The 72089-nt window shown below is 40.8% G+C and overlaps 1 protein-coding gene and 1 long non-coding RNA gene across 2 annotated transcripts; one reads left to right on the forward strand and one right to left on the reverse strand.

Moving 5' to 3' along the window:
* Nucleotides 1-13177: 13177 nt before the first annotated feature.
* Nucleotides 13178-35868, reverse strand: LOC133488618 (uncharacterized). The gene is made up of 2 exons (XR_009791704.1): nucleotides 35715-35868; nucleotides 13178-20397 (listed from the first exon to the last, which is right to left on the reverse strand). It is a non-coding gene; the product is annotated as an uncharacterized LOC133488618 (long non-coding RNA).
* Nucleotides 35869-36053: 185 nt separating this feature from the next.
* LOC133488616 (Krueppel-like factor 6) lies at nucleotides 36054-51431 on the forward strand. Its single transcript, XM_061796710.1, has 4 exons — nucleotides 36054-36294; nucleotides 40124-40700; nucleotides 45382-45505; nucleotides 46976-51431. Exons 1-4 carry the CDS (start codon nucleotides 36193-36195, stop codon nucleotides 47025-47027), a joined length of 855 nt encoding a protein of 284 aa, XP_061652694.1. The 5' UTR covers nucleotides 36054-36192; the 3' UTR covers nucleotides 47028-51431.
* Nucleotides 51432-72089: the final 20658 nt, after the last annotated feature.

A 72089-nucleotide genomic window follows, 5' to 3' on the forward strand; every position in this document is an offset into this window, starting at 1 on the left:
TTTACTGCTTATCCTCACTCGGGCCGCAGCCGTGCTGGAGCCTATCCCAGCTATCTTCGGGCGGGAGCCGGGGTACACCCTGAACTGGTCGCCAGCCAATCACAGGGCACCGAGGAACACATAACCATTCTCACTCACATTCACACCTATGGACAATTTAGAGTCTTCAATTAACCTACCATGCATGTTTTGGGGATGTGGGAGGAAACCGGAGTGCCCAGAGAAAACCCACTCAGGCACGGGGAGAACATGGAAACTCCACACAGGCGGGGCCAGGAATTGAACCCCGGACCTCAGAACCGTGAGGCAGACGCTCTAACCAGTCGGCCAGCGTGCCGCCACTGTTCAACTTTTGACAGAAAATAAATATTTAGGTCAAAAGGTTAATTCACTGCCATGGATATTTCTAATTGTAACAAAAGGTAACATAATAGGGAAAAATAATGATTTGTTTCCTATTCTGATATATATCGATATTGACCGATATGAAAATAATGTTGTGATAGGAATTTTGGTGAGGTTAGTACACAGTCATAGCCATAAATGCAATTTTACTAAAAATTGGCATAATTTCTTTTTGTGTTTCGGTTTTCAGTTTTTGGCCTTGGCTTCATCATTTTAAATTTTTTTATTTTGGTTTCGCCCACACGTGGGATCCCATTAGCTAGTGTACCTAATGAAGTGTCCAGCGAGGTGCATGCTGAAACATGCACTCCAATACAGTAGCTGTGCTGAGAGAAAGTCAATACGCTGAACAAAACGAAACAGAACATTATCACCTCGTAAAGCACAGCTTGGAAAACCAGCACACACACACGCTCGCCTGTGCATGCATGCGCATGTGTGTGCGATGTCGAGACGTGATGAGCGCGCCATCAGAATGGCCTGCAGCATTATGAGCGTGAATTAACGCAGATACGCTTGTTCGGTCCACACGCCCGAGGAGACAACTTGATCTTTTTTTTCCCCCTTTCAAACACCATCCAAATGACCAGTTTTATTTTTATACACACTCTCTCTCACACACACACACACACACACACACACACACACTTGTAGGTCATAAAGCTACAAGCGTGGACATGCTTTGGCTCGTTAGAGAAAGCTTTACGTCAACCATGACGACGACTTAATGAGCCCACTTGGGTTATTATGTTCACATCAGAAAAATATCTCCATCCACACTAGAAATTATGTCTTCACATTAAAACACATTTAGAGCAACAGGTGGCACTAAACGTTTTGGAGCCAATCAGAAGCTTGAAGAAAGTCACAATTGGTAAAGACATACTGGTGAAAGTGGGACTCAAATGTGGGTTTTGGGTAAAAATTTAAATGATTAAAGAATGAAATGGGAAAAAAATATAATCAAGAGCTCAGGTAAGATGATAATGGCGCACAGCTTGACAAATTTTGCAAAAAAAATTATCTACGTTGCGATTTTTTAAAAACAAACATGCAATGGATATCATAGTCATAATAGTGATGCATCACTTGAAATCACTTACAAATTATGAACATAATTGTCTTTCCTATTTTAATTGAAGTGAATCAGATCACATCGTAATTGGAGTAAATACTATCATAACTGGAGTACATCATATTGTAATTGGATTGAATCCAATCTTAAATGGAATTAATCATCTAGAATAATAATAGGAGTGAATTTGGCCTGTGTCTTGTCGTAACTACATCATATTGCATTATAACTGGAGTTCATCGTACCGTAATCGTAGTGAATTGTATCGTAATTGTAGTGAATCATATCGTACTTTGCATGAACTGTATAGTAATTGTAGTGAATTGTATTGGAATTTGCGAAACGGTGTATCGTATTTAGCATGAAGCGCGCTGGAATTGCAGTGAATCGTATTGTAATTGAAGAAAAATGTATTGTAATTGGACTAAATCACATCCTATTGCATTGTAATTAGAGTTAATTTTATTATAACTGGAGTTAATTATATCAAAATGGGACTATCAAAATTGAAGTGAATCGTATTGTAACTGGAGTGAATTGTAGCATAATGTGAGCGAATTGCATTGTAATTTGCATGAATTGTGTCGTAATTTGGGTGAATCGTAATATAATTCCAATGACTCGTATTGTAATTGCAGTGAATTAATTATATTGTGATTGGAGTAAATCGTATCGTAATTTGAGAAAATTTTATTGTAATTGGCCTGAATTGAATTGTACTGTATCGTAATGGGGCGGCACGGTGGACGACTAGTTAGAGCGTCTGCCTCACAGTTCTGAGGACCCGGGTTCAATCCCCGGCCCCGCCTGTGTGGAGTTTGCATGTTCTCCCCGTGCCTGCGTGGGTTTTCTCCGGGCACTCCGGTTTCCTCCCACATCCCAAAAACATGCATTAATTGGAGACTCTAAATTGCCCGTAGGCATGACTGTGAGTGCGAATGGTTGTTTGTTTCGATGTGCCCTGCGATTGGCTGGCAACCAGTTCAGGGTGTACCCCGCCTCCTGCCCGATGACTGGGATAGGCTCCAGCACGCCCGCGACCCTAGTGAGGAGAAGCGGCTCGGAAAATGGATGGATGGATGTATCGTAATGGGGCGGCACGGTGGACGACTAGTTAGAGCGTCTGCCTCACAGTTCTGAGGACCGGGGTTCAATCCCCCGGCCCCGGCTGTGTGGAGTTTGCATGTTCTCCCCGTGCCTGCGTGGGTTTTCTCCGGGCACTGGCATTGTAATTGGAGTTACTTTTATTGTAACAGGAATAAGTCACATCGTAATTGCAGTCAATCATATCGCAATTGAGGTAAATTATATCGTAATTGGAGTATATTGTACTGTAATTACAGTAAATCGTATAGAAATTGCAATTAATTGTATCATAATTGGAATTCATAATTTCATATCATATTTGAGACTCCATTGTTATTGGAGTAAATTGTATCATTATCAGAGTAAATCGTATGATCACTGGAGTGAATCGTACTGTAATTGCAGTAAAGCATATTGTAATTTGCGTGAATCCTGTCGTAATTGGAGTTAAATCCCTCGTAAGTGGAGGAAATCATGTTGTAATTGGAGGGAATCGTAACGAGTGAATCAAATCGTAATTTGAATAATTAGTATCGTAATTGCAGTGAATCATGTCGTAATTTGAGCAAATCTTATTGTAATGGCAGTTAACTGTATTGTAAGTGGAGCAAAAACTGTATCTACTTTTAAAATAGTATCTAATTATAGTAAAATTCTAAATTAATTGAATCGTATCGTAATTGCGATAAAGATAGATATAGATACAGATAAGATACAGTGAAATATAACCAATTTCTTACAAATATCACTTATATTGTGGTACTACAACTGCAAAATATCATAGTATCATACCATGACTTACTCTTTTTTTTTTTATATTTAGCCCAAACTACAACACCTGAAATGTGATCATGTTCAGATCTTATCACTTTCAAATGGCCCAATAGGATATTGACTTCAGAGTGTCGTAGCATCTGATTGGCCAAATAAAATTTCATGTTGACGTAGCTGCAACGTCTTCCCATGCATTTTTTTTCCTTTTGTTTTGAGCTTGAACGAGGGCGTTCCCTGGCCACAAAAGCTGGGCTCATTATACCAGCTGGAAGCCTTCCATGGGAAAAAAATAAATGTGCAACATTTTAATTGTAACGTCGCCGCTGCCGCACCCGCCAGGTTCATAAAGACATGCTCTCTGGATTAGTCCGGGATTTACCTGCAATACTGAAAAAGCATGATGGGATCATGGAAATCTTGTTTTTCCTCTGAGAAACAAGACAGAAGAAATTTTTGTTTTAAGGAAAACAACTATTAGCATTATTTAGCATGAGTGTGTATACAAAAGATCCTAAAAATGACACTTGTCATTCAAGGTCTTAAAAACAGACACTAAACAATGTTTTTTACATTAAACATGTTACTAGTATTAAAAGTAATTTGTGTTTTAGTGTTTGCCATACATCAAAAAAGCAGTGTTGAAAAATTACTGCAAAATTATATTAAACCAATATCACCGTGCCGAGTGGTCATATTTAATGGATGGGAGGTCTTAAAATTTTATTGAAGTAGCTTTAAAAAAAAAAAAAAAAAGGTCTTGAAAATTTTGATTCCTTCATCTGCAGATATCTTATTATGGCACGCTTTAATCATTTCACGGAATATTAGATTGCATTCATACTTTTTTTGCATATGGTTTAATATATTTTTTAGCATTTTATTTTGTTATATTTACTTAAATTCAGTAACTAAAATGATATGAACCCATTATCACCACGCCGACTGGTCATATTTAATGGATGGGAGGTCTTAAAATTTGATTGAAGTGGCTTTAAAAAAGGTCTTAAATTTTTGGATTCCTTCAATCTGTAGATATCTTATCAGGGCACTTTTTAATCATTTCATGCAATAATCATGAAAATGCATTTCTATTATTATTTTTTTTTTTTTGCAAATTGTTTAGTATATATTTTTTTGACATTTTATTCTGTTAGATGTACTTAAATTCAATAATTAAAAGTGAGGAAAACCTGGTTGAACTGCCTGACAAATTGATGTTTGTCCTCGCTTGGTTGTTTACCATCAAGAATCTTTTCTGGATGCTGGTTCATCAAGTAGCTCATACTATATTACTTGTATTCCCTGACTTGTAAACGACTGGTCTGCTAAAAAATGTTTGCATGTCTGTCATGATTTTTCATGTTTTTTGATTATTGCAAAACCAAACTGGGTCCGTACTTCTGATTTAAGCTTCGCAGGACATTCCTCTAGTTTACATTTTGCATCATCTTTTCCTGTACTGCACATGCACATGTGGTTTGCTTCTCAGACTGGCCTACTCAATAGCGCCCAAAAAATACTACACTGTTGGATATGCCCATGATCCCCTGTCACCTCACAAACAGGAAAACGTAATGAGTAAGGCAACGTCTTTATCATTAAAAGTGCTAAAACAAAAACATGCACACGCGCATCCATATAAAGTCTGCTGTGCTTAAATCCAATGCCTGATTTACTAGTATTGATGCAATGGATTCATTTCCGTTTAAAACGATTTTGTCCTGGAGGCCAACTTGCTGAGCACAGATCAATGCATTTAGATCGTAATTATATAAATCGATACATCGATGTGACACAAAACACAGTCAAAAGTAGATATTTTGTTGTTCATTTCTCATTTTATCAAACTATAGCTGTATATATTTGAAAAATATTTTTCCATAATTTGTCATCAATTACATTTAGTTAACTTCTTTGATTTTGTTTTCTTCCTCAATTTCTTTTTATTGCATGGTCCATCTATATGCCCTTTGAGTGTATAAAAAGAAAAAAGAAAAAGAAAGAATAAAGTAAAATGTGCCAATGTTGAGTCTAAATGAGGCGCAAACCAGAAGTTAACTTTATGCTCTCTGGTGTGTCATAAAAAGCAAAACTAAATGTCCTTTTGTCTGTGAAAGCAGAATTCCTGGTGCAAGGTACTAAACCTTATCCACAATGCGCCACATGTACGGTTGCTTCCAGACAGGATATCCCGCTGAAAGACGCAATTTGCTGAGCATCTCCGCAGCCACTGACTGACTGATGTGCCATCGGGCGCCTGACCTGGGAGCTGTCAATCAAAGTGATGAGCTGCCTAGCCAACGGGGGCAACCTTTCATTTGATGGGAATGACGTACGCTGCTTTGTGCTAACGTTTCTACCATGTCATCATTCCCCTGTAACGCTGTCGGGGAAGCTGTGTGACTGCAGAGAACCAGGAAGTACTGTCATGTCGCTAACCAGCTAGCATGCTAATTGAACACGGATTAATGGAATGTCCGGTGCAGGGTCCCCCCGCTATATTATGGTTCATCGGTCGTGGCACGTTTGTGAATTTTTAAGTAATTTTCTTTTTTTTTTAAGTAATCTCTTTTTTGAGTGAGGGTTTACAGTACACAGTGAAGCCCCGTTTATCATGGGAGATACATTCTAGGCCCACAGATGATAAGTGAAAATCTGCGATAGAGAGACCAGATTTAAAAAATGATAAACATACTGTTGAAGTGACACAGAGCACAAAGGAGAATTAAACGTTATATATTTAAACACAGAAATGTTCACCCAAACCATATATTAACAAATGTCTGCTATCTTAATGCTAACATATAATATGAAACGCTACAGATGGGCTAACATAAATTAGCATAGAGCAATAAATCTTCAAAAACACTGATACTTTAACACACATGGAGCAGCATCACATACAACAACAACAAAAAAATATATTAAACATTGTATATTTAGTCACCAAACTGTTCAACCAAACCATATGTTAATGGAGGTTTGCTAGCTAAATGCTAACATATAATGTGAAATGCCATAGACAGCCTAACAGAAATTAGCTTATGTTACAATAGTTAAATATCTTTTAACAATTGCGACTAACACACACGGAGAAGCATCACATAGAATAAAACAAATAATCTATATTTAAACACCAAAATGTTAAACTAAACCATATATTAACGAACGCCTGCTAGCTTTATGCTAACATACAATGAGAAACACCATAGACGAGCTAACAGAAATTAGCATCAGTGTTACAGTAATTATAAAGCAAAGCAAATTTATTTATATAGCGCATGTCATGCACAAGGTAACTCAATGTGCTTTACATGATTGAAAGCATTTCAAAACAAAGAAAACAGCTTATAAACATGTAAAACAAAAGATAAAAAAATGTATAATAAATAATGCAATTAAAACAGCATACAGTGCAAGAAATATCATTTAAAAGTGGGAATGCTCTCAAAAGCATTGGAAAAAAGAAGAGTTTTTAACCTGCACTTAAAAACATCCACACTTGGGGCTGACGTCCCTTCTGTTGGCAACTTCCATTTGTGTACAGCATAATAGCTAAATGCTATTAACCTATGCTATAAACCTTCAAACAACTCCTACTTTAATGCATACAGAGCAGCAACACATACAACAAAAAAGACATTAAACACCAAAATGTTCAGGCAAATCCTATAGTACAACAGGGCATACAGTATATTCTCTCTGTTTAGTAGGGGATCTGCTTTGCTTCTTGTCCTCAATCAAATGGAATCGTTTTGATTGAGGACAATTCACAAATAAAATTTTTGTGAATTAAAAAAAAAATACCATATCGTCCAGCCCTAGCAGAGGCTGACATCTAATCATTTGATTATGTGAAGCTGTGTCTCAATGTGAAGTATTGTTCCACCTTCACTGGGTTTTGTGTGAAAGGCATAGGCTGAAAAATATGCAAAAGTTCAGTTGGTAATAATTGTGAATCATCCCATGATAAACGTGTGTAAGTGTTCCTGTCGTCTTTTCCTGGCACAGGCGTCCAATCATGGCATGTTTCTGCTCCACAGGTGCTCGCTCCCACCGTTATGGCACGGACCTCGCAGATGGACCAACTTCCACGCCAGAAGCCAGACACAGTCGGAAACCCAGGTGTCGCCTCTGAGATGACATTTACAAGGCGTGAGATTTGGTCTTTTTTGGTCACTGGGGAAGGATCTCGGTGATTATTTTTTTTTAATTTCAATTTAATTTTGCTGAGTAACAGCTGAAGCCGAGTCTGACGGCTACTGGTTCCAAGCCTGTGTGGTCGTCTGTATTTTATAAAAAAAAAAAAAATCTACGTCATTTGCATATTTCTGCTGAACTAAGCATGTTGTTGTCCAAATGGAAATCTTTTACGAGCCAGTAATCATAGCTCTGCTCGAATGTGGAGATTTACTGGAGGTCCTTTCTGTTGTGACAGGACAACTGCAATCAATAGCTGTCTTGTTCAAAAAGACAAACACTCTTAACGGTAAAAAGGTTAAACCAATCTTATGAAACACTCTTAAACAGTCTCATTGGCTTGAGTGTGATGCACTTTCTCAAAACATCGAAATACTTATCTGAAAAACTCCACATTTTCATTCCATTTTCACTACCAAGAAGTGTCCCAATACTTTTGTCTCAACCGGGACTGCACAATAATTGGAATCAACCAGTTCCTTGAACTGTTGTATCGAACATAAGCACAGTTAGTTCATTGAATGCCATTTTAGAGCATTATGACCGATCTTTCAAGACCCGCAGAATATTGTGTACTGTAACAATACAGTATAAGCACCGACCCTTCCAAAAGAAAGAAAAGACTCTCTTTTTTTAACCAGAAAAATACATTTACCACTAGCTTTTTCCTTTCATTAGTAATTAGCAGTAGTACACGGGTTGGTTTCTGATAAAAAAACGCAGAAAACGAGCTTTTTGTGAAAAACGTATCAAGTAGGATAGTTACTTTGACACTTATATGGTTTGGCTTTTGTGACCTCAAACTATAAACCTGCAAAAACAAGACAGAGAATTCCAGATATACAACTAAGAAAAGCGGCCTTAGCGTTGCAGACTTAACGCATGGCTCGAGTTGAATGTCACTGGCTTTTTTCATGGCGTTCGACATTCACTCCATTAACTGCGTCATCTTGTCTCAAGATGGCACACTTTCTACTACCTACCACCTATTTATAACATACGTTTACATACTCTGTTGGAGTGTGAGGTGCCTAAAATTGTACAGTTTCCCACATGTTGGCATTTCTCCCCCTCACGATCGACGGGACAGAACGAGATTTACCCCCTAATCTTTGTCTTCAAGTTAAAAGATGTGCTGATCTCAAATCCAAAGCGATGCAAAGTCACCGTCTAAAGGGATCTGATAGTCATTACAGTGGTTTACAAACCTGAATTTCACAGAAACGCTGGGCAAGACCATCGTACATGTCAATCTGTTGAAAGACACACTTGACAAACATATACAGTGCACGTCGGTGGCAGTAAACAGTTGGATTCCAATTGACAATTAGAAACATCCATGGCAGTGAATGAGTTAATAGCTAAAAAAAATAATAATAAAACACAATAAAAAGTCACTGATGAAGCAAACCACACAGAGTTAACCCTTTGAAATGAGCTCTTGCTAGATTTTGTGACTGTCATGTGCAACGGTGGTTCATTCCCGGCATTTTGTGAAAAATGTCTCGAAAAATTGGGTTTGAAGTGTGAAACTGATGCTGAAAAAAACCCAAATCCCCCCTCTTGTTAGGTGCACCAACGTCGTGTCTGACGTCATGCGTGAAAGCTGCTTGATGTTTTGTGTGAATTAGCCTAATGAAACAACAAAACTTGTTTTCTCTCTTTATTGCGCAGCACTGAATTAAAAGCAGCAAATGGTTCTTGTGACTCTTGAGCAGTTATGTAACACAAGTGCAGGACGGAGACTTAGCAGGATGGAACAAGAAAAGCAGCAGCACAATATGCAATGACAAAAAAGAAAAAAAGTACAAAGTCAAGCCAAAGCGAGCGCAAACATGTTGCCAAAGTTGTTACGTAACTTTTTCTCCCACTGCCAAAAAACTCGACTTGGGCTCGCCTGCAGACGTTTTCTGAATCCAAGAACAAGCGCTTGAACATACATGAACCGTTTATTTTATAGAACAACTCTTCACTCTTCTTCCTTCCTCCCATCCCTCTTTCCTTCCTTCCTATCTGCCTTCCCACCCTTCATTCTCCCTTCCTGTCTTCTTTTCTTCCTTCCTTCCTTCCTTCCTTCCTATACCTTCTTCCCCTTCATGCTGAGTTGAAGGTGCTCACCGGAGAGGTGATACCGCGAAAGTTCTTCTGAGGTCTTTGGTGCTGGTATGCAATTGGATGTTGGCCACGCTGGATGCTGGAATGTTCTTTCTCGTTGCTGCTGATTTACAATCTCAGCTTAATGTGTAAGAGTCTCACTGAAACAACATTTCAATCCAAGCGATCCAACACATGCATCCAATAAAGAGTGACTTTTTTTCTCTTCTTTTTACTTTTAGCTCATTTGGCTGCATTGTTTGTTTGTGTGTATGCGGTGTGTGCTTGCATACTTGGCCAAGTGTCAGTCCGTGACTTCATGAGAACCAGTCGAGCACAACAAACCCTCAGACGTGCTTCAGCTGGCCCGACAGAGGAGCTCCTCGTGTCCTGTTTTGACCCGCCTGACGAACGGGCAGGCGGCGCAGCTTAAAACTCCGCTGAGTCGTAGTCATTGTTGTCGTTCTTGATCGTATCCAGACATGTAGGATGTGTGACTGCAGCTTTATGGGAGGACTTAGGCGAACGCCAACATCTTGCACAAAGTCTTCCCAGAATAGTGAAAGGTTGCACACTGAAAAAAGTACTTAATTTGAACATGTACATATGTTGCACATGATTAAAATGTGACAAACTAATGTAAATCTCCCCTCTTCTCTGCGAAAATATAATAAAACAATGTTAGTTTAACATATTTTTATGACGTGCAACCAATGTACTGTCCAATGTCAATGGACTGTTTTTTTTTGTGTGTGTATTTTTAACTTTTCCCTTTGTGTAGGCATCTCAATACTTTTGTCCAAACTCTTCATTTTCCCTACTTGCTGTAGCTGTGTCCAATACATTTCTCCACGTATTTTCACGTCTTGTAGGTGCTCCAATACAACTGAAGAACATATCCAGAGTGAAGGCTTGCATGTGTCAAGCAGACCAGCAGAAGCTCGTCCATGCTTTTATCTCAGGTAGACTTGACTACTGTAGTGTTCTTCTGACTGGACTTCCCCAAAAGAGCATTAAACAACTGCAGCTGACCAAAACAAAGAGGTCATAACATATTACTCCAATTTTAAAGTCTCTACCCTGTCAGATTTAGAATAGATTTTAAAGTTCTGCTCCTGGTCTATAAATCAGTAAATGGTTTATGTCCTGAATACATGAAAGAAATGCTAATAAACCCTAGTGAGGATAAGCGGTACAGAAAATGGATGGATGGAAGGGCTTTGAGATCGACAGACAGGTCAAATAGTGGAGCACAGAGTCCAAAACAAACATGATGAAGCAGCATTTAGTTGTTATGTTGCACACAAATTGAATAAATTGCCCACAGAAGTGAAGTCAGTAAAGTGAAGTATCAATGTTTCTAAATCCAGGACAAAAAAAAAATTTTTTTTCATGCTTATGATTGAGTATTTTAGAGAATTTCCACTCCTTTCTTGCACTACATTTTTATCTGTTTTTATAATTTTTTTTGTTTTTAAATGTTTTTAGATGTCTTTTATTTTTGTCTTTATTTTTAAATGCTTTAAATCATGTGAAGCACATTGAGTTACCTTGTGTAGGAAATGCGCTATATAAATAAATTTGCTTTGCTTTGCTTTGTACATGCCCAATACTTTTGTCCAAATCCTGCATCTTCGTCACTTTTTACTTCATGCAGGTGTCTCAAATTGTCCAAACTCCACATTAATTCCTATACAAGCTATCATTCACTAGTCCACTGTGTTGAAAAAGGGTGTTTTGCCTTTTAACTGTTCCTACATCCATTTAACAGAGAATTGGCCTCTCGTGGATAAGGCTTGTTCATTTGTATGAGTGCGTGAGTGTTTTTGAGTTGGAGTGTGTGTACGTGTGTGTCATCGTCAAGCAGGTGTGAGGACAGCTTGTCTTTCACACATTTTTGATTGGACGCCGGCCTGTTTTGTAATTGTAAGTCATTAGTTTGTGTCTGGGAAACCATTCTGAATAATTTGATGCTTTGTCTTTTGGCGGCCGTTGCGCGACAGACGAACACGGTGGTAGCGAGCAGTCGCTCTTTTGAAGCGTGCCACCTCGGCGAGTGACAGACGGGCGCCCAGTCGGCCTCTGGCACCGTCATCCCACCGCATCGCAAGGAAGCAAAACGGCGGGAGTCGGAAAAGGAATTTTCCGTCATGGGTGCGTGACTGGGATGCTAACTAATGCTCACTGAGGTTGATCTTAGTCTTAACTAAAGCTGGGTAATATGCCTTAAAAAAAAATCTCTTTTTAATATAAATGTGATTTCCAATGTTAATTTATTTTTTTAACCTTTTCGTTTATGAAAGTAACTGTTTTCTTCTGATACCAAACAAGCTTTGAAACAAGATTTTTTTGCAGCATTAACTTTTAAGACATTATGTAAGCTTTCCTTCTCAACACACACAATGTCATCTTTCCCTGTTAAAATGAATGAAAATTCCATTAATCCATTCCAGTCTCTCAAACTTACAGGACTCAAACAGAATGTGAAAAATTCAAAAAGTTTTTGTTGCGCTTTTTGTTTAAGTTCACTGGACATTGTGATGCTCTTTCTGATCTGGACGCCTTGGCCGCCTGGGGGCAGAATAATACAGACATACGGATATACAATACATAGAGACTCCTCATTCCTCAGTGAGAGTTACTTATATTAGTCGTTGTTCGCAGAGGATAAAGAAAATATGCCTGTGAATGTTGTTATAATATCCATCTGTCGCTTCACTGTTTTCAAATATCTATTATAACGACCGCAACATCAGTGCTAGTTTCATTAAGCCACCTATGGCGTTTCGCATTGTTTGATAGCATTAAGCTGAACAGGGCAAAGTTACATTATGTGGTGGTTTTAATTACACAGTGTGTCATTTTCTTTTCTTTTTTACTTAGACAGTAAACATTAACTTGGAGAGGCAATAAATAGCTTGAAGCCTCTCTTCTGAAGAATATTTACTCTATCTGCCAAACTGCTGTTTGTTGTGGAGTGAGCTGAGATGACTTCACTGCTACCATACAGTGCTCGTATCTCAGGTTTTTGCTCGCAAGTCAAAGCAAAAAATCAGCGGAACAGCAGCTCATATCTAAAAAAAACTCAAGGCACCACTGTATTTCTATTATTCCTGTCGAAGTTATGCAAGTTAATGTGGGAAAACTTGTTTTGTATCAGGAGAAATACAGCAAATCCCAGAAGGGAAAAAAGACAAAGGTTATTTTGAATAATGTCATTGCATAGCAGTTGCTTTTTCTATAATGGAAGGGGTAAAAATTATTAAAACTGGTATTTTTGTGTCGTCAAACCTGCATGTTAGCCTCCAAACAGTCACAATGTTCAAATCACCCTATTGATTTTGAAAACTATTCAGGGCCAAATCTTTTTTTACTGAAATAAATTGCTTCACGTGTAGCCGCCAAAGAAAACCAATGACCTCGTGTAGGACAAACAAAGGCGATTGTCTCCTGTACATTTACATCAAACATTGACACAAAGAAACACACACACTCTGACACGAATAGAGAGTGGCTGGATCCAAGAGCAGTCGGAGGCAGATGTGAAAGGATGAATAGTTTATTGATGAAAGGTAATGGCGATGGTCCTAGGTGGGTTGGCAGGCGGCGGTGTGGACAGGTGGCAGGTAGTGGTGAGGACAGGCAGCTGGCTTGGCGGCAGGAATTACGTGGATCAGGAACAGAGGGGGAAAACACACTGGAACAAGGAGTCACAAGAGTCAAAAAGGAAACGAGGAATAGGGTGACTTACGTGAGGTAAATGGGCCGTGGTACCACTGAAAGTAACTGCAATAATTCGGTGAGGATTTCCTGTAACAGGCAGGTTTATATACTGGTGGTGAAAAGGCTGATTGGAGACAGGTGCTGAAAACAGAGAAGGGAGGGGAGAGAGTGAGAGAACGCAAAGCGCCCTCCCGGCTACAATAATGGAACTCCAGGCAGTATATGACACATACACATACAAAATGTACAATCACAGACATTTACAAAATAAGTACTGTAGGAAAGCAACAGTAAACACCCCAGTTGTGACTCATAAAGGACACAAAACAAGATGACTAAAACTTAGTGGTGTGGTGTGGTGTGGCTAATGCTACGTTGACGACGGGCGTGACTCATAAACCCCAAAGCACATATGCATTGCTGCTGCTGTTGTCGGCCTGCGAACGCACGCCACACCAGGTTGTCGCCAGGCGAAGGTCGTCCTGTAATTTGTGATTGGTGATTCATGGCAGTGGCAGGGACGTTGCTCACTCTTGATGCTGTTTCTTGACACAAAGTCAGTCACATATCAGAAAGTTGACATGGCATTGTAGCATTTATCCTGAATGGTGCAAGCAAGTATACATATTGTACAATGTCTTGTTCATCTTTGAAAGACTCCTGGAAATGACTAAAATGAGACTAAAATAGCTGCTTCAAACCAAAATGGCAGGCTTCCTTTGTCTTTATGGGCATAGCTTCTTGAGACTTTTTGTAAGTATCCATAATAGACATGTCTACCAGGTTTCATGTTGCTCAGTGAAACTGGCCTCAGGGGCTGAATTTTCAAAAAGAAAAGCCAGGTGGCAAGGATACTTGGAAATGACCCCAAAAATGTCTACTTCAAACCAAAACTGCAGAAGTACTAGGTCCTTTCCGGCCAAGCTTCTTTAAAAAAACTCATTTACTCATTGTAGACATATCTGCCAAATTTAATGTTGCGAAGTGAAACTGACTTTGGGGGCTGAATGTTTAAAAAGAAAATCCAGGGAACATGGATCCCTGGAAATTACCCCTAAAATGTCCGCTTCAAAGCAAAATGGCAGACTTCCTGTTTCTTTCCAAGCATGGCTTCTGGAGACTTTTTTTGTGGGTCTAATCATGATAGACTTGCCTTCAAAATGTCATGTTGCTAAGTGAAACTGGCTTCAGAAGCTTGAGTTTTCAAAAAGAAAATCCAGGGAGCAAGCATCCTTGGAAATTAATTAATTATAGAGCTTCTTGAGACTTTTTTGTTGGTCTATTAATGATAGACTTGGACACCAAATTTTATGTTGCTAAGTGAAACTGGCTTCAGGGACTGAATTTTCAAAAAGAAAATCCAGTTGGAAAGGATCCCTCAAAATTACTCCTAAAATGTCCACTTTAAAGCAGAATCATAGACTTCCTGTTTCTTTCCCAGCATGGTTTCCTGAGACATTTTGTCATTCTAATCATGATAGACATCCATCCATCCATCCATCCATTTTCTGAGCCGCTTCTCCTCACTCGGGTCGTGGGCATGCTGGAGCCTATCCCAGCTGTCATCGGGCAAGGAGGCGGGGTACACCCTGAACTAGTTGCCAGCCAATCGCAGGGCACATACAAACAAACAACCATTCGCACTCGCAGTCATGCCTACGGGCAATTTAGAGTCTCCAATTTATGCATGTTTTTGGGATGTGGGAGGAAACCGGAGTGCCCGGAGAAAACCCACGCAGGCACGGGGAGAACATGCAAACTCCACACAGTCGGGGCCGGGGATTGAACCCGGGTCCTCAGAACTGTGAGGCTGACGCTCTAAACGGTCATCCACCGTGCCACCCATGATAGACATGTATACCAAATTTTATGTTGCTAAGTGAAACAGGCTTTGGAAGCTGAGTTTTCAAAAATAAAATCCAGGGCCAAGGATCCCTGGAAATTACCCCTAAAATGTAAACAAATTTAAAGAAAATGGCTGACGTCCTGTGTTTTCATGCACGGCTTCTTGAGACACGTTTGTGGCTCTAATCATGATAGCCCTGTCCACCAAATTTCATGTTGCTAAATGAAAATTTCTGCAGGGGCTGCATTAAAAAAAAAAGAAAGACGTTAGCGTTAGCATTGATGACTTAATGTTCAATTTTCAGCATTCATTCATTTACAATCTCTTCTCGTGTGCGACTGAGATTTCCTCAGCTGCTGGTCACGAGTCATTAGTGTCAAAGACAAAGATGACACAGCTAAATGTTTCACTTCCTGTTGTCTTCGTAGCCACAGCTACCAAGCCGCAGTGTTTTCCCCCCTCCAAAACACGTTCAGCATGTGTTACCCTCCAGCTCTGGACGTTCTTTGAACTTGTCTTGTTTTGTTGTTGTTGACGATGAACGGTCACATTGACTGCATGACAATTGTCCATTGGTCTCTAAATACTGTATTAATCAGTTTGTTTGTTGGTTGTGGGTTGTCTTGGATTGTAGGTTTAATGGTTGGCTTGGTTTATTGGTTGGTAGGTTGGGTTAGTTTGTAAGTTGCTTGGTTTAATTTGTTGCTTGGTTGGTTGGTTTGAATCGTTGTTTTTGTTTGCTTGTTCGGTCATTCCTTTTTTTTGTTGATTGGTTGGTTTAATTGGTTGTTTGTTTGGTTGGGTTGTTGGATATTGGATGTTTTGAATTATAGGTTTTTATTTATTTGTTAGTTTGTTTTGTTGGTTGTTTAGTTTATTTGTTGATGGATGGGTGGGTGGGTTGGTTGGTAGGTTTGGTTAGTTTTTTGAGTGATTTAGTTTGTTGATTTGATTTAGTTGGCGGAACGGTGGGTGACTCGTTAGCATATCTGCCTCACAGTTCTGAGGACCAGCATTCAAATCCCGGCCCCGCCTGTGGGGAGTTTGTATTTGTTTTCTCCGGGTACTCCGGTTTCCTCCCACTTCCCAAAAACATGTGTGGTAAGTTGATTGAGGACTCTAAATTGCTCGTAGGTGTGAATGTGAGTGAATGGTTGTTTGTTTGTATGTACCCCGCGATTGTTTTTGGCAAATAATCATTAACTTTGAATTTTATGGCTCCAACACGTTCCAAAAAAGCATTCAATAAACGTTTGGGAACTGAGGTCACTAATTGTTGAAGCTTTGTAGGTGGAATTCTTTCCCATTCTTGCTTGATGTATGGCTTCAGCTGTCTCCGTTATCGTATTTTACGTTTCATAATGCGCCACACATTTTCAATGGGAGACAGGTCTGGACTGCAGGCAGGCCAGTCTAGTACCCGCACTCTTTTACAATGCGGTTTGGCATTGTCTTGCTGAAATAAGCAGCAGCGGGCGTCCATGAAAAAGACGTTGCTTGGATGGCAGCATATGTTTCTCCATAACCGGTATGTACCTTTCGGTATTAAAGGTGCCTTCACAGATGTGTAAGTTACCTATGCCATTGGCACTAACACAGCCCATACCATCACAGAGGCTTTTGAACTTTGCATCCATAACAGTCCGGCTGGTTCTTTTTCTCTTTGGCCCGAAGGACACGACGTCCACAATTTCCAGAAACAATTTGAAATGTGGACTTGTCGGAGCACAGAACACAGAGAAGCCGGCGGCCTTTCTGAGTGTTGTTGATAAATGGCTTTTGCTTTGCATAGTAGAGTTTCAAGTTGCACTGACGGATGTAGCGATGAACTGTACTGAACTGTTTTACTGACATTGGTTTTTCTGAGGTGTTCCTGAGCCCATGTGGTGATATCCTTTACACATTGATGTCGGTTTTTGATGCAGTGCCACCTGAGGGATCGAAGGTCATGGGCATTCAATGTTGGTTTTCTGCCTTGCCGCTTACATGCAGCGATTTCTCCAGATTCTCTGAACCTTTTGATGATATTATGGACCGTAGTGGATGAAATCCCTAAATTCCTTGCAATTGTACGTTGAGGAACATTGTCCTTAAACTGTTCGACTATTTTCTCACACACTTGTTCACAAAGAGGTGAACCTCGCCCACGTTGCGTGTGAATGACTGAGCAATTCAGGTAAGCTCCTTTTATACCCAATCATGGCACCCACCTGTTCCCAATTAGCCTGTTCACCTGTGGGATGTTCCAAACAGGTGTTTGATGAGCATTCCTCAACTTTCTCAGTCTTTTTTGCCACCTGTTCCAGCTTTTTTGGAACGTGTTGCAGCCATAAAATTCTAAGTTAATGATTATTTGCTAAAAACAATAAAGTTTATCAGTTTGAACATTAAATATCTTGTCTTTGTAATGTATTCAATTAACTATAGGTCGAACATGATTTGCAAATCATTGTATTCTGTTTTTATTAATGTTAAACACAACGTCCCAACTTCATCGGAATTAGGGTTGTAGTTGGTTGTTCAGTTTTTAACAGCTTAGTTTGTTGGGTTGTAGGTTGGTTTAGATTGTTGTTTGGTTGATTAGTTAGTTTCTTGATTACTTTTGCTTTGTTGGATCTTATTACATTTTGTTCCCTCGGATGCAGAAGTAGTTTTGGATGTTGATTAAACTGAAACAAATCTTAGCGCAGGTCTCTGGTAATATTGGAGTTTCTCAAAATAACTTTTCTCCATTCTAACTATGAGACATCTTGAGAAAGCTGCTAATGTTTTGCATACGAGTCGGCCGGACAGGATGTGGAATGCCGCTGGTGGGGTGGAGGATTCCCCTCGGAGTGCGTAGAAAGAAGGAAAAAGAGGCGGTATATCTGGGGCCCCATTGTGGGGCGGTTTACAGTGGGAAGGAAGGGGTCACGTTCCTCTTTGTTGGCGTTATGGCAGTGCAGCCAGGGTGGGGGTTTTGTCGGGAGTTCTCTGGGGTCTTTGGCTCCTCTCATCGCATTCACAGCTGCCGCCGGGATTGGGCTGCGTGGGAGCGCGGGAGAACTCCCATGATGGCCTTCTCCAGGCATGCACGCACTTGGCCGGACCTGCATCATAAAACTTGACCACACTCGGAAAGCAAAGTAAAAGTTACATAACATAACATGACATGATACATACAGTAAAACATCACGGGCACACACTGCACAGTTGACATTAGCAAGTTAAATAATAAAACTTAATTTTGGTAATAAGTGAGGGGGACTATGGTGACTGATTCAAATATGAATCCCTTCCTGTGTGGATTCTCGTTCTCAATTTTTTTTATTAGGCCTTTTAGAATAAGTACTGTTGAACTAAGCTCTTGTGAGGTAGGTTCCTAGTACGTTGGTCGTTTGGTTAGTAGGATTATGCAAAACTTGACATCATTTCAATGAAATCTTGTCAAAGGTAACTTGTTAGTGAATTAGCTCATTCGTCGGTCAATCGGTTGGTCATTGTCAATCATCTGATCATTAATTTCTGTGAAATCTAGTCAAAAGTTTGTTTGCTAATTCTTTTTTTCAGGTTGTGTGGTTTAGTTTGTTGGTCGTTCCCTGGTTGGTTGGGTTTAGTTTATTGATTGCTCAGTTGCTTAGTTGGTTTGTTGATTTCAGTTGGTTGGTTTAGTTTGTTGGTCGGTCGCTGGTTGGTTGGTTGGTTGGTTGGTTGGTTGATTTATTATTTATTGCTTGGTTTATTTGTTGGTCTCGTGTGCAGCAAGCAATAACAAGTAAATATCATTGTTTTCTATGTGTTGTTTATCAAGAGTGAAAAAAAGTGCTAAAGTTAAGTAATTTGTCACGCTGAAGCACATGTAGAAGACAATGAGTGCAGCGCATGACCCACTGAACTTGACATTTAATATGGGTACAACAACACGTAGCCAGATAACGCTCCCAAGCAGCATGGCCATGCTCATACCTCTCGTTGCTATTAATAAGCCGCCTGCATTTCCCATTGGAAGGGATGCGGACACGTCCTGTCCTCACGTCAACAACAGGATGTGGGCTACTCGGCTAGGATGTTATTTGCTACATCTACAAATAATCTCCAGAGCTCTCCGGAGGCACAGACTCAAAATTTTTGCAGTTGTGTAGTGAAAAACTATTCAAAGAACAGCCACTGTTAGTTAGTTTATAAGAAAGATTATGCCAAAATTACATCACCGATTTACATGAATACTAGTCAATGGCAACCTGAATGTTCGATGGACTTTCATTTAGAAAGTTAGTAAACAGGATTACACAAAAATTAGATAACTGAAGCCTTGTCAAACTCACTGCAAGTTAATCGGTTGGCGAATCGGCCGATCAGTTAGTAATAAGGATTACGTAAAAAAATTGACAATCAATTTCTTTGAACACTTTGTCGAAAGCTACCTTAGTTAGGCCAGTCGATGGGTCTGTCAGTTGGTCGGGCGCTCACTGAGAATGCAGGATTATGCAAACATTTTATTCCTATGATACCTTGTGGAAGGCAACCTGATTGTTACTTATTTAGCTAGTTAGTTGGCTGGTTGGTTCAGTTAGTCAGTAAGTAAGCAATTTACATTTGCTCAGTTTGTCAACTACAGGAGATGAAGGCAACCTTGTCTCTGGTTGGTTGGTAATAACGATCACACAACAAATTTGATAATCAATTTCCACAAAATCTTGCTGAAAGTTAGTTGGTTGGCTGGTTTAATTTGTTGGTCGGTTAGTTGGTCGGTCGGTCGGTCGGTTGGTTGGTTTGGTCAACAGAATTCCGCAAATATTATAACTATTTTGATACATTTCCATCAAATCTAGTTGAAGGCAAGTTAGTAGTGAACCTATACCTCTCCAACACAAGATCTCTGGTGCATACAACAGATTTCCAAGTCGTTAATTTTATTTTCTTTCAACTTGCTGGAAATCGCTGTGTTCCTAACATCACACCACCAGAGTCATCGGCCTCACCCACAGTCATCGGCCTCATCAAAGACGGTGACAAGTCTGCTTATCGACAGGAAGTGGAGCGGCTGGAGCTGTGGTTCGGCCGACACAACCTCGAGCTGAACACGCTCAAGACTGTAGAGATGATCGTGGACTTCAGGAGGCCTCCTTCGCCACAGCTGCCCTTCACGCTGTCCAACTGCCCTGTCTCAACCAAAGAGAACTTCGAGTTCCTGGGAATTACAGTCACTCAGGACCTAAAGTGGGAGACCAACATCAATTCCATCCTCAAAAGGCCCAGCAGAGGATGTACTTCCTGTGGCTTCTGAATAAGCACAGCCTGCCACAGGAGCTGTTGAGGCAGTTCTACACAGCAGTCATCGAATCAGTCCTGTGTTCTTCCATCACAGTCTGGTTCAGTGCTGCCAGAAAAAAGGACAAACTCAGACTGCAACGGACAATCAAAACTGCTGAAAATATTGTCGGTACCCCCCTACCGACCCTTGAGGACTTGCACACTGCCAGAACTAAGACAAGAGCATGCAAAATCCTCTTGGACCCTCCACATCCTGGTCACCACCTCTTCCCTCAGGTAGGCGCTACCGAACAATGCAAACTAAAACTAGCAGACATTCCAACAGCTTCTTCCCTCTTGCCATTAACTTCTTAAACAGTTCACTTAGAATTCCATTGTAGCATGCTGCCAATTTTGTCTTGAGATTGTAGTCACATCTCTGTCGGGCCAATTATACATTATTCATGCACTCACTGTACGAGTCTCGCCACTCTGCACTACTTATCTGTTGTTGACCAATACTGGCCACTTCTGTGCTTGAGAAGTATCTGCACCATTTGCACAATTGACATTGTTCCAGATTATCGCAATACTAGTCACTTTAAACTGCATAATTTCTTGACGCCTCTGCGCCATTTGCACAATGGTCACTGTACCAGACTATTGTTCTATTAGTCATTTCAAACTGCTCTAAATTGCAAGAGGACTCGGCATCATTTGCAGAATTGTCAAAAATTTAATTGTACCAGCATTATCAAATTACTGGTAACATCTTAATTGTGGCTCTGTTTTTTTGTTTGTATGTCTCAAAAGTATGAATTGTCAATTGACTATTGTCGTACTAGAGCGGCTCCAACTACCTCAGATAAATTGTGTGTTTTTGACATACTTGGCAAATAAAGATAATTCTGATTCTGATCACGTCAGTCTATGTGCATCATATGAGACTTATTTATTAATAACTTGAGTTTTTATTTGGGAGAGGAATGATTGAAATCTGTGTTTTCCAACCTTCGTTGAGCCAAGGCACCTATTTTACATTTGAAAAATTGCACTGTTAACCATCCATCCATCCATCCATTTTCTGAGCCGCTTCTCCTCACTCGGGTCGCGGGCGTGCTGGAGCCTATCCCAGCTGTCATCGGGCAAGAGGCGGGGTACACCCTGAACTGGTTGCCAGCCAATCGCAGGGTACATACAAACAAACAACCATTTGCACTCACAGTCACACCTACGGGCAATTTAGAGTCTCCAATTAATGCATGTTTTTGGGATGTGGGAGGAAACCGGAGTGCCCGGAGAAAACCCACGCAGACACGGGGAGAACACGCAAACTCCACACAGGCGGGGCCGGGGATTGAACCCGGGTCCACAGAACTGTGAGGCTGACGCTCTAACCAGTCATCCACCGTGCCGTCAGCACTGTTAACCACCAAACAAAAATATAAAAAGTATGAATACTGAAACAATGAGCTTGTCTCATTTTAGTCACAAATGTACTTAGTGTGAAAACTGGGCCTACTTAGTTGAACACAAAGCTAATATATTGTATTTGCAGGGAGCCATGACTTACTCTCAAGGTTGTGAGGGTTACTTTACAGTAACCAATTACCTATTAAAAATGTAGCTATTAATGTAATCCAAGTACATAATATGAAAGTCATGTAACTTGATTACGTTTGGATTACTCCAATACCATCCATCCATCCATCCATTATCTACACCGCTTATCCTCACTAGGGTCACGTGTATGCTGGAGCCTATCCCAGCTAACTGCAGGCAGGAGGTGGGGTACACCTTGAACTGGTTGCCAGCCAATCGCAGGGCACATACAAACAAACAACCATCGACCACCGTGCCACCTACTCCAATACCAAATATGCTTTAAAAAATGACAAATTAAATATCAATACAATATATATTTGTACATATTTATCTGGTCTTTTATGTCCTATAAACGTTTCCTATATGGTTTTGGAACTCAGGAGGAAGTCATTGAAATAATAATAAAAATACAAAATATACAAGACAAATAATTTTTTTTTTTTTGTCCTGTTCGGCTGTTAGGTCAAGCAGAATGGAGGATCTGTATCCCTTTTATGGCAGAATAGTTTTACTGTGTCACAGTGGAGTGTTTAAGCTGCCGCTGTGGTTTCTTAGTATTATAACTGATATTTATTGAGAATCAGAGTCGATCAGTCGAACAGAAAAAAGTTTACAGAGGGGCGTGAGAAAAGAAGACAAAAGACAAAATAAGAAAAGTAAATCATTACCTATCTAGAACAATGAAACATTAGATATGAGTGTTGTATGGGTCAGTCATGCTACACCCTGTGAGGGAAGGACAGGACAAAATAGGACAGGACAAGGACAGGAGAAGAAGCATGCAGAATAAGGCTCGTGAAGCCGGCTGTACAACTGAAGTGCGGTGGGAGTGACTATGTAAATTATGAGTCTATATGACGAGAGTGTGAGTGAGGGGATACCCAAGCAATTTGCATATTCATGAGTTATTTGTCACAATAAGTGATTGGCCCCACACCCAGCGAAAAAGTCCCAGGGATGTGTGCCTGTGGACACATGCAAGTTAATTGACACCGTTTCACATGCACAATGACTGACAGAAGTGTCCCGTAATTGCTGTGCCTGCATCGCGTAGGCTGAGGAACCCAGCCAATCAATCGAGAGGCGGGATCGGGCCTAGCAGTCCACCGGGACACGTTCCACACCGAGGGACCCAGGGCTCCACCGAGGCGCCCCGACAACTGGCCACCCGGAGGAGGCCGCAGGGACCCAATCTTGTCTCGGCCCTCCATTCATTTCCTCTCCACCTATGTTGTCGCTCTCCCGGGACGCTAAGACCCACAGTGCATTGCTGCACAGTGTGCAGGTCACGCGAAGGCGGCCATGATCTCTGCACTGCACTGATGATCAATGATGTCTCCTCTGCGTAGAGCGTATACGTGACAGGAACCGGTGATGAATGATGTCATGTGCGCGACTGACGGTGACTCATCTGATGTAAACGTGATGTATACGTGTTGCTTACATGACATACTGCATGTGTACCATGTCCTCCGGATGACCGAACAAGATGACGCAGCATATTGAATCTAATCCTCTGATACAATGATTAACCGTGCATGTTACTGTGGCTTCAACGTTATTTTTAATCCATTACATTACATTTGTTAAGTGCAGTTCAGTTGTATTTTACTCGTTCCCTGCCGTGGACATAAATATTCTTCAACTGTAATCCGACCATTTACTGCCACAGACGAATATATTCGTCAAGTACATTTTCAATGGGTTGGTGTGGAAGAGGGTCTCGCCCAGCTTCTGTGTGAAATTCAAGTTCGTAAACCACTGTAATGACTAACTGATCACTAGATGGTGGCGTTTCATCACTTTGGATTTGAGATCAGCGCAGGTTTTGAGAAGAAGATAAAGATTAGGGGCGAATCTCGGCTTGTCATGTCGATTTTGAGGGAGAGTCATGCCAACTTGCTAGAAGTCGGGCAAGTTTAGGCAACTGACGGTCGAATGGTCTGTATCACAATCGTGAGAAAAGTTAACATTTCATGCAATCAATTGCAAACGGCATGTAAAAATTCCACTGACATTTAACTCGAGCCGTGCGGTGAATTAGTGTTGCTCACAGTGCGTTTTTTAGTTGTATATCTGTAAATATATGATCATTTTGCCATCAAAAGCGCGAGTCTTGTTCTTATTGTTTTGTATTTTGAAGAATTATAAAAGCAAAAGATTTTAGAGTCAGTCAGTTTCTTTTCACTAAATGCTCATTTTCTCTGCTTTTTGATCAGAACCAGTGTTTTTGGTGAAACCAAATCCTGTTCTACTGCTTGTTACTAAAGAATGGAAAAAGCTAGAAAAAAAACAACTTCTTTTCTGGTGAACGACGAAAGTTTACTCTTTGGTAGGTTCAGTGACAGACCACACAGAATACACAATATTCTGTGGGTCTTAAAGGTGCCATATTTTTCCAAACCAACTTTTTCTTGGGCTGTAACATTGTCTCTATGGTCCCTCAGTCAATGTGAAATATGAAATAAACTCATGCACGCATTCCTGAGTTCCAGACGTGAAGAGAAGCCGAGAACCCTGAAATCAGGTCATTCAAATTTCTCGAGCTTATCGTCACTAGCAAAAACCTTTGCTCTCAACATAACAAAACACATATGCTCTCACAAGTGGGTCTTCTACACAGAGGCAACCAATCAGAGGAAAGGGGGCGGTCTGAGCCAAATACGGACAAATTGTATACAAAACTGGGTCAAACAGAAGTGGCGGTATGACAAAACCAAGGTGTTTTTTTTTTTAATGAAATTGTATCTTTTATAATAAATCCATGTTAGAGAGTCACTCTATGGCGGTCTAAACAGCCAAAATACAGGACCTTTAAAATATCTGTCAAAAAATGCTCTAAAATGGGTGGCAATATGGGGAACTGCTTTGAAACCGGCTGGCAGTCAATGAGTTAACTTTTAAGTATGGTAAGATTTTCTGTTTGTTTCTGTACAATTTAATTTCACAGAAAACATTTATGTAATTTTAGCATCATTGTGCTGACCAACTGCCAAACTAAAAAGGGTGTGATTGTGGAGAAAAAAATTACAATTCTATTTAATATTATTAATGAGTTATTAATAGAATATTTCAGCATAGATTTATGATCTTGCAACTAGTCGGTTAACAAGCTGCTGTTGTACAGAGTCGTCTTCTTGGACAGTGAATATGTGATGGTTACCGTGGCAACCACAGGCTTCTACAATTGAATGAATGTCAAAGACAATCTCTTTGAACGCGGACACAGCTTATTTCATGTCATCTGGAATCACTTTATTCCTCTGCGTGTGTGTGCACGTTTTTCTGTGTGTGTGAGATGATGAGTCATCTTCGTCTCATGATGCACAAACAGAGGCCGCCTGTTACCTTGACCGATACACTGTGAAACGTATCAATGCGCAAATGTCCTCCGCACAACATGAACGCAGAAATACAAACGCATGAATATGAGAAGACAAAGATGAAAAGAGAGAGTCACGAGGCCCAAATGCGCTGCTCTGTTGTCCGGTCACATATACACGCGCTGGACACTTCATTTACTTTTAACATATTAAAGTGTCATTTAGTACCTTGAAAATGTGTTCTCTTTGTAGTAGTAGTAGTAGTAGTAGTAGTATGGTCCTTAGTCTACTGCATCCAGTTAATATTTTTGACCAATTTTCATTCCCCAAAAAGTGATTAAAACCTGTTAATTTAATTAATATTTTCTTGTCCTCTGGTTCTGTGTAATACAATACAGTTAACAGTTAAAAACAATATTCCATTAAAGCTGAGAGCAGAAATTATTTATTGGCGAATTCCCTAGTTTGTGTCCATTCAAGTATGAGCCTGGAAATTTGCCGCAAAATGGCTGCTTCAAACCAAACTGACTGAGTTCTTGTTCAATTTCAGCCACAGGTCCTTGAGACTTTATTGTGCATCCTGTTATGATAAATGTCCACCCAATTTCATGCCGATAGGTGAAACTGGTGTCGGGGGCTGATTTTTTTCATACTTCCCATGGGGGCACGACTGAATGTGAAATGGCTGCTTCAAACCAAAATGGCTGACTCCCTGTTCAATTTCGACCACAGGTCCTTGAGACGTTTCGTGCACACTTTTACGATAGACAGCTCCACTAAATGTTGTGCTGATCAATGAAACTGGTATGAGGGGCAAATTTTTTCAAACTTTTCATGGGGATTGACTAAGTCTGAAATGTTGCTTCAAACCAAAATGGTCAACTTCCTGTTCAAGTTCAGGCATGAGACCTTGAGACTTTTCCGTGCATCCTGTTTTTTGTAGACATAGCCACCCAATTTCATGTAACTCGATCAAACTGGTGTTGGGGGATGATTTTTTTTTTTCTCTAAATTTCATTTGCATTGTCGTTATCCATTAAAAGACCTCTCTAATGCTGTGAACATTGGCATTTCTTCCATAGTTCTGGACTTAAAAATGATGTCTGCAGAAAAAATACGCCCCAAAATAGTGTTAGTAGTAATTTTCGGCTTGTTTTCTGTCCAGCCAGATTTTGACCTGTCCACATGTAGGTGGAAAACAACACATCAGCCTGTGACATTAGGTGCAGAAGGTGAGGACATTTCCTTACAAACTACTACATGTTCTGTGGTGAAATTGTCACCTATATTGAAAGCCTGGATGTTTTTTTTTAAGACAATAAGGAGTGAAAATAGTACATTTGAGTAGGCTTGTTTTGCTAAAATTGATCATTGAAATGCTTCGTTACAGAAGAAAGATAGCCATGAAGTAAGTGCTTACAGATTCATTTCTGCCTCAAACGGGGTTTCATCAGCTCAGTGTTGCATTGGTTGCATCACTCATGGCTCTGGACCTTTGAAAAATCTTTTGGATGCATGATGTGACACAGGTGTTTGCTTTTAAAGGTTTTTGTACGGTGGTGGCGTCGTGTGAATTCAGCAGACTTTGATGGCCACGGCTGGCTGGCGCCACGTTCGTATCATTTTAATCAGTGACACCGTAATAAATGAGCAACTTTTTAGCATATTAATGATTGAATATAATTTTGGGGTGCTGTTGTGTTCATGTGAGAGTGTTACAGTATATGATAGAAATACTGTATAAGGTCCATCCATCCATCCATTTTCAACACCGCTTATCCTGGTTAGGGTCGCAGGGCACTGGAGCCTATCTCAGCTGACTTCGGGCGAAAGGCGGAACACCTGAACTGGTCGCCAGTCAGTCACAGGGCACATATAGACACGGACAAGCATTCGCACTCACATTCATACCGTCACTGAGTGGGAACTGAACCCACGCTGCCTGCACCAAAGTCAGGCGAGTGTACCACTACACCATCAGTGACACTGTATAAGGTATAATACCAATTTACAAAGAACAAAACACAACAACAAAGCCGTGTTTGGAAACTGAAGCAAGATGTCGTTTTTTTTCTTTTTTTGATGAAAAGTTGTCATTTTGGAGATGAGGGGATTGATTCCACCCGGCAGTGATGATATATAAAATATCAGTAAATACTGGCACTTTTTAGGGTTGCACATTTCTTTTTCCACAATGGCTATGCACTTTCTGTCACACCAAGGCATGGGGGCGTATGGATTTGTGCGATTCTGGTGAAAAAGCGACATTCCAAGTGCAATTAGTTATTTACCAATTGCTCCAAAAAGGATTGATATTATTGGAAAAAACTGCCATTTTCATTTTTTGAGCAAAAAATACATAAAGAGAACTTAGTGAAATATGGACCATCGTCCTTTAAAAAAGGAACCCTACTAATTTGAATCATGAACCCAAAGATTGTTGAATATCTGACCACTTTTATACTTAAGTGAAAGCTGACATTTTAAACGTCTTTCCATGGCATCCTTGTGGAAACTCCTCTGCACCCTGTTGTCCAAGGGCATGTAATTGAATTGTTGTCCTGAATTAGGTCTTGTGATGATTTGGACTCAATGTCCACAACAACAAGAACCCGGCGTCATGTGATGTTTTGAAGAAACGTCATTAACGCTTATTGTTTGACACAATTGTGCTTTTGCATGCCGATCTCAGTCAAGTGACAGTGAATGACTCAGCGAAATGTTGCACTTTGAGCACATTTTATTAACAGCAAGCCAGCATTTTTGCCATCATATGTAAAGGCAGGATTTCATTATAAAATATTATCGCATTGAATCTTATTGTCATCCGTTGTGATGCAATATCGATACAAGAGCCCCAAATGTCGAAATTATTACTCTCCAATGAAAACACAGTTTTTCCACATTTGGATTTATTTTTATATTTTACTTTTAAAAAAAAAAAAAAAAAAGGATTTTCTTCGTTTCTGATTTTTTTTTAAATCACCATATTTTGTCTGATGAAAATCCAATATCTGAAATTCTGTTTTGTGTTTTTTTAGGAGCAAGGAAAAAGGTGTTGACAAAACATAAAGTATGCATATACAATATTTTGTTTTTGTGACCTTACCAACATGAATCCAAAACAAAAACCTGCTTTTTTTGTCGTTGTCTGTTTTTGTCCGTCCATCCATCCATCCATCCATTTTCTACCGCTTATCGGAGGTCGGGTCGCGGGGGCAGTAGCATTAGCAGGGACGCCCAGACTTCCCTCTCCCCAGCCACTTCATTCAGCTCTTCTGGGGGGATCCCGAGGCGTTCCCAGGCCAGCCGAAGGATGTAGTCTCTCCAGCGTGTCCTGGGTCGTCCCCAGGGTCTCCTCCCGGTGGGACATGCCCGGAACACCTCACCAGGGGGGCGTCCGGGAGGCATCCGAATCAGATGCCCCGGCCACCATCATGGCTTGATGAAACCAACAGAACCACATCATCTGCAAAAAGCAGAGATGTAATACTGAGGCCACCAAACCGGACCCCCTCTACGCCTCGGGTGCGCCTTGAAATTCTGTCCGTAAAAGTTATGAACAGAATCGGTGACAAAGGGCAGCCTTGGCGGAGTCCAACCCTCACCGGAAACGAGTCCAACTTACTGCCGGATATGTGGACCAAACTCTGACTCCGGTCGTACAGGGACCGAACAGACCGTATCATGGGGTTCGGTACCCCATACTCCCGAAGCACACACCACAAGTCCCCAGAGGGACACGGTCGAACGCCTTCTCCAAGTCCACAAAACACATGTAGACTGGTTGGGTGAACTCCCATGCACCCTCGAGGACCCTGCCAAGGGTGTGGAGCTGGTCCACTGTTCCACGGCCAGGACGAAAACCACACTGCTCCTCCTGAATCTAAGATTCAACTTCCCGACCGACCCTCCTCTCCAGCACCCCGAAATAGACCATACCAGGGAGGCTGAAGAGTGTGATCCCCCTGTAGTTGGAACACACCCTGCGGTCCCCTTCTTAAAAAGGGGGACCACCACCCCAGTCTGCCAATCCAGAGGCACTGTCCCCGATGTCCATGCGATGTTGCAGAGGCGTGTTAACCAGGACAGCCCTGCAACATCCAGAGCCTTGAGGAACTCCGGGCGGATCTCATCTACCCCCGTGCCCCTGCCACCGAGAAGCTTTTTAACCACCTCGATGACCTCAACCCCAGAGATAGGAGAGCCCGCCTCAGAGAACCCGGACTCTGCTCCCTCATGGGAAGGCGTGTCAGTGGAATTGAGGAGGTCTTCGAAGTATTCTCTCCACCGGCTCACAATGTCCCGAGTCGAGGTCAGCAGCGCCCCATTCCCACTATACACAGTGTTGCTGCATCGCGTAGGCTGAGGAACCTCACTGTTGGTGTTCACCAACGGGTTCGGGGATTGCTGCCACAACAGGCACCAACCACCTTACGGCCACAGCTCCGGTCGGCCGCCTCAGCAATGGAGGCGCGGAACATGGTCCACTCGGACTCGATGTCCCCCACCTCCCCCGGAACATGAGCAAAGTTCTGTCGGAAGTGGGAGTTGAAACTCCTTCTGACAGGGGATTCCGCCAGACGTTCCCAGCACACCCTCACAATACGTTTGGGTCTGCCACGTCGGACCGGCATCTTCCCCCACCATCGGACCCAACTCACCACCAGGTGGTGATCAGTTGACAGCTCCGCCCCTCTCTTCACCCGAGTGTCCAAGACATGCGGCCGCAAGTCTGATGACACGACCACAAAGTCGATCATCGAACTGCGACCAGGGTGTCCTGGTGCCAAGTGCACGTGTGGACACCCTTATGGTTGCACATGGTGTTCGTTATGGACAAGCCGTGATGAGCACAGAAGTCCAATAACAGAACACCGCTCGGGTTCTGATCGGGGGGGCCGTTCGTCCCAATCACGCCCTTCCAGGTCTCACTGTCATTGCCCACGTGAGCATTGAAGTCCCCCAGCAGAGCGATGGAGTCCCCAGCAGGAGCGCTCTCCAGCACCCCCTCCAAAAAGGGTGGGTCTCTGAACTGCTGTTTGGTGCATAGGCACAAACAACAGTCAGGACCCGTTCCCCCACCCGAAGGCGGAGGGAGGTTCCCCTCTCGTCCACCGGGGTGAACCTCAACGTACAGGCACCGAGCCGGGGAGCAATAAGTATACCCACACCTGCTCGGTGCCTCTCACCGTGGGCAACTCCAGAGTGGTAGAGAGTCCAACCCCTCTCGAGAGGACTAGTACCAGAGCCCAAGCTGTGCATGGAGGCGAGTCCGACTATATCTAGTCGGAACTTCTCGACCTCACACACCAGCTCGGGCTCCTTGCCTGCCAGAGAGGTGACATTCCACATCCCTAGAGCCAGCTTCTGTAGCCAGGGATCGGATCGCCAAGGTCCCTGGCTTCGGCCACCACCCAACTCGCACTGCACCCGACCCCTATGGCCCCTCCCACAGGTGGTGAGCCCATGGGAAGGGGGACCCACATTACCCTTTCGGGCTGTGCCCGGCCGAGCCCCATGAGTGCAGGCCTGGCCACCAGGCGATCTCCTTCGAGCCCCACCTCCAGGCCTGGCTCCAGAGGGGGGCCCCGGTGACCCGCGTCCGGGCAAGGGAAACCTGAGTCCATTTTTTTGTCTTCGTCATAAGGGGTCTTTGAGTCGTGCTTTCTGGTCCCTCACCTCGGACCTGTTTGCCATGGGTGACCCTACCTGGGGCGTGAAGCCCAGGACAACTTACCTCCTAGGATCATTGGGACACACAAACCCCTCCCCCACGATAAGGTGAGGGCTCAAGGAGGGGGGTGACGGCTCAAGGAGGGGTCTGTTTTTGTGACATTTTTAATTTTAGCCACCAGAAAACAACAAAATATGATGAAAAGAGGAATCTAAGAAATTTGGAGAAAAACAAATCATGTTGGTGAAAACTTTTTCATTTTAATCTGATAAAAAAATATTTGCATTTTGGATGAATGCGGGGAACTTTAGAGGACAAAAGAATGGCTCTCCAAATTTTGTGTTTATTTTTTATTTTACCAGAAAAAAAAGAATGTTTTCTTTGTTTTGGATAAACATAAAAAACTACAAAATTGAACAAAAAAACATCCATCCATACATCCATTTTCTGAGCCGCTTCTCCTCACTAGGGTCGCGGGCGTGCTGGAGCCTATCCCAGCTGTCATCGGGCAGGAGGCGGGGTACACCCTGAACTGGTTCCCAGCCAATCGCAGGGCACATAGAAACAAACAACCATTCGCACTCACAGTCATGCCTACGGGCAATTTAGAGTCTCCAATTAATGCATGTTTTTGGGATGTGGGAGGAAACCAGAGTGCCCGGAGAAAACCCACGCAGGTACGGGGAGAACATGCAAACTCCACACAGGCGGGGCCGGGGATTGAACCCAGGTCCTCAGAACTGTGAGGCTGACGCTCTAACCAGTCGTCCACCGTGCCGCCACAAAAAAACATACAAATTCCAATTGTGTGGGTTTATTTTTATATAAAAAAATTCTTCATTTTGAATTTTAAAAAACTACAAAATTAGGGGAAAACACGTACCCGATACATCAACATTTTGTGGCTTTATTTTGATATTAAAAAATATTTGTCTTATACAAAATGTTTGAAAAAATGTAATATACTTGTTGTTTTTTGTTTAGGTTATTGTGGAGTTTTGTTTTTTAGTTTTTTTTAAGAAATGTTTTTTTAAAAATGGAAGAAAAAAACAACACGTATCAAAATATTGTCTTTTTTGTGAGACAAACTACAAAAGCAAACAACCAAACTAAAATTTTGAGCTACGTGCCTTTTTTTTAAAGCACTTACATTGAAACGTAAACATGTTTTATGAGTAATGATTTTGCTGCGTGTTTGTGTGTTTGTGTGTAATCCCGAGCTGTGCGATGCGCATTAAACTTAATGCGCTCTTAATTACTGAGAGACAATAAAGTGTCGTAAACTTTACAGTGGAAAAAGCATTTTACTACTTTTGTCATAAAATGTACATCTGCATCAATATTGCAACTGGCCTGCTGCAAAGTGAGGTAATAAATCATGCCTGTGTGCGCGCGCGTGTGTGTATGAGAGTGTGTGGTACAGCCACATGCATATGTTAGCCAACTGGCGATAACACGGTCACCATGGAGACGTTTTTGTCACACATCTCCCTCATGCGTTGTCTGCTTGACATGAAATCGCTGCTCTTTTTTTGTTATGTGACCATCCAATATGAAAAGAATTCTTGTTTTGGTCATTTTACCAAGGTTTGTGAGGCCTGGAAAAGCATTTCAAATGAAGAATGCAACAGTCTGGTGCAGTCAATGGGTCGCAGGCTTGATGCAGTCATTGCAAGTAAGGGTTATGCCACCAAATATTAAATGTTATTAACTTTAAATTAATTTAATCATGTCTGTCCCAATACCTTTGCTCACTTGAAACGTGGGTGGCTCTGTCCTGAGTTGTTTAAAACATCTTGATGTAACTACCTTTAAATGAAAGCTGGAATTCTGAACTTATGTCTCATATTCATCTTTTGATCTGAAACCCAAATGTCTTGGGTATATAATAAAAACAAAGGAAGTGACTTTGCCGTCCCAATACTTTTGGAGTTCTGTCAGGTTGGATGGTGAACGTTGGTGGGCAGCCATTTTCAGGTTTCTCCAGAGATGCTCAATTGGGTTTAAGTCAGGGATCTGGCTGGGCCATTTAAGAACAGTCATGGAGCTGTTCTGCAGCCACGCCTTCGGTATTTTAGCTGTGTGCTTAGGGTCATTGTCTTGTTGGGAGGTGAACTTCGGCCCAGTCTGAGGTCCTGAGCACTGTGGAGAAGGTTTTCGTCCAGGATATCCCTGTACTTGGCCGCATTCATCTTTCTTCGATTGCAACCAGTCGTCCTGTCCGATTGGCTGGCAACCAGTTCAGGGTGTACCCCGCCTTCTGCCCGATGATAGCTGGGATAGGCTCCAGCGCGCCCGCGACCCTACTGAGGAGAAGCGGCTCAGAAAATGGATGGATATATATATGTGTGTGTGTGTGTGTATCAGATTTCTCAGATTTTTTTTTCAGACAAAAAATGTTTTTTTTCCAAGATAAATAGTCAAAGGTTTGGAGATAAAACAATGTTTTAAAGAAATGATTTGGGATTTTTGGGAAGTTGTATTTTTACATATCAGTCACATTTTTTTAAGATACTCTTATTTTTTCACCAAAAAATGGTTTTAATATTATTTTCAGTTTAAGAAATTAACTTGATTAATAAACATTTATTTTTCCAATATAAAAAGTCATATTTTTCTGCGATAAATGTATTTTTCTGAGATTAAATTTAGTATTTTTTTAGGCGAAACATTGTATCTTTCTGAAAATAAAAGTTGCACAAAATTGTTATAATGCTATTTGAATAAAGTAGTATTTTTTTATAATTTAAAAATAAATGTTATTTTAAAACATCTTAATTTTTTTCACCGAAACATTGTAATATTATGAGAAAAGAAAAAAACATTTCAGAAGATAAAAAGCAATTTTTCCAATATAAAAAGTCATATTTTTCTGCAATAAACGTATTTTTCTGAGATTAAATTTAGTATTTTTTTAGGCGAAATATTGTATCTTTCTGGAAAAAGAAAAGTTGCAAAAAATTGTTGTAATGCTACGAGAATAAAGTTGTATTTTTGTAGAATTTTTTTTAAATGTTCTTTTAAAACATCTTAATTTTTTTCACCAAAACATTTTAATATTATGAGAAAATAAATTATTTTTTCAGAAGATAAAAAGCAATTTCCCAATATAAAAAGGCATATTTTTCTCCAATAAATGTATTTTTCTGAGATTAAATTTAGTATTTTCTTAGGCGAAACATTGTATCTTTCTGGAAAAAAAAGTTGCAAGAAATTGTTGTAATGCTACGAGAATAAAGTTGTATTTTTGTATAATTTTTTTAAAATGTTCTTTTAAAACATCTTAATTTTTTTCACCAAAACATTTTAATAATATGAGAAAAGAAATTATTTTTTCAGAAGATAAAAAGCAATTTTTCCAATATAAAAAGGCATATTTTTCTGCGATAAATGTATTTTTCTGAGATTAAATTTAGTATTTTTTTAGGCGAAACATTGTATCTTTCTGGGGAAAAAAAGTTGCAAAAAAATGGTTGTAATGCTACGAGAATAAAGTTATATATATATTTAATTTTTTTTAGAATACATTTTTTTTTTTCATAAAGTTTTTGGGATCTCAGAGCCAAAAACGTTGGGGTTTTTCAGATAACTGTGATATTTCAGGGCGGGAAAGTTAGATTTTTAGAACTAAAAAATGTAAACATCCTTTAATATCAATTGAATTAATATTCATGAGGGGATGTAGGCTGGAAGAGTACGGTGGGGGAAGTCGGGTTGCCTGATCTTTTTATCTGGAATCTTTGATTGGAAACAAGCATGGGAGTGAAGACACAGTTGATTGGGGATTAACTCACACTACTTTTCTTCCATTCTCCACTGTTGTTGTAGTGTTTATTTTCCCAGGAAATTACTTTCTTCAGGTTTCTAATTGGCTCAAATGGGATCACTGTCGGCGGCACAGTCGCTGACTGGTTAGAAAATCTGCCTCACAGTTCTGAGGACCAGGATTCAAATCCCGGCCCCGCCTGTGTGGAGTATGCATGTTCTCCCCGTGCCTGCGTGGGTTTTCTACGGGCACTCCGGTTTCCTCCCACATCCCAAAAACATGTGTGGTAGGTTGATTGAAGACACTAAATTGCCCGTAGGTGTGACTGTAAGTGTGAATGGTTGTTTGTTTATATGTGCCCTGCGATCGGCTGGCGACCGGTTCAGTGCGCCCAAATATAGCTGGGATAGGCTCCAACAACCCGTGACCCTTGTGAGGAGAAGCAGTAAAGAAAATGGATGGATGGATGAAATTTAATCAGAAAAAAGCAATATTTTAACAAATTAATTTTTAAACCCTCACTCTTGAAAAATAAGATTTTTTTGCTGGAAAAAAAACTTTTTATTCTCAAAAAATACAATTAAATTTTATGGGGTTTCATCTTGCAAAATACAACGTTCTTTAAAATAAATACTTTATGCCTTTTTTTCTGAACAAAATTTTTTTTCTTATAGATTATTTTTCTATACGCATTCTAGAATAAAACACTTTTTTTTCTACGAGATTACAATGCTTTTTATTGGAAAAAAATTAAATAAAAGAAGACTTTTTTCTTGAAAACCTTTCTTCTGGTAAGATTACAACTTTGTTATTATTTATTACTATTATTAAAAGAAAATAAACTTGTAAGATGTCACATTTGTGGTGATCATTTTTAGACCCCCAGCGGATGAAGGACTCAGCGGTACCTCTGCGTCCTCCAAAGCCGGAGAGGAGCGTCCGTCCCCGTCTGCGCTCGCTGTGCTTGCACCGCAGCTCCTCCGAAGAGTCATCAGCGCCAAGCCGCACGCTCACGGAGCGCTCCACTCGTGCTTTACTTCCTGCTTCTGTGCAATTATATAGCAGCCTAAAAATAGCTCCGGCGCGGCCCAATGAGCAGAGGGAGCCGCTCTGAGCTCGGGAGCCAACCAGGCAGGTGCAGAGGCACCAGGAGGCGGGTCGAGCGCTCCCCGGAGCTCATTGGCTGGACGGCCTTGCGACGTCACGGCGTCACGTGACGCGGGTTCGTGTGTAGTTGTAACCGCGAGGAGGAGGAGGAAGAGAGTTTCGAGGGATTTGACAGTCCGGTGCAGACTTCAGTCAGTGTGCGCTGCTCTGCGGAACCAGCGCGACGTACATGCGCACGCTCGGACGGACGCACGTACGACCACCAGGCAGCCCGCTGAGATGGATGTCATCCCCATGTGCAGCATCTTCCAGGAGCTCCAGATCGTGCACGACACCGGATACTTTTCCGCCTTACCGTCCCTGGAGGAGTACTGGCAGCAGGTAAGCAAGCGCACGAGAGGAAAAAAGACACACCTAAAAAAAATAAGACGCCCCTCCAAAAAAAAAAAAATAAACAACTTGTTGATGTCACTTTCCGTCGAGCGTGCAACAGACGCGCGTGCATGTACAAACTTTGCAAGCTCAACCGTCGTGCGTGCGCGGAGCTGTCATAGGTGCATGCGCGCTTACTGACAGCTCCAGCTGACTATTTTTCAATCGACTTTTTTGTTATGGAAACCAATTTTTTTTTCCAAATCCTTCCATCGTAGTGGAATGACGCTTGTGTTGGACCTCCCCCAAGGCAGGCCTAGAGACAAGTTGCAGGGATAGAAGTCCGTGCGTGTCTGCGTGTTGTTGAGCTGTCACACGTGCACGCGCGAAGACTGACAGCTACCCAGCTGGCTTTTTTCATGATTATTCTTAATTTAAAAAAAAAACGACTTTTTGTCATGAAATATACTTGACTGTATTGAAATTCCACTGGACCTCCCCCAAGGCGTGCAGATAGGCAGTGCCCGGAGCCAAGTTCCGGAGGTCGACATGCGCGTGCGGGGAACTGTCAAACGTGCACGCGCGTTGACTGACAACTCAAGCGAGTACAAGCAAGAGAGGGAAAACTACCAACCTCCGAAACTCATTTTTACATACAGGAATGCAAGTTAACAAACTATAATTTGACATCGTAATGAAGAAATGATAATGATGTGTCATCGTGCAGTGCTTTAATGCAGACTCTTTAAATTTCAGCGAGCTGATCACATTTGACCGTTTTGAAGGGCAGTGCGTAATTTCAACCAAGACAATGTGTTTTTTTCTCTTCAGGAAAGTCAATAAATAAGTCATTTGAAACAATGTGCCATGTGAAGCGCTTTAATATGAATTGTTACAATTCAATTATAAGCTCTCTTAAGTTGGACTTGTTTTTTTGCAGGGAAGATAAGTTTCAATCACTAAAAACTCGTTTTGCTTTTTAGGTATGCAATCTGACATCTAAATAAAGAAATACTAACGCGCCATCATGAAGTGCTTTAAAGCAGACTTTCAAAATTAGTGAGCTCTTCAAATTTCACCATTTTAAAAAAGAAAAACAAATGGATTTCCGACCACAAAAAGTTTCCTTCTGTTCAGAAATGTCTGTATTAGAAATTAGTAAATTCATCCACTAAAAACTAATTGTTGCTATTGGGGGATGCAAATTTGACATCTAAATCCAGGAATACTAAAGTGCCATCGTGAAGTGCTTTCAGTCAGACTCTTTCGATTTCAGTCAGCTCTTTTCACCTGATTGTTTTGAACAGGAACAAATCGAATTTTGAGCACTAAACCCTATGCAAGTTGGCAGCTTTACTTTCACATCTTTAAAGTGCCTTGGTGAAGTTCTTTGATATGGACTCTTTCTACTTCAGTGAGCGTTTGCGACTATTTTGATTATTCCCACTTTCTTTCTTGTTAAAAGTAAAAAAAATAAAAAAAATAAAAAACTTGGCTTGTAGTGGAATGGCTTCAGTCAGACCTCCCTCAAGGCAGACCCAGAGCCAAATTCCGTGAGTTGCATGTTTTGGTTTGCAACATTTCAACTCAGGAGTGGGATGTGCCTCCGACCCCCGCGTCCACATTCTTCTCCTCGACACATTTTGTCTGGGAATGCCGCTGCAGATTCCCTTAATGAGTCATCTTCCAGTTATCTGCTGGCGTCGGAATTTGGCCCACGCTGGACCCACAATAGCGGCTTCCAAAGCCCCCACACACATTCCCAAAGTGGATCTTGCAGTATTCATGCCGGAGCTTTTTATGGACCCCCACCCCCCGCCATACACACACACACATACAAATACACACACAACCATTCCGTGACCCCCCCCCCCCCCCCCCCCCCCCCTCCACCCCCATCCTCCTCTCTGGTCCCTGGCGTGCGATGTTATTTCTAGCCGTGCCTCCAAATGCATTATTAAATCCACATTATGCTGAATAATTGATGGCGCTAAAAGATCTACAAGCACTTGGACCACAGAGAGCGCTTGGGAATGTTACATCGTGAATGTTAGTCTATGTAGATTACATCAACATACAGCAGACTTGGTCTTCCTGGTTCGGGCATCCAGAATGTTCTGTGTAAAACTTGTAAAACGCCAATGGTATTCAACCAGCTACTCTTTGTAAAACAATGCATTCTGAGGCCATGGGCGCAATAAAGTGCATTGGGACGCTTGCAACAGTGTGAAAGAAATGGCTAAGATGGTTAAGAGAATGGCCAACATCATCCAGTGCTTTAATGCGGACTCTTTCAGATTTTGTAAGTCACTTGCGATTGGCTGTTTTCAATAGAATGAGAAATTTCAACCACTAAAACTAATTTTTATGTTAAATAATGCAATTTGACATCAAGAAATAATGTTTAATCCTGAAGTGCTTTAATGCTGACCGTTTCAATTTCAGTGAGTGCTCCACATTTGAAAATTTTGAACAAGAACGAGCAATTTCAACCATCCATTTTCTGAGCCGCTTCTCCTCACTAGGGTCGCGGGCGTGCTGGAGCCTATCCCAGCTATCATCGGGCAGGAGGCGGGGTACACCCTGAACTGGTTCCCAGCCAATCGCAGGGCACATACAAACAAACAACCATTCGGACTCACATTCAGACATACGGGGAATTTAGAGTCTCCAATTAATGCATGTTTTTGGGATGTGGGAGGAAACCAGAGTGCCCGGAGAAAACCCACCCAGGCACGGGGAGAGCCCACACAGGCGGGGCCGGGGATTGAACCCCAGTCCTCAGAACGGTGAGGCTGACGCTCTTAACCAGTCGCCCACCGTGCCGCCTCAATTTCAACCAGTAGATATTGATGATATGATATTCAAGAAATAATAATAATGGTCCATCATGAAGTGTGTTAATGCAGATTCTTTCAGTTCCATTAAGAAATTATTATAGTGTGCCATTATGAAGTGCTTAAATGTGGCTTATTTCAATTTCAGTGATTTCTTCACGTTCAAGCAAGACCAACCCACAAAACATTTTCTTTTTGTACCGGAGTGGAATTTGACATCTTCATCAAGACTTTGTGATGTGCCATTGCAAATCTTTTAATCCAGACTCTTTCAACTTCAATGAGGGCTCCACATTTAATCATTTTGAACAGGAACATATTGAAGTTCAACGAGTAAAACTCAATTTTATGTTTGGGAACCTTTAAAAAAAAATTATAATTTGACATCATCAAGAAATAATCACTTTTTTTTGTTTTTTTGGAGAAACGGCACACTCGAAAATTCATGGATTAGAATTAGTTCTATAATAATAATAATAATTCTAAGTTCTATATTCATTTTTTATGACTTAAAGACACGTGGCTCATGTGTTTCAAACTATGGAGCTTTCATAGCTCCACCCATGGTCTATCTGTTTAGTAAGTGTGCCTTACATTTCCTTGACAAATTAATGCCTACTATCTGTTTTGGTTATTGTGCTTTGCACTTTTGTTATAAATGCCAAGGACATCATCAATTTTATTACATATCATATGCATACTGTTTTAGTAAGTGGGCCTTACACTTCTGTGATAAATGGCAAGCACACAAATTGTTTTGGTAAATGTGCCATATACATCTATTAGTAAATAAGCACACTGTCTGTTTTATTACAAATTATATGCATATGATCCATTTTGACAGGTGTGTCGTACACTTCTATCAATAAATGATAAGCACATATACATTATGTTTTGGTAAATGTGTGCTACAGTTTCATGACAAATGCAAGCATGCTACATATCTCTTTTAGCCTGTACTTCTCTTTCCTTGATGTTTGTCTCTTCTTGTTCTTATTCAGACATGCTTGGAGCTGGAGCGCTACCTCCAGGCCGAGCCGTACGTGTCGGCATCCGAGCTGAAGTTTGAGGGCCAGGAGGACCTGTGGAGCAAACTGATGCTGGCGTGCGGCGACAAGGCGGCCGACCCCAAGCTGGCCAAGGAGGACGAGGACCCCCCGGAAAGCCAGGACGCCGCCAACTGCTGCTTCCACTCAGACGCTAGCAGCGAGGCGTCGGACAGCTCCGAGGAACTGTCGCCCGCCCTCGACTTCCCTGCCGGCTCGCTGGCGGACCTCCTGGGAGACGGCCCCGAGGACCTGAGCGCCACCTGCGCCGCCGCCGTCATCATCGGGACGCCGCCCTCTTCGCCCGAGCTGGGCAAGGAGGGCCCGGCTGGGGCACAGGCGTGGGGCGCCGGACACCCGGTGGGGAAAGGCAGGATGGGCGGCAGCATCGGGGCGGAGAGGGCAGCGGGGCTTGCCAGCGGGGAAGCGTCCCCCGACGGCAGGAGGCGAGTGCACAGGTGTCTCTTCAACGGATGCAGGAAGGTGTACACAAAGAGCTCGCACCTCAAGGCGCACCAGCGCACCCACACAGGTACGCGCCCCCGGGGACACCAGGGTGGGACACTTAAAAACTGATGAACCCGCATTCTCGAAATCAGTGGTGCCTTCAGATACGAGCGACCTGAATAAAGAGTTTTCTGAGATACGAGCTGTCATTCGGATGATTGTTTTTGCTTTGACTTGCGAGCGAAAACATGAGATACGAGCGATGTATGTTGGCAGTGAACGCAACTCACTTCACAGCAAGGATCAGTTTACCAGATAGTGAACAATTGTTCAAGAGGCTTCAAGCTGTTTATTGCCACTCCCACTTGAACGTTACTGTCAAGTAAACTTAACACATAAAACCTAGCTCGTTGCTAACACCAGCCATCCATCCATCCATTTTCAACCGCTTATCCGAGGTCAGGTCGTGGGGGCAGTAGCTTTAGCAGGGACACCCAGACTTCCCTCTCCCCAGCCACTTCATCCAGCTCTCAATGCTAACACATAGCGGGAAATGTCATAGATAGGCTAATAAATAGCATCTACGTGGCAGGGTTAAACCCTTTAAGCAACAGATATTTGAATACAAATGTGCAGAAACACATGTAGACAGACAATATAACAATATTCACAGGCATATTCTTTATCCTCTGCAAAAAAAAAGAGACTAATTTTACTGGAGCTTGCGAGAAGTTGTGACCGTATACAATCAGGAGTGTCTTAAGTCATGAGCCAAATTGTAGTTGTGGTTTCCCTTATAGGGCTGTTATGAGTGAAACCATAAAAATGTATAAGTGCCTCATGTTATTACATAATCAACAAATTGATGGATAACTAGTTTTGAAATCAGAAGTTAAGGAAGTTGTTAAAATGTTGTTCAGTGGGTATTAAAAACTTGATTAAAAGCTTTATAATTATTTGCAATTTTGGTTCAGATTTTAGCAATTAACATGAAGTAGGCACATATGATTTGCTTTAGCCAGCCACATGAAATGATGTGAGAGGCCAATTTTGGCCCCCTGGCCTTGAGTTTGACCTTTGTGATCTACATGGAGCCCTCTATATTTGTATGTCTGTTTTATACTGCTACCGGGTGGCCAGAGCGCACACACCGAAATGAGCAGCACAATATCCATTGAAGGATTCTAATTCTAAATTCTAATTGTCATGATGTACACACTGTTTAATTATTTAGATGCCATTTATTTACGTTGTTAACATATGTTTTTATAAAGTACAATGTCATAGCGTGCTATTTTCTTTATTAAAAAATACATTCCAAAAAATGTTGTTGGGTTTTTGAGGACCCCATTTAGTCATGCATGCCCCACCCAAAAAAATCAGTCGAAACAAAGTCTGGTTAGCTATTTTTACATTATCATTATTAATGTGGTGTAAGAATGTGTGTAATTATTGTACCAGGTGGCATTACACAACTCACCCTGAAGTGCATGGGCGCATCCCCATTTGTATAAAACTGTACTTCAGCGCATCACCGTTTGTGTAATTTCGTACAGTACACAAACGGGGATGCGCTCGCCAGTGCAAATCTTTGGAAAGATGGCCCCACATTGTTGGAATTGTTTGCTATTGTGACCTAGTTCACACCCGGAATGTGACATCATGCCAGAGGGAGCGGTCGGAGACGGGTGCGCCAGAACACATAAAGTGGGAATCCTGACCAACAACATACATTTACATACCTTAAACCACTTTTCCCACACTAAATTAGACACACACCACATGTTGGTGTGAACACACACACAACCCTCCTCGTACATCCCCCCAAAATAGTAAAAGACAAAAAAATTAGTGTGCGTCATGAAACATTCATGGAAGATGCTGGCGCACCCCCAAGGAGGCATTTGTGTATCTCCACGGGGGTGGGGAGAGGGCCATGGCCCTGGGCATCCACCTGGGAGGGGGCATCCCCTTAAACATCCTGACAAGAGTTGGCACAAATCCTCTCCTGCACACATCCCCCCCACCCACCAAAATAAAAATACAAATAAATAAAATAAAAAAGACTGACAGGCAAAGCCTGTAGGTCCAGTTAAGTTTATATGATTTTTTTTTATTAATTTTGTGTCAAAATGCATAGCATTATACCAGACCCTATTACACATCTCCTGCACCCCCTTAAGGGTATGTGCACCCTTGAGAGTTTAATTCATTCTGTGACCAGGCTTGTGACTCAAACACTCATATCTCAAATCATCTTTCCCCATTGAATGTTATTAATCCATTCCAGGCCACCCCCCCCCAAAAAAAAATGTTTATGTGTTTTGTAATGAGGAAAAACAGCACTCTATTCTTCGCAGAGAATAAATTATATACCGTATACCTTTGAGTACTGTTATATTAACTGTGTTGCTTCACGGTCTGTGTTCAAATATCCTTTCCTTAAAATTCCTTTATGTTTAATTTGACAGTAAACTTCAACAAGCATGGAAATTAAAATAAACAGCTTGAAGGCTCTTTTTTGAACAATTGTTAACTCTCTGGCAAAAAGCTACGTGTTGTGAAGTGGGTTGAGTTCACTGCCACTACAAAGCATTCGTCTCTCAAGTTTGCTTGCAAGTTAAAGAAAAAAAAAATCGTCTGAACGATGGCTCATATCTAGGAAAATGCCCGCCATAATCCATAACTCCCGATGCAGATGCACGTCACTGAACTTGAGGCATCTGGGTTAATGACACAAATGCGAAAAAACCTGGATAAAATCAGCCTTTATTTTTGTTTTTAATCTGTGCACCCCCTCCCTACCCCAAAAATAAGTCAAACTAACACCAATTTATAATCAATAAAGTCATTGTGTTCAATCATGCAACCATTATGGAAACATGGAGGGTCCTACTAGCGCACCCCCAGGGAGCGTTTGTGTACAACACCAAATTTTAAACAGTGGTGCCTTGAGTTACAGGTTGAATGTGTTCCATGGCCATGCTCATATCTCAAAACACTCGTATCACAAATTACCTTTCCCCATTAAAATGAATGGAAGTGCAATTACTGTAATCTATTACGGAACCCCCAAATCACACAATTTTTGTTTTGTTTTTTTCACTAGAAAAATTGCGCTCACCAGTATTGGAGTGTATTAAAACACACAGCAATAACATTTGCTCTCCACATAAAGTGCAAACGCAAAAAATGCGATAACAAAACACAACTGTACCTATTGGATCGTCCTTCCTTGTTTTTCTTCTTCTTCTGTAGAGTTAATTGGGGTTTGGCAAACCAGCTTAATGACGCATTGGTTCCACCAACTGATATTGTCCTTCCACTGCAAGGAAACCGATGGAAATTTGATGGTGGTCGGATGTTGTGAAGTTTGCTGCCGCTATATCTCAAGACAAAAAAAAAATCGGCCAAGCAACGGCTCATATCTTGAACTCGTGAGTTAAGGCATTCGTATCTCAAGGCACCATTGTACTTTAATCCTAAGAAAGCTATGGATCAGAGGTAGCAGTGAGACCAGATGGATGCATAAAATAACTGAAAGAACGGGGCAACGCTGCTAATGCTACATGCTAACGCTTACTGCTAATGTCACATGTCATTTTAAATGACGCAAGGGGTTATTTTTGACTAAAGGTTTTGTTTTTGCATTCAACTTTTGACATTTTGAAAGAGGAAAATATCCTTTGATGTCAAACAGAGTATGTTTATCATGCAAACATGGCTCACATTTGCCCCTTGGAACGCCATTGAGGAAAAAAACCAAGATGGGTATTCTGCTAGTTGCCTTTTCTTTAATGAGTGTGGTGGTGCACCGCCGTCATATGTGAGCCTCGTCAACTTTGACCCGCGAGCGAGCTGTTTACAGCTGCAGTGCCGCCTATTAGCGGAGGAAGTCGCATTCCTCGCATCCTTGCCCGACCATGTGAGCGCCTCTCCCTAATGCCACCAATAGAGGCGCACACACACACGCACACACACACACGCACACACACCCGCATTACATAAGCTGCATACCACAGCACCCCAGCTTGTTTTTCTGCTCAGCTCGCACTAGTCGGCAAAAGTCAGTAGTGTTGCGTGCAGCAAAAAAACTGAAGTATTTACAGTATTAATAAATAGTCTACTATAAATAAGCAATTTATGTTACATAGATACCAGAGGTGGGACCAAGTCATTGCTTTGCAAGTCACAAGTCTCAAGTCCCAAGTCAAGTCGCAAGTAATACACTTTGAGTTTCGAGTCCTTTCGATTCATTTCACCAACACAATAAAAATATATTTTCATATATGTAATGTTTTTCTTTAATTAATATGTATATATTATACACTGGCCCTGCAACTGACTTGTGACCAGTTCAGGGTGTAGTCCGCCTTTCGCCCAAAGTCAGCTGGGATAGGCTCCAGTGCCCCGCGACCCTAACCAGGATAAGTGGCGTTGAGGATGGATTTATGGATGGATATTATATACTGCATTTATATATTTTTAAATCCATATTTATTTAAAAACAAATTTGATAAACAAGCACATTGAACCTTTATAAGAAAACTAAGAGGCTGATCAAAATTTTTGCACCTTCAAAGCCAATTGTCAAGGGCTATTCAATGAAAATGACTTACTTTTTCTCACTTAAGTGACATTAAACAGACCTGTCTGATATTGATTTTAACAAATGGATGGAAATTTTGAGGTATCTTGAATTTGCTCACCTGGTGTTGTGTTATTTTGTGTGCTTGCTAACGTGGTTGTGTGTTTTTGTGTGCCAGGCGAGAAGCCGTACAGATGCTCGTGGGAAGGCTGCGAGTGGCGTTTCGCGCGGAGCGACGAGCTGACGCGCCACTTCAGGAAGCACACCGGAGCCAAGCCATTCAAGTGCAGCCACTGTGACAGGTACAAATGACCACTTTATTCTTGCTTTTGTGCTTGAAAAAAAAGACTTTAATCTTGCAATATAACTTTTTTTCTTGAAAAAAAATCTAACATTAATTTATTTATTTTAAGATGCTTTCTTTCTTTTATTTCTTCTTTCTAGTAAAAAACTGAGACTTTACATTTCATGAGATTTAGATTTTGTCCTCAGAAAAACAAGACTTTTTCTCTACAAAATACATTTGTCTTAAAATAAAACTTTGCTATAACATTCAGACTTTAATCTTGTAATATTACGACCTACAATATTTTTCTCAAAGAAATCTTACTTTGGTCTTGCAATATAACAACCTTCAATTTAGACAAAAAAAAATCTAACTTTAATAAGGCATTTTCGTTTTTTTTCTTGAAGAAATTTGTATTTAGTCTCGCAATTGTCCACCTCTTTTAGAATTTTTTTTTAACTTTATTTTATTCTTTTTTTTCACAGAAAAACAAAACTTGTAATATTCTGACTGTTTTATCAACAAGATACAACTTTTGTCTTGGAAAAAATACAACTTTGTTCTGAAAATCAAACTTTAATCTTGTAATATCACAATTTGTTTTTCTTGCAGTTATTGTTTTGTAATCTCACTTGAATCTTGCAAAATTACCGGTGTTTTTTTTCCAAGATCAAAAAACCTATTCATTTAATTTTGTAATTTTCAGATTTAAAATTTGACAAATGTCTTTGTATAGAAAAAAAATCAGACTTTATAAAATTCATAAAATGTGGACTTTTTCCCTTGGAAAAACAAGACCATTCTTGTAATACGACGATTTATACTTCGCGAACAAATCTCACTTCAGTCTTGCACAATTACAAATGTTTTTCTGGAAAAAAATAACTTTAATCTTTTAATGTTCCACCTTGTTTCTAGAAAAAAACTCTTTAATTTAATTGTTTTTAGACTTTTTTCCTCAGAAAAACAAGACTTTATTCTTTCTTGAAGAAAATTTGACTTCAATCTTGCAATAATCTTTTTTGTAAAAAAAACCAAACAATTCTTACTTTAATATTGTATTTATTTCTTTAAAAAAACAGACTTTATTTTTGTAATTTTCTGTATTTTTACTAAAAACATAATCTGACTTGAGCTTCATAAAATTTTTACTTTCCTCAGAAAAACAAGACTCAAGACAAAGTACTACTTTTGTGTTGAAAAAATACATCAGTCTAAAAGTCAGAGTTAAATCTAATCTCGTAATATAATTTTTCTCAAAGAAATCTAGCTTCAGTCTTGCAGCACTGTGTGACATGATCACAAAAAAAAATGCATAATTTTTCTTGAAAATAAATCTGACTTTCATCTCATAAGATTGCGACTCGTAACTTTCTGCTACATGCTAAAGCCACACCCTAAATGCTAAAGTCAAATATCAAACAGACGGAAATGTTTAGCAATTTGGCCACGCTAACATGATGCAAGTTTTCCCGCCTTCCATCAGGTGTTTTTCTCGCTCTGACCACCTGGCTCTGCACATGAAGCGGCACATCTAAGGCGGGTGTCTGCGGCGTGGAAGGCCCTGCGGGATGAATCGGGCGGATGTTTCCTGACCTGTGTGGCATCAGTGAGGCCGGTGCGGCGTGTCGACAGCGTACCGCGCTGGCAGGCGGCAGTCCGGTCAGTGGAAAAAAGCAGTAGGAAACGCAGGCTCTCATTTTGCACCGTACTCAGTGCCTCCGATACCTTGCTGTGCTGGAGCAGGAACGTTCCGGAAAGTTCCGTAAAGGACGGGAACTCATGTATGGTGTTTGACGCTTTTTTTACGGCCCTGCCTGGAGGATTTTGGGACTGTAGAGGGGGGGCAGCGGAGTGTTCGGACTGCGGGTGCCCGGGCTGGTTTGCTGTAGTAGTGCGGCGTGCATGGTGGACAAATGCCGTCTTTTTGTCTCCGAGTGAATGAAAAGAAAGCCTGGAGAGCAGAGGAGGGCTTCTTTGTTTGTTTATGCACCCTCCAGAGGCCTGGAGGTAGATTTACAGCTCCCTGCTTATTTTTAGAAAACGAAAAAAATAGAAGAAAAAAGAAGAGGGGAGGGATGAGGTTTTTTTTGGTGCAGCTAATAAATGTGCAATGTATGACGTAGCCTGTCTAAAAACATACATGCGAGAAAGCTCATTTTGTTGTTTGTTAAGCAAGAGAGATGATAAAAAACAATGAACACCAACAGTCGGAGGTGGCGAAAAGAGTGTAAGGGACACGCTGGAAAGAAAAAAAAATATGTATCTTTAATCTCCTAAATTGAATGTGGCAATTTTCTGATTCGCTTTTTCAACAAAATCCGACTTTTGCCTTGAACAAAATCTGACTTTATTGACCCCCAAAAATCTGACTTTAATCTTGTAATATATAACATTTTTTTCTCAAAAGAAATTCGCTATAGTCTTGTGATAACTGGATTTCTTTCTCAATAGAGTCCAACCTCAATCCAAGTAGTATATTCTGATTTTAATGATTGAAAAAAAATGTCATTCTTTTAATATTAGAACGTTATTCTAAAAAATCGATCACATAAATCTTGTCATTTTACAACTTTTTTTAAAAAAGAAATCTAACTTTAATGTTTTATTTTTCTGACTTTTCTTGAAAAAACTGACTTTAGTCTTGGATTATTTAGACTTTAGCCTTTATTCTCATAATTTTATGCACTTTTCTTGACTAAATGACTTTTGTTTCTTTTGTTTTGAAAAAATTGTTCTTCTTAGAAAACATTGACGATAATGTAAGACTTTGTCCCTGTAAGATTTTGACTTTTTTTTTTTTTTTAAATGTATAAATATTTACAGATTTGTAAATTTGTTTTTTTCCTTGCACAACTTTTTCTAAAAAAGTAGTACTAAAATATTTGGTTCAAATTCTTGTTTTTTTCTTTCCAGGGTTTCCATGGGGCCATTTTTTAAAACATGTTCTTTGAACCGGAAATATTTGTCATGGTTTTGTCCGTTTGTTTACGTGAAAATACATTACGGTAATGCTCCTCAAAAGATTCACATCGCCAACTAGTGTAATGGGGTGGACATTGCAACGCGCGTGTTCACTGGTTTTCGCCGGTGCACATCTGAAATGCGGATGTGGATGTCATATAAAAGTGTGTGTGTTTGCATGAGCGTAGGGGGGTGTGTTCGCATTTGTTGTGCTTCAAAGGATGAAGTTGTTCGAGAGCAGCTACCTTCATATTGCTATTGTAGAAAAACATAAGACATATGCTTTCTTCTTATTAGTTTTCCTTGGGAATACCACTAATAATAGTGCTTTGAAGGCAAGTTGCCTTCACTTTTTCTTCGGCTTGTATGTGTAAAAACAAAAAAGAGAGAAAAAAGTGCACTGTTGACCTTACTGATGCCTTATGCAAGTGGCCTTGTCCTCCTCAATATACAGACGCGCACACACACACGTACACACACACACATATGCAGTTATTGAAAAAGCTTTACAGACGCTCATTTCCTCTCCACCCCCCACCACAATAAAACAACTGTATCCACTCCGGAAAGACAAGACAGAAATTTTCTTTTTTTTTTTTTTTTCTCAACCTTGGTCGACGGGAATGTCTCGCACTTGTGCTTTACTACTGTGTAGTAAACCTTCTGCTCAAAATATGGAGTACTTTCAAAATGGTAAGGTTAAAATTACAAATGAGCAAATCAATTGGACTTTTTCCCTTGTTAAATTTTGACTTTAATCTTGTAATACTGCATTTTTTTCTTCTTTAATCTTTAAATTTTAAGACGTCATCTCTCTAGATCATATTTTAAAATGTTTTTCTTTAAAAAAAAGACTCACCCCCTAATATTACAAGCTTGTCGTCAATTAATGCAGTTTTAATCTTAGAATTTATGGCCTTTTTTCTAAAAAAATAAGAATAAAAAATTAAAAAATCCTACTTTAATCTAATTTTATTAGGATGGATTTTTCTCCGAAAACACTTTGATCTTGTATATTTCTTTTAAAGAAACAATATGACTTAAAACAGACAAAACACAACATAAATCTAGTAATATTAAAAAAATATATAGAATAATTTTTTATGTTGTCAACTACAACTCTTTTTCCTGAAAAATTACATCTTATTTCATGCAATATTTACAGTAACATTATTTTCTACAAAAAAAAATACAAATTTAATCTCATAAAAGAGCAACTTTTCTGTGCTTTGAAAAAATGACTTTTTTTTCTGCTCACCTTAAAAAAAACATTCTTACTAATTTAATGCAATGCTTAAATTTTTTTCTCCCAAAAAAAATACAAATTGAATCTCATAAGATTGCAACTTTTCTCTGCTATGAAAAGATATGACATTCATATCATTTTTTTCTGCTCACCTTAAAAAAAACATTCCGACTACGTGACAATCTCTTGAAAACGCTCTTTCTGGACGACTCACTCCTCACGTGCAGATGCTAGCGAAACCTGTTCGACCGGTTTCTCGTTGCGTGACTGTTTGAATGATGATTGATGCCGTTTAGCTCCTATCGCTCACGTAAATGAAATACAGACTACATAAACTTTAATTTTGTAATTTTCAGACTTTTCTTCTTGGAAAAAAAAAAACATTATTTCATAACGACAACTTTTTTCTAGAAGACACAACTTCAATGTGGTAATATATTACGTTTGGTAACACAATTTTGATCGAAATTGACATTTAAAAAAAAGCAAAAAACAACAACTCACATAATAATACAACTTTTTTCTATATTCTAAACACTATTTTATTTTTCATGTTTTAAATTATGCCTTTTTCCCCTCTCTTGTTTCTGACTTTTTCCTCTCAAGACCGGGAATTTGAATCTCATAATACTGCGTTTTTTTTGGGGGGGTAAATTTTATATATATATATATATATATATATATATATATATATATACATACATGACTGATCATGCAATTTCCTGCCTTTTTAATAAAAAAAAATGATTTACATCTTTTAAGATTAAAACCTCTTTTTAAGGGAAAAATTCCACCTTTAATCTTGTAATTTTCCAACTTTATCTCTAAAAATAAATCATAAATCTCACAATATTATGACTTTTTTTCCCTAACGATCCAACTTGAATCTTATTTTCTTATTTTTATTCTAGAAAAAGTATGACTCAAATCTCGCAATGTTATGGCTTCTTTCTAGAAAGAAATCAAGCTTTATTTTGTAATTATCTGTATTCTAGAAAAATATTAGTTCAATCATGTAATATTGTGATTTGGAAACACATGCACCTGTAATCTCATAATTTTCCATCTTTTTAGAAGAAAAATGACTTAAACCTTCTAAGACTATTACTTTTACTCCTCTAAAAAATATGATTTTTCTGACTTTTTGGGTCAAAAAGTACAACTTCAATCTTGGAATATTCCAATTTGTTCGTAGAAAAAAAAATTACATGAATCTTGCCATGTAAACGCCCCCCCCCCCCCCAAGAAAAAAAAAAAGAAAAAATCCATCTTGAATCGGGAGTTGACTGCAGATTGGCGAAGACATTTCGCTCATATGGTGACAAAGACATGACTTGTTGTAACCCAACAAGCGTACGACTCATCCTTAACAACACGAGGGCGGCCATTGTTCTTTGTTTTCTTCCTTTGTTTTTTTTCCACTCAGAGAGGTTGACAAAGCAAAAAGTGTTTTTGTTGCAGAAATTTTCTAAGAAGGCCCTTATTTCAACTGGGGACCAAGTAAAACCCATGTGGGTGTTGTTTAAAAATATATATAAAAAATTATAAATAAATTGTTCAAATGTTTTTTTTGCAAATACACAAGTATTATTTGATTTTATTTTTTTATTTGCCACGTGACTTGTTTGGATGCTCAAATGTGATGCTTTGTTTTTATTTAGTTTTGTAAAATGCTCAATATGTGTATGAATGTATTTTTTATGGGAAGGTGGATAAAAAAACTTTTATTGGATCAGTGTCTTGTTTTATTTCTTTGTTGTGCATTCGTAACGTAACGTGAAGATGCTAATGTGAAGCTAATACTTAGCTCTAAAATAGGGCTGCCATTAAGTGGCTGTCAACGCATAATTTTTTTGACTTTTATTCTAGAATAAAATGCAATTTACATGTCATAATGTTACATCTTTTTTGCCAAAAATGTGTGACTGATCTTGGAATTATCCTTTTTTTTTAAAGAAATTGTAATATTACAGTATTTATGTTCAATATTTGTGTCTAGGAAACAGTCTGAAAATAAATATGAATTTAAAGTTGTATATTTACAAGAAAGAAATTGGGAAAGCACAAGAACAGTCTTTTTTTTTTAAAGAAAAAAGTCTATTACGAGAGTAAAGTTGTATTATAACCAGATTTCTGTCCTTTTTTTCTCGAAAATAGTTGGGGCAAAAATGTGAGATTAAAGTAATATTTTTTTTACTTTTTTAGGTCCAAATTGTTGTGAGCCATAGTATTATGAGGTTAAAGTTTGGTCTCTTTCTTATACAGAAATAAGGGATATTATTAGATTACGGTCATATTTTTTTCTAGAAAAAGAAGGAAAACTCCAAGATCAAAGTCTTGTGTTTTTCTCTGAACTAATGTTGTCGTGGTCATTATTTTCTAAAAAAAATAAAAATAAGGGGGAAAAATACGACAAAAAAACCCCTCCAGATATGATTTTTTTTTTGTCGTAATACTTACTATGAGATCAAAGTTTTATTTTTTTATGTAAGAATTGTAAATAATGAGATTAAAGTTTGATGTTTTAATTGATTTTAAAAAATCTTATATTATAAAATCAATTATTTTATTTAAATGCTAGAATATTATGGGAGTCACGTCGGATTTTGTCAGGAAAATAAATTGTCGTATTACTTCATTAAAATCCTATTTCTAGGGGAGAAAGGTCACAAATTAAAAGAATGCACTCAAATTTGTTCTTCAAAAAAGTTGTAATTTTAGGATTTGTCATATTTCTTGGAAAGAAAATTAACAATAATTAAAAAAAAAAAAAAAGACCAGTCTTGTAATTTTTCAGAGTTCAACCCTAACACACAGTAAGACAAAGTTAAAAGTCAAATAAAAGAAAAGCATTTTCAACAGGCTGGTGTGTGATGACAACAAACATGGAAGGACACACGCATGCACGCAGCGTTTGTTGTTTTTCTGCTGGTTGTTCCAGTCAGGGATCCATCTACATCTTGCTCACCTGCGGGGCACGAAACAAAACGCATACACACACATTCAGTAGAACAGATTTACAAGAAATGAAAAAGTAACAAAATGTGTATTTTTGACCAATGCATTGGAACAATTATGGGAAGAAAATGTGGATTTTGGCCAAAAGTATTGAGACACCTACCAGAACTAGAAAGTAAGGAAATGATCATTCTGATTCTGATTCTGATTTCTGATCATTTAAGTATTGGTACAGCTAAGGGAAGAAAATATGGAGTTTGGACAAAAGTATTGGGACACGTGCAGGAAGTTAAGATGAGCAATGCAAACTCATAAATGGCGGCCAGTGGCACACAGTCAGGGCCTTCAAGGTTTTCCCTGCTAACCACGATCTGAAGCACTGACCTACATTTACAACTGAAATGAAAGTGTATTAATTTATTCTCAACAGTCTATTACCCTTATTTAATAGCCATTCTCTTGACTGCCCAGCTTCCAGTAGTTTATGGGTTAGATTTTTTTTTTTTTTTTGTCCAATCAGATTTCAGCTTCTATGTGTTGCCATGTCATTTTTATCTACCCAGGGCCTCCAATGTCTTAAGTGCTGCCCAATGAGACATACACAATATTAATAGTGGCTGTTTTGGTTCTTTGGAGTTTGGAGTTTTAAGAAGAAGAAGAAGAATCATCATCTTTCATGAACATGCATGCATGCACACAAATTTTTTTCTCTGCATTTAACCCATTACAGTGAACACATACACATGTTAGTGGAACACACTGGAGCAGGGGGCAGCTGAAGATGGCGCCTACCAGTGTGGTCGCCTCGGTAGCGCGCTCTCGAGTATTGTTTTTGTGTTTTTCGTCGGTCTTTGGAGACCTTACACGACTCACTTACACAAGGGGAGACCTGCTAACCATCAAGGAGGCTACTCCGGACTTTCTGTCACCAACTTTCGCCGCCACAGAGGGAAGCGTGGCGGCATTCGGGTGAAACTCCGCAAGAGAGGATACAGACTGGCATTCCCGTCGATCCACATCGCGAATGTACGCTCCCTACCCAACAAAATGGACGAGCTTCATCTTCTGTTAAAGACCAGTAAAGACTTCGGCCGTACCGCCGCCATGTGCTTCACGGAGACCTGGCTTTGCGACGCTGTACCCGATGGCGCCGTCATGCTTCCCGGCTTCCATACTCATCGAGCGGACCGCGACATGGAATCATCGGGGAAAACAAAGGGCGGCGGGATATGCTTCTATATCAACGAAAAATGGTGTACGGACGTTACGGAGCTCAGCACACTCTGCAGCCCGCATTTGGAGTCGCCGTTTTTGAACTGTAAGCCATTCTACCTGCCCCGTGAGTTTGCATCATTCATCCTGGCTGGAGTCTACATTCCGCCTCAAGCTAACACGAACAACGCATTGCTAACGCTCGCCGAACAAGCCAACGAAATTGAAAAAAAACACCCGGACTCACCCCTCATTATTCTCGGGGACTTTAACAAAGCTAAACTCAACCATGAACTCCCTAAATACAAGCAGCACATCGACTGTCCTACCAGGGAAAATAACATTTTAGACCACTGCTACACTACGGTAAAAAACGCATACCGTGCTATACCTCGTGCAGCCCTGGGCTCGTCTGATCACTGCTTAATTCACTTAATACCGACGTACAGGCAAGAACTTAAATGCGCGAAGCCTACAGTGAAAAAGTGGACAAATGAAGCAAAGATGGAACTTCAGAGCTGCTTAGACTGCACAGACTGGAGTGTCTTTGAAAATTCAGCTGGCAGCCTGGATGAATATACGGACACTGTTACATCCTATATCAGTTTCTGTGAAGATGTGTGTGTACCAACAAAATCATTTCACACATTCAACAACAACAAGCCGTGGTTCACTGCTAAACTTAAGCAGATTCACCAAGCTAAGGAGGTTGCATATCAGAGCAGGGACAGGGCCCTGTATAATCGAGCTAGAAACTAGCTGACTAAAGAAATTAACATTGCAAAGAGGAACTATGCAGCAAAGTTGGAAAAACAGTTTAGCGCTAACGACTCTAAATCAGTCTGGCATGCATTCCAATCGCTGACTAATTACAAGCGACGATCCCCCCAAGCTGAGAACAATAGCACACTAGCCAACGACTTGAATACCTTCAACTGCAGATTTGAAAAGGACAGTTTCAAAAGGACAGACTTCAGGAGGCATCCTTCGCCCTCATGTTGTCCAGCTGCCTTGTGTCAACCGTCGAAACCTTCAAGTTCCTGGGAATTACAGTCTCTCAGGACCTGAAGTGGGCGACCAACATCAACTCCGTCCTCAAAAAGGCCCAGCAGAGGATGTACTTCCTGCGGCTTCTGAGAAACCACGGCCTGCCACCGGAGCTGCTGAGACAGTTCTACACAGCAGTCATCGAATCAGTCCTGTGTTCTTCCATCACAGTCTGGTTTGGTGCTGCTACAAAAAAGGCCAAACTCCGACTGCAACGGACAATCAAAACTGCTGAAAGGATTGTCGGTACCCCCCGACCCACCCTTGAGGACTTGCACGCTGCCAGAACTAAGACAAGAGGGTGCAAAATCCTCTCGGACGCTCCGCATCCCGGTCAGCAGCTCTTCCAGCTCCTTCCCTCAGGTAGGCGCTACCGATCAATGCAAATTAGAACTAGCAGACATTCCAACAGCTTCTTGCCTCTTGCGATCAACTTCTTAAACACCTAACCTACAATTTCATTACAACATGCTGGCAATTTTTTGACTTGAGTTCGTTGTCACATTTCTGTGGGGCCAATGATGTATTACTCGTGCACTGACTGTAGTTGTCTCGCCATGCTGCACTATTTGCATATACTGGCCACTCATGCCAGAATAGCATCTTCTCCATTTGCACACTGATTGAGGAGTATCTGCAACATTTGCACAACCAACATTGTCCCAGACTATCACACTACTCGTCACTTTAAACCGCATACACTCCTTGAAGTCTCGGCGCCCTTTGCACAATGGTCATTGCACTGGACTATTGCAATATTAGTCATTCGAACTGCTCGAGGACTCTGCATCTTTTTGCACAATTGTCAAAAAAAAAAAATAGTAAAATAAAATGTACCGGCATTACCAGATAACTAGCAACCCTTTACTGCTCAGTGTTCTGTAAATTGACTGTCTGTTGTCGTACTAGAGCGGCTCCAACTACCGGAGACAAATTCCTTGTGTGTTTTTTGGACATACTTGGCAAATAAAGATGATTCTGATTCTGATTTTTAACTATTTAGATTTCCGTTTCAGCAAACAGAGGCTGCTTGCCGTTTACTCTGACATTTTTCCGTCCTCTGATTGGTTGAGCAAAATATGCACACTGAAGCTTGATTTACAGAGGAGGACAATTGTCAGACATGATTAAAAAAATTTCTTCAAGGCAGACTTTTCAAGAAAAAAGTTGACATTGTGAGGCTAAATCGACCAACACCGTTGCTGGCTGGCCTGTTTCAACTCGGAAAATGATTTATTCGGCACTTTTAGAGCGGCACGAATGAACGCTACAGCTAGCTTACAGGCAGGAGCAGAAGAAAGGAGATGGATTTTATCGGAAAATAAGCATCTCTGGTGAGTATGATGTGTTTTATTTTAAGTTTTTATGTGTTTTTCATGCTATTAGATTAATATTGTTTGGAAACTGCTCCAAATGATATTGTAGTGTAGAGGTTAGACCCCCCCCAACCAAGAGCACCCCAAACATAAATCCCCTCAACTAGTCCTCCACAAAAATGGCCCCCAAAACAAGTGCCGCCCAAGATAGAGTCCCCCCCAACAATAGTCTCTCCAAAAAAGAGTCCCCTGAAACAAGTGTCCACTAAAACAAGTGCCGCCCAAAAGAGTACCACCCACGAGAGTCCCCCCAATCAAGAGCACCCCGAAACAAGTGTCCCCCAAACAAAAGTCCCCCTAAAAAACAGCCCCCCAAAGAAGAGTGTCTGCAAAAAAGAGTCCCCCAGCATCAAGTCCCCCTGAAAGAAGTGTCCCCATGTCGTTTGCTGAAGTTAAAATTCCCCCAGCACCTCCCAATCATTCCCTGCATTGTGACACTCCACTAAACCAACACACTGTACGTCTGTCATGCAATCCATCATATAGCCACACACTTACTTTCAATGCTTCATGTTTGGGAAGAAAAAAATATAAGTTAATGAATGACTCAAAATTGACAAGATGAACCCAATAGAACATACTAAGAAGTACGTAGTGTAATGTACACAATACGTGCACACACTTGTGTAAACATGCACGTGCATACTTGGTGTGGGTGATATATATCCCCTACGATATTATCATGAATGTTGTTTCAAAGGTATGCAATTTCACAATATTGAGTATTCATACGGTCTCGAAAAGAAAACTGAACGGGTGCATGGACTGAGGAGAGAAATGAGGAAGTGCATGAACGTCCTCATTCACCGAATCGGCGGACATAGTTCAGTCACATGACTCAGTGGCAAGCATAACACAGCCTGATTTCACGTGGAGGAAATATGCAGGAGTCTCGCGCTTTACCGGATAATTTAATTGCGAAACGAGGGTCCGCGTCCCTAGCCTGGAATTGGTTCGAGTTTGACAAGACTGACGTCTGTCGAAATAACATTGTATCTAAGATGTGTCGAAAAACGGTCACCATTAAGAGCAGTTCGCCGACAAATGTGTTCCACCATTTGCGAACGAACCATACGAAGGAGTGTGAGGAATACGTAAAACTTTGCGATTCTACGAGCACAACTACCGATAATGAAAAGATAAACCTGCACAAAACACACTCAGAAAACCCTCGCTGAGTCATTTAGCAAACACGTACCATTTGACAAAGCAAGTAAACATTTGTATCAATATTTAATGAGGTTTACATTTGGATATCATCTTAATTTTTGGATATTTTTTTTACTTACCTACCCTAACACATATGTACATACAATATTTGTGTATTCACACATGATGTGCACACACACAGTCCAGAATACATATGCACACACATATACACACGTACACATATCGATATCGAAAACTGTACACCTGGTGTAATTGCAAGGGTCCGTGAAAATGGAGTACCTTTTTAAAAAGATCCTATGACATCTATAGAGATTAGATGATTTTATCCCTTATGTGACTGAGACTTTTATCTAACCAAACTACAGAGGGGACACGACTTTCCCCCCCTCTCATTCCGTTGCATTTGAATAAGGTGTCTCGCTCCTATTTGCAATGTTGAAGTCAGGGTGTCCTCAGGGTCAAACCAAATTTTGCGGGGGGATCCCGGACCCTACTAAGGTTGAGAGCCACTGATGTACACCATTACCATCAACCTTTCTGACACTAAGACCTACTTCTTGTTGACTGATGAATGTTGCAGGGCTACGCCCACGCGCACACACACATGCACACGCACGCCACTGTATCTTTATCATCTGTTAAACATATCAGGGTGTTGTATTTATGTACACTTTTATTATGTTTTGCTTATGAGAAGAAGAAGACTTTTTTTTTTTTTGACTTTTTCAAGAAACTATTTAGCACACCTTTTGACAAAAAAAAAAAGATCCCAATATGCATTTACTTTAAAAACATGAAAAAGATATTACCAGAAACATAATTAAAACAAAAACAAATGAAAATTTACACAATATAAATAAAAAGAAAAATTAAAAATTCAACACCAGTGATCCATATTCATCTACTGAACACAAAACATTCCCAATAGCCCACCGAGCCACAAAATCCTCCAGATTATTGGTAACCGTATAAAAGGTGTGCTCCACCCTTAAACGGGCTGCCACCAACCCTCTCAAACAGTAAAGCGGATCAGTCCAACAATCTTGTTTTTCCTACTTTTCCATATAGCCAATTTAGCACTTGCAAACATAAAATTCATTAACACCACAGTTTTCTTTCTTTTTCTGGAATAAGTTGGTCCAAAAATAAAACGATGGAAAGAGAGAGCCTCTCCCAACCCCTCCACCCACTCCTTTAACATTTTAAAGAAAACATCCAACCGGGGACATAGAAGCACTAAGTGGTCTAATGTCTCTGGGTGTAAACAAAATGGACAACCTTCCCCAGTGCTAGGGTCAAAGTGAGCTCTGTATCTGTTCGTAGCTATTATTCCATGTATAATCCTCCATTGGATGTCACCCATCCGTTTTTCAACAGGAGGTTTATACAGGACCCACCAGCTTCCTTTTGGGGAAAATTCCGAACCAAACACCTCTGTCCACCTCGACTCTCTGACTCCAGTGAGCGATCCATTGTTCAGCACCTTTACACAACTCTCATACAGCCGCTTTCCACTGCAAGAGCTGAAGTTCCCAAGTTTTGGAGTTTTTAAGGACAGTACGATTCCACATTGCTCCCTCCATTCCCCACCAGCAGGAATCACGCCAAGAGGAGGAAAAACGTACTCAGCCCCCTCACTCCACTGGTGAGCTAAATCACTGTTCCGTATAAAGTCCTGGTGTTTTTCTGACAGCGACTGCCACACCTCCTTCACCAGACCCTGTAGAACCCGGTTGGAGTGGACACCAGTCTTCTCAGCCAGTTTCTCTGGGGATGTCCTCATTAGGTGTCCCATCTTCACAATCCCTGCTTCCCTGAAAGCGCTTCTCATTGTGTCAGACGAAAAGGCACTCAAAGGTAGAAAACTGTTATTGAATAGTGGCTCTTCAAACAACCACAATCCAGGCTCTGCAGAGGCTCGAGTAAAGTCCAACGTCTGCAAGCATCAAGGACAGAGCTGTAAAAAGGTGACAGTCCATCCAAACCGGAGCTAGAGGACAGCAGAACCAGATGTTTGTCATAACCTAGCCGTCCGGCCCTCCGGAGCAGCAGACGAGCGACGGCTGACCAGCAGATTGAGTCTTTGTACAACAGCGTCTCTGCCGTCTGTAAACGAAAAACAGCCATCCTGGAGGCAATGTCTATAAGGCCCTGCCCCGCTTCCGTCACAGGGAGATACAGGACTGACGCTCTCATCCAGTGATGACCAGACCAGAAAAAGTCCACCAGCATCTTCTGTAGCTGTTTAATCAGTCCTGGTGGGGGTGCTAACACCTGAAGTCTGTGCCACAAAAGAGAGGCGACGAGATTGTTTACAATCAGAGTTCTTCCCCTGTAGGACAGCTGAGGTAGCAACCATTTCCATCTAGACAACTTAGCTTGCACTTTTCCCAGCACTCCCTCCCAATTTTTAGCAACCATCTTGTTGTCACCCAAATAAATCCCCAGAATTCTCAATCCACTATTTCCCCATGTAAGGCCACCAGGGAGACCATACGCAGTCGCCTGTGTTGGATTACCAACCCAGCATGCCTCACTCTTTTCCCAATTTACCTTAGCTGAGGAAGCCTTTTCATACAGCGTTAGACTTTCTCTCAGTGCCTCTATGTCCCCATGTCCCTGGACCATTACAGTAATGTCATCAGCATAGGCTGACACGACTATGGGAAGGCTATAAGTCATCTCTGGCAGACATAGACCTTTCAAAGTTTTCCTAAGTCTCAATAGGAGAGGCTCGATAGCAAAACTATACAATATTCCCGAAATAGGACAGCCTTGTCTAATCCCTCTCCCGACCACGACTGGTCTGCTCAGTCCTCCCCCAACCTTAACTACACAACATGCACTCTCATACAGGAGTCTCACCCATGATACAAAATGCTCCCCAACTCCAAATGCGCGCAATGTGGAAAATAAGAACGAAAGATCCACCCGATCAAATGCTTTTTCCTGATCAATAGAAATAATGCCTACATCAACACCGTATGCCTTGCACACATCAAAAATATCTCTCATTAAAAATAAATTGTCCAACAAAGATCTGCCAGGGATCCAGTACGACTGGTCTTCACCAATTACAATGTCCATATAAACTTTTAGTCTATTTGCCAAAACTTTGGATAAAATCTTATAGTCCGTACATAGTATGGCAACAGGTCTCCAATTCTTGAGCAAAGTTAAATCCCCCTTTTTTGGCAGAAGAGAGATCACCGCACGCCGACAGGAAGCTGGAAGAGTCCCTCTCCCAAAGGAGTCCTTGAAAACCTCCAACAAGTCAATCCCAATTATATTCCAGAAGTGTTTATAGAAATCTGATGGTATTCCATCCAAACCTGGGGCCTTACCAGAGGTCAACTGGGTCACCGCAGTAGTCAATTCCTTTAGAGTAATGTCAGAACCCAGGACATCTTGTACATCAGATCCCAGCTGAGGGACACCCTGAAGTAGTGTCTCTGTAGCCTTTCCATCACACCTTTCTGCCTCAAACAGGTTGGAGTAGAAATCCACCGCTAGCCTTCTCATTTCTGCAGAATCTGAAGTCAGCGTCCCATCAGGCCGCTGTAGGCACACCATTTGTTTCCTCTGTCCAAAAGATCTCTCCAGGTTAAAAAAGAAGGAGGTGGGTGCATCGATGTCCCTCAGTGTGGTAAAACGTGACCGGACCAGAGCTCCTTTCGCCTTCTCTTGAAGAAAACAAGTCAACTGCTGTCTTTTTTTATTTAACTGCTCGGTATTTTCAGCAGCCACACTCTCCAAAACCTCAATGTCCTCTTCTAGTTTCTCTATAGCCTTCCTAGTATTAATACTAGAGAAGGATGCATACTGTTGGCAAAACACTTTCACTTGACTTTTTCCTACCTCCCACCACTGAATTAAGGAGGGAAAAAACTCTTTCTTGGCTCTCCAATTGCTCCAAAACAATTTAAAATTTTCACAAAAAACAAAATCATGTAAAAATTTGACATTACAATGCCAGAATGATTTCGGCTTGTCCATGTGGGACAAAATTAGTTCCAATAATACCAAATGATAATCTGTAAACCCAACTGGGGAAATTTGACAATTAATTGCCCTGGTGTTAAAAGCCACAGACATATAAAATCTGTCTAATCGGAGTAACCACACCATCAAAAACTTTCATTCGGGTATATTGTCTGTCGGTCGGATGCTTTGTCCTCCACACATCATCTAAATCCAACTCCTTGGTCATCTTTGACAAGAAACAGGATGACTGGGTATGGAGCTCCTGTCCTATTCTATCTAAAGCGGGATCGGTGCAACAGTTCCAGTCCCCCCCCAACTAAAACACATTCTCCTTTATCACAGTTGTCCAAATTTTCCTTTAATACTTTGAATAAACTCAAACGGTCCCGCCCGCAATTTGGTGCATATACATTCACAAATTTAAACGTAATGTTTTGGATTTCTGCTTTAACCATTACAATCCTCCCTGTAACTATTTCTGTGATCGCTAAAACATTAACACTAAGAGTGGGACTAAATAATATACCGACCCCCGCACTAAGATTAGAGCCATGACTGAGAACGTACTGACCGCCCCAACATAGCCCCCAGTCCGTTTCATTTAAATTATCACTGTGTGTTTCTTGCAACATAGCGATATCTATTCTTTTTTGTTTTAGGATTTCTAACACTAGCGCCCTCTTCTGTGCATTTCTACCCCCGTTAATATTTAAGGATGCAACACGTAAAGAATTCATATTAATAAAAGAGAGAGAAAAACAACCAGCCAAAAGCCAACAGTAGAGAAAACACCCAGTGTTGTAGTTCCATTCGTAATTTAATAATCAACTTCCAATTTTTTCTGTCTTTTACCACTTAAAATTTTCCTAGCAGCAGTCACATGCTTCTTCAGGCGATATCTCTTCTTGTCATCAAGCAAGTCTGTTCCTACCACCTTTTGTAGGGTACTCACAGTCTTCACAAACTTTCTAACATCTGGAAAATATTATTGTACATCAACCGTTTTACCGAATGTATCCTCCAAAAACTCATCTAATTCTTTCAAAGGGTATAAATCCTTACTCTGGGAAACGCTGTCAGCAATTGAAGCACCATCAGAGTCACCATCAGTCTCCAGCCCCATGGCCTGGCTACCATAACCATGCTGAACCAGGTCTACTATATCATCATCAGTGTTTACCCTGTCAGCAGCCTTCAGCTGCTGTCTCACATCACTAGCCTGTGCCATTTTCATCCGATCAACAATACTATTCTGTTCTATAATTTGCCTGTCATTCTGACTTTCATCATTCTCAATAATAGCACGTTGTCCCTCTACCTTCGCCGCCACCGATCCACGGCTTTCAGCAAGGGCTACCTCCGCCGTCGAGACGGCATTCACACTCATAGGGCCCACTCCAACAGAGTCAGGCTCAGCCGTCCGCTCCTCAATGTCAACGACCCCGTCCACAACCGGACCTGCCTGGGCGTGATCCTCGGGGCTATCAACAACAGCAGGTCTCACTGTAGCATTGTTATGCGGGCACGCCACCCGTTTATGACCAACATCTCCACACTCAAAACATTTGATGCTTCCCGAGCTTGCATACACCATATACATTCCTTCCTCATGACGAACACGGAAAGAAACATCCAACGTCTGCGTCTGAGAGTCTAAAAACATGAAAACCTGTCGTCTAAAAGACTGAACATGCTTCAGTTTTTCATTTTTGCATCCTAACCCAACATTACGAAATCCACTAGCAAACTTACCAAACCGCTTAAGCTCCCGTTCCAGCGCCTCGTTCGAAATAAACGGAGGGACGTCCGAAACAGTGATCCGTGTTGACGGTACGGCCAGCGGGGAAACTGGGATAAACTCGTCATTTAGAATTAATCCATTCTCTATAAGTTCCGTTACATGTTTTTGTTGCTTGAAAAACACGACCACCGCTTTATTCATGCGGGATGCATGTGAGATATGCATATATCCAACCTGTTCGCCAACAGCCAGCAGCACTTGCTCCACCGTGAAGCTAGGCTGTGGCACAATCCGCACGCCGTGCCTCAGAGACGGTGGCGTCTCAGGCGGCGCCATCCTCGCCACGAGGCACGGACAAAACCTTACGAGAAAAAAAACCTAACCTCTATTAATACACAAAAGCCTACACCGTGAAGATACAATAATCACACTGTGAGAAAACATGTATTTACATAAATATAAAAAAGATTTCTTCCAACTCTCCCTCACACTTCTCTGAAACACACCACCACAGAAGAAGAAGAAGAAGAAAAATGTGGTCACGTCTGTGTAGCACAAAACAAAATTACTAGTTTACTTAGATTACTTAGTTAATCACACACACATGCACACAATCAACTGACACCAATCATCAGCTTGTATGCGCGTGTGCAACTGCTACGCTAATAACATGTTATCATGCTATCATGGGCATGTAGTACAAATGCTGCGCTCAGGGCCGTGATCTTGTTGGCACTTGTCACACGCACACACGTATACACACGCGCACACACAAACACACGCACACACACTCGGAGACAGTGTCACTGTTGGACTGAGGTCCATCAGTTAACACTTAATTGCATTTTGTGCATGTGTGTGTGTGTGTGTGTGTGCCAGTGAAATGTACGTATGTGCTTGCACAAAACATCAATATGCAATTTATCGTATCGTTAGCATTTTATTATGGGTGTGAACACCCAAAAACTGGCTTGACATCAGTAGTCTAGCTTTTTTGAAAATTCAACCCCCAAAGACAGATTCCCTGCGGAACATGAAATTCAGTAGGCACATCTATCATCAGCAGACCCACAAAAAAGTCTCAAGAATCCATGCCGTAAATGACACAGCAACTCCGCCATTTTGGTTCATTTGGGTCATTTTGTAGAATTTTTCAAGGTGCCTTTCAAAGATTAACTTGTACTCCTGATTTTTTTTTTTTTTTTTGCAAACTCGGCTCTTGAGCCCAGTTCAGTTTAGCAACATGAAATTCAGCAAGCTTGTCTGTCATCAGCACACCCACAAAAAAGTCTCAGGAATAAGTGCCTAAAAACTCACCCATTTTGGTTTGAAGTGGAATAAATTTTTTTGCCTGCAGAGTGGATGTTTTAACTTTTTGGTTCCACACGTGCGAGCGCTCACTGCAGCGTGTAAAATGAGAAGGTGTGTGCGTGAGATAACGCACGCGGGCGCTCGGCTGCCTCGCGGGGAGACAAGACGCTGCCGTCTGATTCCCCGAAGCGAGGCCTCGTAGGAATTCTCCGCTCCCTGTCCTTCCGAGTGATGGTACACGAAGGCGAGCGCTCTGATTGTGCACGTCGAAAGAAAAAGAAGAGAGAATGTCTTATCAAAAAGCGGGAAGAAGCCAGCATGCGTCGCTTTAAGGGAAGAACATTCATTTCGAGGTTGAGGAGAAATATTTCAAGACGGCGGGTGAGGGAAAATGTGGGGCAAAATGTCAGCCAACTTTTGTCTTCCACGTGGAAAAGTTTTACTCTTCTTTCCGAGAAGAGAAATAATATTTGAAAAATTCAATTTTCAATCAGGACAGTTCTGAAAAGGACGGAATTTAGGGTTTCAAACTAGGGTTAGGGTTTAAAATCAGGGTGCGGGTTTAAAGTTAAGGTTTTAAGTCAGGGCTAGGCTTTCAAACTAGGGTTAGGGTTTAATATTAGTGTTTCAAGAGGATTTGGATTAGGGTTAGGGTTCAAACCAGGGTTAGATTTAAAGGAAGGGTTATGGTGTCAAGTTAAGGTTTCAATCAAATATTAGTGTATCAAGTTAGTTTCAAATCGGGGTTAGTGTCTCAAGATAGGGTTTCAAATTGGATTAGGGTTTCAAGTCAGTGTTATGGTTTCAATTAAAGATTGGGTTTTCAAATTAGGGTTTCAAGCCCGGGTTAGGGTTTCAAACAAGGGTTATGGTATCAAGTTAGGGTTTGAAAGTAAACCTTTAGGTTTAAACCAATGTCTACGGTTTCAAATGTGGATTTCAAACAAGGGTTAGGGTATCAAGGTAGAATTTCAAATCAGGGTTAGGGTTATTTAAGGTTTTAAATTGAGGTTAGGGTTTCAAGATAGGGATCCAAGTCAGCGTTAGGGTTTCAAACAAGGCTGCTACTCTTCCCCACAATAAAAAGTACGATTGCCGCTCGCTGATGCTTGCCGTTTGTCTCGTCGTAGTTGAGCAGCAGCTCACATTTGCGTCGGACGCTTCCATGGTGATGGCCGGACGCTGACAGCAAAATGTCCCGCACGCCAATGACGTCGCTGACAGCTGCTTCAGTGTGATGGCCGTCATCTGACGGTTTAGGGTGTCGCGCTCGGCACATCGTCTGCAGCATAAATCGAGAAGATGATGACAGAAGTGACGCTCACGCAGAGCTGCTTTATACTGTCTTGTCTTCGTGCTACTGCATTACTGAGTTCGTTACCATTGTACTAGTGTAGTGATAAATCAATCAATCAATCAATCAAAAATTAAAACAGAAAACAACAACACGGTTTCTATGGTTTGAGAGTTCCTGCAAATGAAATGTTTTTTATTTCTTTATTTTTATTTCTATTTTGAGTTTTATTATATCAAGTTTATTTATAGTTTATTTTATCTATAAAATTCATTTATTATTATTATAATACTTATTCATATGATTATAGGAATTATTCTTATCAAATTATGTATTTACTTATATCCTCGCCGTTGGGCGGAATCCTCGCATCTCCAACATGACAACTTTTCAGGAAATAAAAAAACAAACAAAAAAAAACGCCATTTTGCTTGCGTTCCTAAACACACTATCATCATCATCGTTATCATCGCCATCATCATCAACATCATCATCATCATCATCATCATTGTTGTTGTTGCACGTGTACTTTGTTTGTGTGTGGCTGATCAATAATTTATGACGTCCTAATTATCAGCACATCGCCTTGATGAACAATTTGAGGCGGGCAAGCACGTTAGTCTCCGCCAGCCTCGTTCATCTTCATCTTCCTCTTCCTCTTCCTCTTCCTCTTCCTGGTGTTGCTAATGCATTTTTGTCATTGCTCAATGGTAGGCCTTCCATCACCGACATCCTGTTTCTTCTTCATGTAAAAGCGTGTCGTGCATTAGACTAATGACTGCTTTTAATATGTGTGCGTGCGTGTGTGTGTGCGTGTGTGTGTGCGTGTGTGTGTTGTCAAGTGACATCCTGATGAACAATTAACTGATTGGCTTTGTCCGGTCAAGAAACACAACTTTGGCAACTTTAAACCCTAATTTGAAACCCTAACCCAGGATTGAAACCCGTATTTGGAACCATAACCCTGGGTTTAAACCCTAATTCTGACTCGAAACCCTAATTTGAAACACCCACAGGCTTGAAAACTCAATTTTAAACCCTCATTTGCAAATCTAATCCTAGTTTGAAACCTTAACCTGTCTTTAAATGCTGATTTAAAAGCCAACCCTGACTTGAAACACCATAGTGTGCATACAGTACATGAAACTCCCTTGAACTTGATGACACAACATCCAAATGTTCAGCTCATTGAGGACATGAATGCATTCTGTTCTCAGTTTTCTGTCTTGCTATATGCTAGCGTAGCAAATGTTAGCATGTTAGCACTAAGATAGCAGCTGACTCAGAGGCATTAAGTAAAGTCCTTATCACTCTGCTAGAGAAAGGCTCCAAATAAAAGCAACAAAGGAAATGTGGGTTGTGCTCTCATGCTAAACAATTAAGAGTGGTCTGGTCCTCTCTCTCTCTTCTTCTCCATCCTGCTCTTGTTCGTGGTCCTGCAAGGAAGATCAATCTGTCCTGCTTAAATTAGTTCATAAATCAGCGTTCGTCCGGCTGCCGGCCGGCCTGCAAACACATTGATTAAATTTTTATCTTATTTCTCTTCATATCTTTGTATAATTACATTTGATTCATTTGTCGTCATCACTTCCTCAGCAAGTGTCGAAGTATACTCAGAAATATCTGTAATGTGCAAAAGTTGCACCAATTTTATTTTATTTCATTTAGTTTATTCCGGTGGGCGACTGGTTAGAGCGTCTGCCTCACAGTTCTGAGGTCGCGGGTTCAATCCCCTGTGTGGAGTTTGCATGTTCTCCTCGTGCCTGCGTGGGTTTTCTCCGGGCACTCCGGTTTCCTCCCACATCCCAAAAACATGCATGAATTGGAGACTCTAAATTGCCCGTAGGTGTGAATGTGAGTGCGAATGGTTGTTTGTTTATATGTGCCCTGTGATTGGCTGGCAAACAGTTCAGGGTGTACCCCGCCTCCTGCCCGATGATAGCTGGGATAGGCTCCAGCACGCCCGCGACCCTAGTGAGGAGAAGCGGCTCAGAAAATGGATGGATGGATGGAAATTAGTTCATTGCCAGCTTCCAGGGGACAACAATAAATAGATGGACAGACGGACGGACAGACAGACAGACAGACAGACAGATAGATAGAAAGATAGACAGATAGCATGTGATTGCATTACACAGGAACTATTTTGATGAGGCGCACCCTCAAAGACTTTTTCTAATTAGTTCCCCCCGCCCCCCCCCCCCCATTTGGGCGTGTATCGCAATTTGGACCGCTGAACCTTACTAACCTGTTCAAACATTGCTGTGCGTGCGAACGTAAGCACACATGCTCACAATTGCATGCACACACACACATGCACACACACGCACACACACACGCACGCACTGTGTTTCAACATGTCGGAAAAATAATAACTTCAAATAATTTTCACTGAATCTTTTCTAAATAGTAGACTTCACTATTAAAATATTGTGTTTTTATCTAGAAAGGTATGACTTCTACTTAAAAAATAACTGTTAATTTTGTAAGATTACAACAATTTTCTTGAATGTGACTTTATTCTAAGAATATAAACATCCATCCATCCATCCATTTTCTGAGCCGCTTCTCCTCACTAGGGTCGCGGGCGTGCTGGAGCCTATCCCAGCTATCATCGGGTAGGAGGCGGGGTACACCCTGAAATGGTTGCCAGCCAATCATAGGGCACATACAAACAAACAACCATCCGCACACACATTCACACCTACGGGCAATTTAGAGTCTTCAATTAACCTACCATGCATGTTTTTAGTATGTGGGAGGAAATCCGAGTGCCCGGAGAAAACCCACACAGGCACGGGGACAACATGCAAACTCCACACAGGGGGGCCCGGGTATTGAACCCCCGCTCCTCAGAACTGTGAGGCTGACGCTCAAACCAGTCAGCCATCGTGCCGTCAGAATATAAACATTTATTCATTTATTCCCTGTTTTTCCTGGAAAAATATGACTTTATTCTGGAAATAAATGACTATTCACATAAAGTTACTTCTTTCTCCAAAAATGTTACTCTCAAAATATCACAAAAAAATCTTTTTGTGAACAAGGAATCACTTTTTTTGTGAAAAATTACAAATATTAATCTTACTGTTGCAAAACATCTTCAAAGACATTACCTGAAAAAAATATATTTTAGTAAGAATTTTATTCTCTGTTTTTTTTTCTTGAAAGAAATTATTCATTATTATTATTACTTATTTTTCCTCCCCAAAGAATTATTCCATACATTATGAAATATATTCCAACACTTTTTAGTTATTTTCTTCTCGTAAATATACAACTTCATTCCAAATAAATACGGCTTTATTGTCATTACATTTTTCACTCTTTTTTATATTGCAACCATTTGCTAAAATTTTTTTTTTTTAAATAAAAAAAAAAAAACTGAAATACCACACAGTCATAAGTATTCAGACCCTTTGCTCAGTATTTAGCAGAAGCACCCTTTTGAGCTAATATAGCCATGAGTTTTTCACACCTCCATTTGGGGATCGTTTGCCATTCCTCCTTGCAGATCCTCTACAGTTTGATCAGGTTGGATGGTGAACGGTGGGCAGCCATTTTCAGGTATTTTCAGAGATGCTCTATTGGGTTTAAGTCAGGGCTCTGGCTATTTCAGTTTTTCTTTTTTAATAAAACAGCAGAAATTTCAACAATTCCGTTTTTTTCTGTCAATATGGGGTGCTGTGTGTACATTAATTAGAAAAAACATGGACTTAAACGGGGCGGCACGGTGGGCGACTGGTTAGCGCATCAGCCTCACAGTTCTGAGGACCCGGGTTCAATCCCCGGTCCCGCCTGTGTGGAGTTTGCATGTTCTCCCCGTGCCTGCGTGGGTTTTCTCCGGGCACTCCGGTTTCCTCCCACATCCCAAAAACATGCATTAATTGGAGACTCTAAATTGCCCGTAGGTGTGACTGTGAGTGCGAATGGTTGTTAGTTTCTATGTGCCCTGCGATTGGCTGGCAACCAGTTCAGGGTGTACCCCGCCTCCTGCCCGATGACAGCTGGGATAGGCTCCAGCACGCCCGCGACTCATCTAAAAAAAAAAAAAAAGTCATTATATTTTACATTTTATTTTACAATTTCTGGAAAAACATTCATCCAGAAGAAGTAATCACTTCGATATGAATCACCAAGCTATGCATTCCCCACATTTTATTGCAGCCACAAGACTTTAATGAATCAATCTCCCGGAAACTGACAAAAACGGAGATAGCCCACTCTTGTTGTCAGTGTCTCAATTGTACCTTTGGAATGTTGCATCTTGTGAGGTGCTCGAGTGTTGGGTTGATGCTCGCAGGCTGGTCATAAATCAGCATTTTAATAACGAGCCGCCGCCGGCCCTTCACCGGGCTCCGAATGTGACGAGCGTCAAAGTGAAGGAACCGCTGATTGCGTGGACGCGTGCCAACAAACTCGAGCATTTCGGTCTCAGTGACGGACGCCGTGGTGGTGGAGGTTCATCGGAATTAAATGGATTGGCACAACTTCACAGTCTCTTCAAGTCTGCTCGACAAAGATTTCTTTTTTTTTTTTTTTTTTTTTTATTGAGGGTTGAAATGCTTCTAACGTCATTCTTCTCAGGAATTGTGCAAATGTGCTCAACATAAACTTCAACACAAACATGAACGTTTTCTTGGTCTAGAAAATGAATATGAATTCATACTCTTAGATTATATCTTTTTTCTAAAAAAAAAAAAAAAAATCCCAATTGGATTTTCATCAGAAAATTAGACTTTTTTTCCCTTGAAGAAATTTGATGAAAAAATGTCATTTTTATATTTCTTTTTCCCAACTTGACTTTCATCAAATTGTATTAATATTTTTATTTTTTTATTATATTAAAAATGTGACTGTTCTCTCAACAAACAAATTTTTTGTCATAATATTGGAATTTTTTTCTGGAAAATGTACAACTTTGTTTTCTAAAAATTAGCACATCTTGAGCTTCGAAAGATGCACAACTATTTTACTTTTACCCTTCTAAAAATCTGGATTTCAACATTTTGTTTAAAAAACAAAAAAACAGGATTTAATTCTCACAAGATTATTTTTTCCTCCCAAAAAACCTTTATTCTAGTAAAAAGTGCATCTGTAAGGTTCAGAATTTTTTGTAGGAAAAATATGGGTTTGATCTCAAAATATTACACATTTTTTCTCGAGACAATCTAGTCATACTGTTACTGTTTCAGACTGTTTCCCTCTAAATGTGTGTTTTTTTCCCTACAAAAATAGAACTTTATTGCTTTAAGATTACAACTTGTTAGTTATCTGAGTTTTGACTTTTTTACTCTGGTAAGATTCCGACTTTGGGTTTTGTTTTGGCTCTGTGGTGAAAAGCGGCTGAGTTCGACGACGGCATGTCGTCCTCGTGATGGTGACTGCTGTACATAAATCAATATTTGTGCCACTAATGCAAAATCTGTTGACATTTGGAGACCACATCAAAGATTGCCAATTCAAATGTAAAAGTGTGCAAAGCATTCCTCTGTGCCCTGCAGCATCAACTCCAGCTGACACATTTTCTTCACCTCTTGGCATCTTAAGAAAAAAAAAAAAAAAACTCCACAGCCTTTTTCCTCCGCAAAAATCTGCAACTTGATTGTTGTACTTTTATCACTTAATTCTACAAAAAAAATGTTTTCTTGGACAAAAACTTTATTCTAAAATTGTGAGTTCTCCCCTCAAAATCCCCTAAAACTTCTACTTTATATTCCATAACCACACCTTTTTCAGAAATTATTATTATTATTCTCTTTCGATTGGTACAATTTTCTTGAAAAAAAATGACTTTACTTTCTAAATAAATATGAGTTTCTTGTCTCGAAAAACAAAGTCATGAAAATTATGACTTTTTCATTAAAATAACATAAAGACGCATCCATCCATACATCCATGCATCCATCTATCCATCCATTTTGTACCGCTTATCGGAGGTCGGGTCACGGGGGCAGTAGCTTTAGCAGGGACGCCCAGACTTCCCTCTCCCCAGCCACTTCATCCAGCTCTTCCAGGGGGATCCCGAGGTGTTCCCAGGCCAGCTGAAGGATGTAGTCTCGCCAACGTGTCCTGGGTCGTCCCCGGGGTCTCCTCCCGGTGGTTCGTGCCCAGAACACCTACCAGGGAGGCGTCCGGGAGGCATTCGAATCAGATGCCCCAGCCACCTCATCTGGCTCCTCTTGATGTGGAGGAGCAGCGGCTCTAGTCTGAGATCCTCCCTGAGATCCTCTAGTCTGAGATCCTCCCTGACCAAGCTTCTTACCCTATCTCTAAGGGAGAGCCCAGACACCCTGC

Source organism: Phyllopteryx taeniolatus, chromosome 14, assembly GCF_024500385.1.
Source record: "Phyllopteryx taeniolatus isolate TA_2022b chromosome 14, UOR_Ptae_1.2, whole genome shotgun sequence".
NCBI lineage: Eukaryota > Metazoa > Chordata > Actinopteri > Syngnathiformes > Syngnathidae > Phyllopteryx > Phyllopteryx taeniolatus.

Bases quoted from the DNA above. Each gene is read 5' to 3' on its own strand.
- LOC133488616 (XM_061796710.1), top strand. From the start codon at position 36,193: ATGGATGTCATCCCCATGTGCAGCATCTTCCAGGAGCTCCAGATCGTG. The intron at 36,295-40,123 runs GTAAGCAAGCGC...GTTCTTATTCAG, and splicing joins TGGAGGAGTACTGGCAGCAG to ACATGCTTGGAGCTGGAGCG. The intron at 40,701-45,381 runs GTACGCGCCCCC...TTTGTGTGCCAG, and splicing joins GCACCAGCGCACCCACACAG to GCGAGAAGCCGTACAGATGC.